Here is a 72,089-nt window from a genome sequence, read left to right as displayed (position 1 = left end):
TTATAGTGAGTGGGCATATCTGTGAACATACACTTTCCTCCACTGTTGAATATTCCTATGTTTTCACACCTAAAATATCAACTGGTGTAAGTGGTCGTGAGATGCCAAGATTTGACACAGAGCAAGGATTCCCTGCAGGATAGCTGGCACTTGTAGTGTTTTGAACGTGACCATCTAAGCTCAAGCTAGACATTGGGCCAAGATCTTAACCAGCTTTCAAGCTGGCACTGAAATAGCCATAGAGAGAGCCATGACTGTAAGTGGCCATTTTGTATGTTGCTCCAATTACATTTAACTCCAGCAAAACACTACACATAAGATATTCTCAACCATGTACCTTTAGTAAGTGTTCCAAAGAGCAACATCTATGTTCCCTAATGACAAATGAGTAAAAATAACCATTCAAGCCAGGGGACACTCCCAAACTCTGAAGAACTTAACCCATCTAAAGACAAAAGGTGAAGAATATTTACAGAAACATGTTCTTTTCTTTAGCCTTAGGCAGTAGAAAAACGTGACCCTGAAGGTTTGGTCCTTCCACATCTTTCATGAGGCAGCAAGGGTGGCTAAGAGATCAGGTGTATAAAAACATGGATATTAAAAGGTATAATTCCTAGTTTACATGTTTGAAATGGCTCTTCTTTCACAACGTCTGCAGATTACAGAGACAATTCAGTAACAGCATAGCAAAGAGGTGGCTCTACATTATAACTAAAGTGAATTTCAGTTAAATTAGCTAAAGGATTACATGGGCTAGAGAATAGCATTGCAATTAAGTCCAGAATCCCTTTTAACTCCTGTTCCAGAGTAAACCCAGTCAAGCTTCTGGGGGACTTGGCTAAGTTAGTTAATAGGTGAGCAGGTACAGGAGCGGGTTTCATGGGCTCCTGCAGGCTGAAAACATTCTTTAGAATTTGAATAGAACCTTAAGACAGTATCAGTACATAACCCCCATTCTGATGCCCGAGTTACCTCTGAGTCAGCAGTGCCATAAATCTAGTGAGTCATCCCTGAGCCAGAGAGCATGATGAATCATCAGATGCAATTACCAGCAGGTCTTGTGATAGACCCGACCCCATTCCATCAGGGTTCAGCCAGTCCACAGGCAAGAACCAACCCAGCTGATCCCAAGGCAGGTATATAGATTCCTAAGGAAAGCAGCCTCTTCAGTCTGCTCACTGTCACTACCCAACTAGTCATGCTCTCATTCAGGGGCGGCTCTAGGGATTTTGCTGCCCCAAGCACGGTGGGCAGACTGCCTCTGGCGGGTCCGCTGGTCCTGTGGCTTTGGCGGGCCTCCCGCAGCCGTGCCTGCCTGCCGCCCTCGCAGTGCCGGCAGAGCACCCCGCCCCAGCTTGCCGCCCCAAGCACGCGCTTCTTGTGCTGGGGCCTGGAACCGTCCCTGCTCCCATTGCTAGTTGTTTCAACAGATTGCCCTTGCTCCTGTTCCTACGTGAACCGTGCTATCCCCTACAGCCAATCTGCATCTGCTTCTGCCCTAGCCCCTGGCCTGGTGGCTGAGGCAGCAAAGCGATAAAGCACATGCTTAAAACTAAACACAGGCTTTAAATACTTTGCTGAATTGAGGCCTAAAGCCATCAGAGGAGTTTTTCCTTCAGGGTTCTAGCAAAAAAAAAGGTGGTAACAGTGCATGTCTTGAAGATTTGGGGTGGCAACTAATGACGCATTTTCAGTCTAATGTAAAGCTTTAAAAGATCACTTGGCAAGAACAGCATCATTAATTAGCTCGCTCAAGTGAACATCGTTTGCAACCAAATCCATTATCTTTGGAGGTCCTGAGGACTATGGTTTCAAAACCAGCCTCAATTATATGATAAACAATGATAAGAAACTTTACACTTGATAAGCGCTATAATAAGCCTATGATAATTCTTTCCTCCCCCATCCCCACTCTTTTAACGAGCATGTCCATTAACTGTAAGTACAAAGGGAGTTCACTCTAAGCCACAGTAATTTTTGCATGTTAGGATGGCTGAAGAACAGTTCAAAAAGCAATCTGCCTAGAAACCACAAGTTTATGAATCCCAGAAGTTTCATTTGCTCAGGTCAGGTTGAAAGCTTGGCAGAAGTTACAGTAGAAATTTTTCTCTGTCAGGCAACAGAAAGCAGTACAAAGAACCCAGCTGTGAGGCCTCATAGCCCAGGCTTCTAATTAAAACAGTGGAAAATTAGATAACTTCACAAATTCATCATTGCCACCACCAGCTGTCAAAAAAGCTCGGGGGGGTTACCACCCACCTTTGTTTATGTTGCTAACTACTGTCTCCATTTAGCTTGTGTGCGCAAGAGTGTTTTATCTTTCGCCCCTTTCTTTGCTCTCAGACATTTTTTGCACCTCATTCAAGAAAACTTGTATCAGACTGTAAAGGAAGCCATAGGCTAGATATTTTTTACACACACACACACACACACACACACACACACACACACACTCGTATTTTCAAAAGGGCTCCACTCCTATTTGGACACCAAAATGAAATGGTCTGATTTTCAAAAGCACTCAGCATCCAGAAAGCTACCCCTGCTCTCAATGAGCTTCATCATTGTCTATCATAGCGAGCGGCTCAGTGCTTCTAAAAAGCTGGCCCAAGGTCAACAAATGCCACCTGAAAAGTTATGATCAACTCATTTAGAAATAAAGGAGGAAAGGCTTTCTGGCAAAGCCACCTCCCCATCAGTAGAAAAAGAAAGCTGTTACTCTTTTAAAAGTTGTGTTTTATGGTTTTAATTAGCGTTTGTTAGACACGCAAGGGCTTTCAGGCCAGAGTCAATAAAAATAACTTGTATTATTCCTTATTATTATAAACAAGATGCTATTTCAAGGAATGAGAAGAGAAAGAATCTCAATCTAGAAAACCCTTAGCAGCCATAAAGAAAAATACCACAGGCCAAATCCGAGCATAATACAATAAATAATAATAAAATATAATTCCCTGCCATAGGTTCTTCCCATATGGCTGCGGGGAATATCCTGCTCCCCTGCACCACTAAAGTCAACGAGGGTTTTGAGCTTAACAGTGGGAGCAGGATCAGGGCCTAAGTTGTTATTACTGTTTATTATTTGTATTACAGTAGTGATTAGACTCTTCCACTGAGACTGGTGCCCTATTGTGCTAGGCATCGTGCAAACACATAGCGACAGTCCTGGCTCTGAAGAATTTACAGTATAAACAGATGAGAAAGATAAAGGGCACGTCCACACTGCACACTCACCAGCAGCATGTAGGATATGTTTAGCTACTTGTGGTTGTGAAAAAAGGGCTGCATCTACCCTGTTGTGTGTAGCTACACACATCAGTAAGAGGCTTTGGCGGTTGGGGAAGCAGCGAAGACAGGCTCCAGCAGCAGGATGTTGCCAGAGCCTTTCCCGGCTGCCAGAGTCTTTCACTGAGGCAGGGAAAGTTTCCAGAAGTTCACTGCAGTGGGGAAAGGCTCTGGCAGCAGGCCTAAAAATAGCAGTGGAGACATGGGATGCACTGCTTGGGTGCACCCTAAGTTTACACCCTAAGGTTGTGGCATGTCTGTACTCCACTTGCCTAAGCAATGCCTCGCTGTCTACATATATACATCTGTGGTATGGGGGCATGCAGTGTGTACTCTACACCAGTGGTTCTCAAACTAGGGCCGCTGCTTGTTCAGGGAAATCCCCGGCGGGCCAGGACGGTTTGTTTACCTGCTGCATCTGCAGGTTTAGCCGATCATGGCTCCCACCGGCCGCAGTTCGGCGCTCCAGGCCAATGGGGGCTGCAGGAAGCAGCGCAGGGAAAAATGGGAGGCAGATTGTGACACTAAGAATCACAGTCTGCTTCCCGATCTATTCCTGAATCAATGCAACAATGCACTACCCTTCACATGGGGTAAGGGGGAAAGCCACAAAGTAGCTCTTACTATGGGAGGTAGCGCTTACTGCCATGAAAAGTACCCACTGAAGTCACCACTACAGAAGTCAGTGCGGCTGCTCAGATCACTGTGGTGATCATCTGGGTTGACCCCCACCCCTGCATAACACAAACCAGGAAACATCCCTGAATTGATTCCTGTTTGAACTAAAACTTTTCTTCTAGGTTGTTCAGGAAAATAAATTGATGACAGAGTGAGGAATCTTTGATGCCACCTTGTTTATTTACAACGAAACGTACAAAGCCCTATTCCCCTAAACACCGGAGGAATCAAACAACAGGAGATCGTTTCTTTGCCGATAGCTCCAAGCCCCTTTCAGCCTACACTCAGCCCCAAAGTTTTTTCTCAGGGCAACATTACCAGTGCTTCTGCCACTCTGACTGGTGCTTCCTTTCTGCCTTCTCTCTCAGGGTATGTCTACACAGCAATGAGACACCCGTGGCTTGCCTGTGCCAGCTGACTTGGGCTTATGTGGGGCTGTTTAATAGCAGGGTAGATGTTTCAGCCTGTGCTGAAGTCTGAGGTTTGGGATCCTTCCACCTTATAGGCTCCTAGAGTCCAGGCTCCAGCTCATGCCCAGACATCTACACAGCAATGAAATAGCCCCGAGCATGAGCCCCGTGAGCCTGTCATCTGGCACAGGCCAGCCACAGGTTTTAATTCCAGTGTAGATATACCCTCAGCCCACTCTTCTCCAGTCCTTCTGTTGTTTCTGTCAAACCCCACCCCCGCAACCTTCACAAAACCATCGCCTGAGAAACTACCGCCCCCACCCACATGCCTATGTTTGGGGTGGAGACCGCTATTGTTTCAGCCATAAAGGAGCTTAACAGTTTCTTACCACAGTCTTAAACGAGGGGTGGCAGTTACTTGCATCACCAGTTTCAAGGAGGTTTAACCCAACCTATAAGAGTAATAAGCACAATGGCCTACACTAAATGTTGGCAGGATTGGGCCCTAATTTGTGCCTTTTGACATCTAAATGGTGAGATTTATATATTTATTTATTAAGGAAAAAGCATGTTCTTCACCAAAAGGTAAAGACATTTAGAAGAAAGGAGCTCGTTATCACGTGTCACCTTCTAAATCTTGGGTCTTCCTTTGTACTCTGACAGTAATGTTACATACAGACATGGCTGCCAAACGACGTCTGTTTGATGTTCTTTCCTGCCTTTGTATGGTGTTTCCTTTGGGGGGGGTGGGGTTGGGCAATGGGAGCTTATAAATGTGGAAAAGACTCTTTTTGGCAAAAAATTTGTGTCACTTTTAAAATACCTACTTGCATGGCTCTTTCTTCTTAAGTTGGCTACCGTTGGGATTGTCCGTTTGGAAAATGTATTTTTAAAAAAAGAAACAGAAGGAAAAATCATCATCTCTGGGAAACAAGCAAAACACTGTGAAGCCTTGACAAGTTCATCCATGGTACATATATAGCCTGTAATACTGTAGGCTCTGAGCAGTTCACAGTTTTAATGCATTTAGGTACTGGAAATATTAATCCCACTTTACAGATGGGAAACTGAGTCACAGAGACTTGCCCAAGATCACATAGGAAGACTGGGACAGAGCAGGGAAATGAACCCAGACCATCCAAGTCCCAGGCTAGTACCCTACTCACTGGAGCATCCTTCCTCTCATTGAAGATTTAACTAGATCCATACCCTTCTGAGGTGCTCCATGAACTATTTACTCCTTCCTTTATTTCTTCTTAAAGTGCCTAGGCATGCTAATGATTCCTTTTGACTTAAGAGCATTTATTCAGAATAGCTTTTGGTGTGCTTCAGCTTTATGGATAAGTTTATTTATTTGGTATTTATGTACAGTAAGCATCCAAGGCGTAACTCACTATTGTAGACCATGTCACTTCCTTAAAGAAAGACGTTTTTGAAGGAAACTTCTATGTAGCCTACTTGGGAAAGAACCTGTGATAATCAATAAACATTACAAGTGTGGAAAATTTCTGTTGTCCTTCTTTAACAAGGCAACAAAGTCAATGGAGATGTGCCCATCTATATTGTATTCAGAGGATCAAGGACTAGGACTGAAAGTTTTAAAACTGAACACAAAGAAATATAATTATTGTAATCTGGAAATAGCAAGTGATGTAAACAATATGCCAAACTAACATTTTTGGAGGAAATACCTGGTCTAATTCCCCATTGTACTACCCTAGTGAACCTAGCCCAAAGTGAGCATGAAAGATGTTCTGTGGACACAAGCCAAACCCAATTTTTTTTCCCCCACTCACAAGTGCTTGGTAGCCTTGACATTCATTTGGACTCAATTGGCTCTGTAGATCTGCCCAGCTAGTGCTTTTCCTTATTTCCTGCTTGTCTGTTGAGCTGCAAAGAGGTCCAACTCTCTCTCTTAATCTCTCGGTTTTTTGTTTAATTTACTCTTGTGACTAGTTTCATCAGGCTGCTCGTGACACTGCACACTTTTAGTTTGGCACATGAAAATCCCTTTGATTAATCTGTATATCTTATAAATGGAAGTGAAAAACATATCCAAAGTGCCAACCAGGTTGCGACCGGGAACATACAAAAGATGATAAGATGCCTATGGGCTCTATTGTAGAATCACTGAAATTAGAAATGGAAAGATCGATTAATTCATCTAATGCAGGATTGTTCCCTACAGTATATTCCCCCAGTTCTTTGTCCAGTGCTGAATGACTCAAGTGATGAAGCTTCCAATACTTCTCTTGGGAAATTATTCAAGTCTAACAAATTTCACCGTTTGGAATTTCTGACCAGCTGTATTTCAAAGCATATAAATGTGCTCGAGTGCTTTGGAAATGCTTTTAACATTTTTAAAAATCTCATATTTACAATATCACTCAATTACTTGGGTCCACATTTTCAAAATGTGTCCTTTAGTATTGTGCATGCAATCACTTGTGCATGCAGTGGAGCTCACACTAATAATTGTGCAAGCAAAATTGCTCACACAAAATAAGACCTTTTGAACATTTGGCTCACTGCATCAATTGGAGTTTGGTTGTTGGGAGCCAAATAAAAGTAACAGAATAAACAAGGGGGTTTTTTTTTAGTACAACCAGTGTGACTGGTCTTCTACATAGACTAGACTAAGCAGTCCAAAATGCCCCTGTCTGGCATAAAGTGGATCTATTGTAAACACTGGCTGGATTCCCTGGAGACTGTCTCAAGTTCAGTGATTCCAAAGTCACGAAGTCTGATCCAGATCTCACTTACAGAGGTGTAAATCAGAAGTATATTGGAATCACTTGAATGCCAGGGGTATAAAACTGAAGTGAAATCAAAAATCAGACTCTTGGTGTAGAAAGTGGAGGGGATCTTTCCCAGACATTGCATATACAAGACAGAGCCTACTCCCAAAGACACACTGACAGCAGAGATTCAGAGTCTAAAGCCTGTTTCATCCATTGATGGTCATTTCAGCTTGAGATGTAAGAAGCCCTCCTGTGTTCTTGCAATCCACTGCAGGATCATTTTACTGATATGGCACACAATCTTCTCTGACTTTCCTGCTTTGGGCAAGTCCAACAAGTGGTCCCAGTAGCAAATTAAGTCCATAACCACTTGACTTGAAAAACTTACACCACGCAGTTCAGAAACAACAACCCAGTTCCCTACTTCACTTTATGGTCACATCAGTCTTCACTTACACATTCAGTTCTAGGGAGACTGGAAGATATCACTGACCAACTGATACTTCAGTGCTCTTTGAAAGGACGTTTTGGCAAATTTAGAATAAATTTGAAGCTGTTCAAGGAGTAAACCACTGTTAGCTAGAACAGCTGCCCTACTATTAATGTATTATTATTATTTAATATTTATTTCTATTACTGTAGCATCTAAAAGCTTCAGTCGTGGACCAGAACCCCATTGTTCTAGATTCTGTGCAAAGGCAGCACAAAAAGATGGTCCCCACCCCAAAGGGTTTACAGTCTAAGTAGATGGGCCCACAAGACCAGTTGGGAAACAGTCTAACTTTAGCAAATAATATTTTTAAAAAGACAAAATGAGAAGATGCTCTAGGTCTATTTTGACCTCATGAATAGAAGATTACCCCACATCCCAAAGGAAACAAAGAAGGAAGAACAACCACTGGTAGAAATATTCATTTTACCATTTTAAGGACTAGACCATAATCTCAGGGAAATATAAACCTTGCAGCTAAACCTAAACCCTGAAACCAAAGCTCATATCAAAGAACACCTTTATGCCAACTTTCGGGTGGTTTGCAATCCATATTCAGATCTGGATATGAATTTTGCAAATGGCCTTAATTTTTACAGGGAGACCAAAACATGCATCAATGAAGCCAACGGGTGTTTTGCTATTCATTTAAATGGGTGCTAGCTAAAGGCAAAAATGAGAAAAAAAAATATCAAACGCTCAGGTCTGACCACCACCAAACTCTAGGATGTTTGAAATCTGGATGGTAAATCTGAATTGTGTGTCCTAAACCAACTTTCTGGATAGATGCACGAACGGACTGTCCAGCCCAAACTTTATTAAACAGGCCTAGCCGTTGATATCTCATGTACACACATTTTGTTTTCTTTTTGTCTAGGTAACATAATATGCTGTATGAATCATCAAAAAAGGCATTGATTGATTGCATTTTATTGCATAAAACACACTGAACGTATTCGGGATGGGGAGAAGGAACCACAGAAGGGATTATTGCAGATGTTGGCATCAGATAGCACTATGCATCTTCCATCGCATTAAGATGCTTCATATCATGTAGCGACTTGACAAGATGCAATAATGTAACATATCACATCACATATCAGGATGCAAAACCACCCCAAAACCAACAAATGCAAAAGAAAAGAAGTCCTTGTTCTGAGAGGGATTATACATTTCATAGTGGGAGGGAAGTCCCTCCAGCTGTTCGGTGGGTATGTAGACAGTAAGCTATCTGCTAAAACGAAAGAGAGACTAAATTCCCAGAGCACTAAGCATCACAGATCTAAGTACTTAGGAGCAGCTAACAATCAAGATACAATCAACAGAATTAAAACAAAATGTGGGTTTAAATTTTAATCTGTACACGTGTCCAATTCAAACATTGTTCCGCTTTCCTAAGGGATTAGTAATTATTATGAAAAATAATATTGATACATCTTAAGTTACTTTCCTGAAACTTGTTACAAGCTGCTTCCTCAGAGATCTCACATTAAACAAAATTAACTGAACAGCAATCACTTACAATGTGTTTCTGTAGCCTAATGTGCACTACATGATAATGCAGAAATCAGACTGTGGACCAAATGGTTTGAAGTGGGAAAGTGTTTTTCAAAGGGGCCAGGTGTAGTCTGAAAAGTAGTAATGCTTTGGAATGAACATGAAACCAAACCACTAACTTTATGATGATATTACCTTAGGCAAATGAAATCAATGGGACTTAATGTTCAATGCTGAATCTAGGTCTAAATTCCCAGCTTTAATTGGCTTGGTAGTGTTAAAAATAATTGAACATGGTGTATCAGCAACAGATAGGGGATTATTTTAAAATTGTGTGTGTGTGTTATATAGATATAGACACACACACACACACACCATTAAAAATAAACAAGAATTTGACTTGTTTCAATATGAATAATAGGCCAGATCCTAGATGTTCATCTTGCTCCATTGAAACAAGTCAAATTCTTATTTTTTTTAGGTTTTTTTTAATGGGACATCACACAAAAATAATCTATGTGCTCCAATATATTTCACGTACACAAACAAGTAATACACTGGCCAGCGTGTGTTACACATCTCTTCTGTGCATGATCCACAGAAAATGAGAGTCTGTTATAGCTTTCATATGGCACCTGTCATATAAGTAGGGACACATCTGGGATTTGAACTACTGTGAGCCTAGTTCTCTGTCTATGAGAAGTATGTAACCGACAGGTCTTGCCTTATACTCAGCCCCCAGAGGACATGAGTCTGTTGCACATCTCAGGATGACACTTATAGCTCCAGTTAGAGACATTTCGGGTTTGAGTTCTGGGGGCCCTGGTTCAATCTCTGATGGTTGTCATGCATGCAATTAAAAAGTGTTTCTGTTTCTCTCTGCAAATATTCCTAGTAATATAGCTTTTAAATGTTAATAGCTCAAGTTACACCAAACAAGAGACTATATGAACAGAACAGTCTATAGCTGTTCTCACCTCCCCCCGATACTCCACTACGGTTTTTCATATATCAATGCAGAGAAAGTAGTAATGATATGACAGAGGAACCCAGGTGGAGGTTAGAAATATGTATTAGTTGATTATATATCTATATCTATAGATATATAGATATTCAATAATTATTTGTATTGCAGAAATATCTAGGGGCCTTACAAACAAATCTTTGCTCCCTGCCTGCAAAGCACTGATACAATCGAAGTTCAGAGACAACAGCTCAAGGTAGCAATGAGACAATTATGAACAGCATGATAAGCAGCGGTCACTAGGGCTGACTGGAAAATCATTCAGTTTTGCAACAAAATATTGAGGTTTAGACATTTGTTTTCCTTCCAATGCAGAATAAAAATGAGACCTTTCAAAATGCCTCATGAAAAGACAAGAGAGAGAGAGACTGAGACCCCAGGATCAGGGTCGCCCAGGGAGGGCAAAAGGGGCAGATTGCCCCAGACCCCCCCATTGATGAGGGCCCTCAAACTCATGTAACAATGGCTGGACCAACGCTGAGTGGAATTGTAATCTGGTGCCAGGGTGTCAGGCTTTTTAGAAGCAGGGGTAGGGGGTGTGGGGAGGCCCTGAAAAATGTCTATGCGGCACAGCCAAGAATAGCCAATAGCTTGATGGTTAGGGGCCTCACCTGGGGTGAATCCTGATTCAGAGCAGTGACTTGAACTTGGGTGTCCCACAGGCAGCTGGGCCCCCTAACCACCTGGCTGGGGTTTTCAGTGTTTCCAGCTGTTATTCTTTCCATAAATAATCAGTGATCAGTTGGGCCAGAGTCAGAGCGCGCTAGTCTAGAGGGTGCATTAGCCTGCACTAGAGAGGTGGACATTCTAATGCCCACTAGCATGTGGTGCGCTCACTGGCCTGTCTGCACTCTGCTGGTGTGCACTAAAAGATCCCCAGTGAACATTGATGAAGTAGTGTTTAAAACTGGGCTACAACAACGTGCACTAGGAAACTTCTAATGCATGCCAACGGGGTCACACAGGCCAGTTAGTATGCCACACATGCACTAAAATTTACACCCCTCTAGTGAGGACTAATGCACCATCTCGATAAGCCTGGAGAAACAAACATTTCAGTTGTGATCAAACAGCATTTTGCTATGGGAAAAAGTTTTGTCAACAAATTTTGGAGCTGCTTTCGTGGTCACAGCACATCAGCTGCCAAACTGAAGTGAAGTGTTGTGTTTTGTTTTGGTTTTTTTTGGTGGGCGGCATCATGATGTGGGAGAGTTTTAAGGAAAAATTTGAAGGAGCACAATGAGGTAGCTCTTCTTGAGGGCTCCAGGCATGTCCAATCACAGCAGGCAGTGTTTCAGTATGCTAGTCACCGGCCACTACCAGGACCATTCATGGAGAACCATTACACTTGCCAGCAGGTCCCCTGATGGCACTTACTCTGGCAGGAACAGTCAATGAGCACTGAGATACTTGCCTATTGTGATATTGCTCCGATTCCGGTATGGAAGAGCACAATGCATTGAGAGAGCTGTCCAGGTTAATGGAGTTCCCCGGCAGTACTAAAACTGGGTGCCCACAATAAAAGATCATCTGGTCAACTGTGTGACTTCAGTAGAGAAAGGATCAGACTAGGAAATGTTCCCAAAGAAGCTTTGATGCTCACTAGGCACGTAGTTAAGGCAGAAAACACGGAGATAAACCATCAAAACTAGATCACTGGAAGTTTTTCCACATGGGCCCAAACACTGAGCAAGTGATAAAGTCCAAGAAAGAGTGTGGAACTCTAGCAGACTGAAATTTCACCTACAAATGACATGGCATGGCCATGCCATGTATCTAGCTGAGTCATGCCTGGCTATGGCTGAAAGAAGACGCAATGTCAGCTGGGATTCCACATACATTCACGTTCAGCACGAACTCATAAAACACACCTTGTTCATTCTACCACCGTCACCCCATAGGGTCTTGCACAAAGTAAGTCTAATCTGTATCTGCGAGCAGAATTTGACTCTAACTATACTATAATTTGGGACAGTACCTTCTGTTGGAATTCATGCTGGCAATAGAGAGATTGATGGTTGCTAGGTGCTGCCTCGTGATTAAAATTGTCAGAGAGAACGAATGAGAAAGCATCATTCTAAAGACAGTTCCGCCTGAAATGGATATTACCAGTTCTAGATAGTGAAGAAAATGATATAAACAGTGAAAAAAGACACCTGAACAGAAATAAAAGAGAAAAACCAAGTGGAATCCATACTCATTCACTCCCTTAATTTGCAAAAAGGAACATATATTCAGTGGTTAATATGTACAGTGTAAAAGGCCAGATTGTGAGGTCCTTACTCAAGCAAACTTCTTAGCAGTTAGAGCACTGCTCTGGGACTCTGAGATTTGTGTTCTAGTCCTGGATCTGCCACTAGCTTGCTATGTGACCTTGGACAAGTCACTTCATCTCTATGGGTCGTTTCTCCTCCCATCATTTTTCTGTCTAGTCCAATGGTTCTCAAAGCCGGTTCACCACTTGTTCAGGGAAAGCCCTTGGAGGTCCGGGCCGGTTTGTTTACCTGCCTTGTCCACAGGTTTGGCCGATCGCAGCTCCCACTGGCCGCAGTTCACCGCTCCAGGCCAATGGGGGCTGGGGGAAGCAGTGTTGGCTGAGGGATGTGCTGGCCACCCTTCCCACAGCCCCCATTGGCCTGGAGCGGTGAACCGTGGCGAGTGGGAGCTGGGATTGGCTGAATCTGCAGACATGGCGGGTAAACAAACTGGCCCGGCCCACCAGGGGCTTTCCCTGAACACGCGGAAGACCAGCTTTGAGAATCACTGGTCTAGTCTACTTAGACTTTTAGCTATGTGGGGCAGGGTCTGCCTCTCATGTGTCCGTGCAATTGCTAGCATAAGCAGGGGGGCGCTATTTCAAGTGTGGCCTCAATCAGTTATTTTAATAGACATAATAACTAGAGCTCTGTGACTAACTGATTTCTTGGTTTGATGGCCAACCCTCCATCTCTGCCCCCACCCCCCCCAGTTTTGGTCAACTCACAAACACATTTTTTTAAATATTTCAATGAGAAAGTCAGAACATTTTCACTTTGAGTCAAATGAAATGATGCCTTTCATTTTGGACTGCTTTTAGCCTTTTTAAAAAGAAAATTGCAATAAAATTTGAAATAAAAAGACATTTTGAATGGAAAAATGGAAACATTTCCTTCTGAAAATGTCAAAACAAAAAAAGTTTCAATTTTTTCCAGAATTTTCTTCTTTTTTTAACCCAAACAATTTGACACAGTCCAGCCAAAATTACAAAATGTTTCGGTTGATCCAAATCTGCATTTTTCAGCCAAAAATGTTTCAGTGGCAAAATTTTGCCCAGCTCTAATTATAAAACCACTCAGGTTTCAGCCTTGCTACTTTTCAAGTTAGGCTTGAGGTGGACTCCACTGTGATCCTACACTTTCCCAAAGCCCCAGAATACTCATTCAGATTTCTGATACCCCACTAAATTTGGTACGGGTATCCTATTATGGACATGGGCCTGACTTGTAAAGACTGGATCTGCATCTAGTTCCAAATGACACTAAAGTTAAAAATGTTCAAGTGTTGCTTCCAATTTGGGTCCAGCTCTTGTTATTTTACTAGGAAGCTCTATGCTTTGAGCCTTTAAATAAATAAATGAACATCCCCACGCTTTGTGTGGAAGGAATGATTATGATCAAGGTTATAATGCCAGCATCTGCATCACAGGGGAAAAAATAGAACTCTTGATATTGTGCCTAAATATAACTAGAGAGAGGGATTTGTTATCATGAAAACTGAATTTGTACCATGTCTCTGACCCGGGAAGGTAGATGACAGCAGTCCGACAGGGTAAGTGCATTGTAGAGGACTATAATCCATGTACTGACAGGATTATTCACTAGAGCAGCTGTTTGTCCTCTTTGCATCAAACATTTGATTGGTTCTTGAACATGCATCTTGCACTATTTGACAACTGAAATGCTTTGTGGTGATTGACAAATGAGGTGGTATCTGACAGATTTAAGTGCAATCTTGACATATAGTGTCAGCCTAAGAGCCCCACAAATATACGAGATATAAATAGATGTCCCAAAGTCTATTTGGGCTCAGAATGGCAGCACATACCATATACTTTTGCAGTTCCTATATCTTCATCTAAGCCTAAGGAAAAAAACATTGTACCAGTTGGGTCAAATCTCTGTCTTGTTCCTTGTTGTATTTCAGCACAGATTTGTAGATCCAAGAGTGATCACGCTTTCAGAAGTGTATAAATAAAAATGTTATAAGAAGGTATCTAGAAGAAAAATTCAGAAAAGTTATTCAGCGTAATTTTTAAAGTGCATAGTGCAGAGAAGGGCGAAGACATTTCCAATCTGCCTTTTCAACAACAAATAGCTTTAGGTTTTATATGAATGGCTTGATTGGCCTTTACATTATGGCTCCTTTACACTGTCAGAGCATAAATGAGGGTATGTCTGCAGTTGAGGGATGTGAATGTAGCATATATAGAGCTATCCAGCGTAGTTTAACCTAGATCAAAACTAGTGTGGGTAGGTCTATACACGCTGCAATCACACCTCCTGATTGCAGTGTAGACTTACTGTGAGATTCAGGCCTGAAACATCTACAGATACTCTCAGAACACATTTGAAATGGTTGGTAAAGAGTTGTTTTGAGTGATAAACATTAGCCAATGACAAATAGAGATGGGTTTGAACCAAATCTATGGATCTGGACACCGTTAAGCTTTGGGGAAGTCAATATCCGTTATGGGATCTGGCTTTGTTGAGCCTGCTCATCTTCACTTATAATAGGATTTTATTTCTAAGGCAACTGGGGACAGGATGGAGTATTGGGTACATTTTATTTGCCAAAGGTCTGGTTTGATATCTGGTGGTGAGAAAAGGGAAATTTCACATATTTTTTGATTCACAAGGAAAAACTTTGTTGGTTGGACATGAGGCAATATCAGGTGTGCTGAAATCCACAGGTCCATCAACTGTGTCTTAGTAATTAATTTTTAATGCCAACATCCATATTACACCCCTAGGCAAGAAAGGTCTAAACAGATTAGCGTGAGCTCTTCAAACAAGGAGCAGAGATGGGCACAAGGTGGATGCTTTTATTTCTGTGAAATGTTGGTTTTGGTTTTGCAAAATCGCAAGTGATTTGGATCCGGATTTCACTTCTTATCTGTACCATCAAAAGTTTGGGGATATTCAGAACAATATGACCTGGTTCTTGCCCAACTCTAACAGACAGAAGTGTTAAAGCTGGAAATGAAATCACACTTCAAGCTAGTTTTATTGTGTCCTTTTCACTGTCATCCAAGTGATAGACAACTCTCACTGCCAATGTATTATCATTACTGCCAATGCACCCTGTCACCCATGGGTGAACACTTTTCACAACGCAATCACGCTATATCTGACCTATCAGTCCTCATCATGCACAACACTTTCAAAAGATGAGCCTGGGAGCTAAAATTCATAATTCTCTCTGACACTAAAAATCATGGACTGAACAGTGATTTATCCCAACAATCTGCAGCCCACTAACCCCCTCTTTTTGTCCTATGACTGCAGAGGTGTTAATGGGCCAGTCTACCTTGAATGATCCCTTACAACATGTGCCAACTACCTATGCTAAACAATAGGTTCCACCTGGTATTGTGATGTGATGCTGGGAGTACCTTTCCCAGAGCTGAAGAAGAGCTCCATGTGGCTCAAAAGCTTGTCTCTCTCACCAACAGAAGTTGGTCCAATAAAAGATATAACCTCACCCACCTTGTCTCTCAATATCCTGGGACTGAGATGGCTGCAACTACACTGCATAATGCCGCAAAAGGCACAGTAAGACCTAAACCCTGTGTTCCTAGCAGATATAAGTGGCCATATTTATGAGCTGGTTCACATAACCAGTGTGATGAGAGATTCTGATGCAAGGCAGTAGCCAGACACTATCCTTGACTACAGTTAGAAGTGCTGACATGTAGTTCACTATGCACCCAACTGGGAGCAAAGCTGCACACTTACATTGTGAATTCATAGCTGAAAGCGCTTGGATGAGTCACCTACATGACCTCAGAAAGGGTGCCAAGAAACCCTTGAGAAATAACATGCGCTAGCTTGTCAACAGTAAAGTGACTCAGGATCCCACTATGCAAGCCACAGGGTGCTCTGATAATGTCAGCATTGACATTACCTAACTTCTTCTGGCCTTGCCGGCCCTATGAAGGGCTGAACAATAAGATACAGGGTTGGCTGAAGCTTGACATTTACTATTATGTCCTTATTGCAGTCACAAAACAGTTTGCATTTTCTATGTACCACTACAGTGGAACATCCAACACAACAGCAACAAAAAAGTGGACACTCAGGAAAACGTTTGGAATAGCAGAGGCCATAAAATTTATCATAGTAGCATATTCTCAGGGCAAATGGATCCAAGCAACAGGGAACAGAGCCAGTGATTTAAATAGGCCAGTAATAACAGCACTAAAGTCTCCTCTTTCCAAGACTAACTTTTATCTCTTCTTATTGATCAGCCTTCATTTGTGCATGGCTGGAAAAGAAGAGATGAGGGGAGAGGTCATAATTTTGTGATCAGGACATCCCCATAACAAACAGAGCAGGGAAATGAATACAGAGATGTCCCCTGATTTAGGAGTTTGTTATTTTGCTGGAAACAAAAATTACTTGGTTGAAGGAGTGGTGCATCATTAACATTTCAATCATCTTCCACAAAATATAGGACTTAAAGGGCATGGTTCTGAGCTGATCTTTTTTAAAAGGGTGTAACTGTAATGACTTTAGTGGTTTTACTCCTGATTTTCTCTGGTGTAAGCCAGATCAGGTCATGCATAAAGAGAGCAACTGAATCTACTTAGAAGTGAAGAGCTGGATTCTCAGCTGGTGTGAACTGGCATATCTCCATTTAAGTCAATGGAACTATGAAGACTGACACTCACTGAGAAGCTGGCCCTACATCTCTATTACTTTATAAAAGCCAGCCAGGCTTATGGAATGGCTATATTTCTTCTTTAAAAAAAAAAAAAAAAAAAAAGAAAAGAGCAAACCTTTTTCCAAACCTTCTATCATGCTGAGTTCAGTTCAGGCAAGAAACCCTGGGGCGTGCCCCTGCTCACCTGCCACAAAAAGCCTCCCAGTTGATTCAATCAGCCATTTTTCTGCACTGCACTCATGGAGCATGGGTTTCAGTCTCTGGCAGTGACTCCTGCTGCTGGCTCCAACTCAAAGCAAGAAGCCATGGCTCTGATTGTGTCCATGTATGCAAAGTGAGCCAGGGTAATGCTGTTAATATGACTCAGCTGAGCATATTTGGCAAGAACAGTAAGGTCAACACACACTGCAGAGGGGATCTCAGAGGAAGGCTGGCTGCAAGCCTGCAGTCCACCACCCTTAAAGAGGAAGCACATCTTTTGTACTTAGGCCCTGATTGGTCTCTGTTGACCAATGCTGCTAAGCTCTGACTCATCACATGATATTTCTGTTTGATGCAATGGCAACAGATAGGAAAGGAGCAGAATGTTTGTAGTATTTTATTTTCTTGAGGGACAAATTGTGCTTTTCAGGCACTGACCCTTCTTATGGCATATGGTCGGGCAGCATGAGAAGGGACAGTCTTTCTACAAGCAGGCTGGCGCACTAGAAGACTGGGAAGTCTTTGTCATCCTACTAGTCCCAACATGGATCAGCCCTAGGCCACAGACCTGTCTTCTCCTCAGTCTTTGGGGACAAGGTCCCCTGAGCTCAGGGTCTGCAGTTATGATGCTCCTTTGCACTAGAACAGTGGTTCTCAAACTGAGGCCACCACTTGTGTAGGGAAGGCCCCTGGCGGGCCAGGCCCATGTGTTTACCTGCTGGGTCCACAGGTTCAGCTGATCATGGGTCCCACTGGCTGCGGTTCAATGCTCCAGGCCAATAGGGGCTGTGGGAAGCAGCGTGGGACAAGGGATTTGCTGGCCATCACTTCCTGCAGCCTCCATTGGCCTGGAGTGGTGAACCGCGGCCAGTAGGAGCCACAATCGGCTGAACCTGAGGACCCAGCAGGTAAATAAACTGGCCCGGCCTGCCAGGGGCTTTCTCTAAACAAGCAGAGGCCTCAGTTTGAGAACCACTGCACTAGAAGAAGTTCCTTGTGCCTCCCGCATACCCTCCCTCATGCCCACTGCCAGGCACAATGTGGCCGTAAGTTTTAGAAAATCTAGATGCAACCAGATTAAAAGATCTAAGGTAAAAAGCCTCACTCAGTCAGACAGGCAGACACACATACACACTTGTGATAGATAGCAAAACTCTACCATATGGCACAATCTTTCTTAGCATGAGTTTTTACAAAGATTCTATTCTGCACGGTCCAAGCACTTTGCTTTCTGCTCAGAAAAAATAAATCAGACCAAAATCCATGAAAAATCACCCACAAGCTGAGGGGCATGCAAGCAATTTGTCTGCATTACTTACTTCTTCAGGAATATTGAGCAAGGGGAAATGGATGGCTGGAATGTACCAGTAGTTCAAACTTTCTGACTGCTCTCTGCAGCTGTGATTTGGACATGGAATGCTCTGGAAGCATACTACATGTGGACATGTTTAAAAAGATACTGAGATTAGGAAAACATTATTGCACTACAGGAACAACACATTTCCGCTGCCTTTACTGCCGCTAAACCTGAGAAAGCTTTTCCAGCAGAATAAGGATTGTGCGATGACACCAAAGAGTAAGCAAAAAACAAACAAACCAAAAAAAAACAACTCAGGGGTTTTAAGAAAGTTTAGTTTTAATATGAAGGGCAAAGTTCAGTTTCAAAAGGGCTCAGCATTGTCCTAACTGGGCTGCCAGTGAAGTTACTATTAAATTCCCACTAACTTCAGTAGGAGATGGGTTAGGCCAACTCTTTTGAACCCCCCCCCCCTCTATTTTTCTCTGTGTGTGATAAAAGCAGCTTATATTAAAACAGCATCCATTTTACTTTCTTCTGCTTGAGGATCAGCTTCCACTTTAAAATTGTCCTAATAGTTTTTCAAACTTCATTCCACCCTATCTGATCTAATAGCGCTTCTGCCCTTACCCTCTCTATCAGATTTTCTATTTTCTCTCTTGAAAGCTCCCCGTTAGCAGCAGACCAGCAGGAGCTAGAAGCAATGCAGATGACAAATACTCAGGATGCACCTTCATTCACATGTTTTGATCAGATGCTTCAGCAAGGATTGGTGGAGTCCAGAAGAAGCTGTGATCCCTCCTCTTTGATCAGAAGGCAGAATCACCTTAACATGGAGACTTGGAGGTGAAGAAAAGAGGAAAGATGGCTGGAGCCTGCAAACTTATGCCTCAACCCCCCCCTGCTCCATTCCCCCCCTCCCAAAAATCCTCCCTCAAATTCATTCTCTCTTTACTACTAATTCTCTCAGAATCATCTTCTGTTATTCCACTTCAACAAGAACATGATAGTCCCAGCTCTCCATAAAGGTTGGCATCAAGCTTACCCTGAGGTTATCCAGGGACACTGACAAATACTTAGAAAAGGCCTATTGGGCACCTTCCACAAGGCTGTGAAAACTAAACACAGTTTTAAGACCTGCTTCCATTGGGGAGCTCTTCAGACCAAGGGGCTTGTGCCACTTCAAGGGCTACAGCTGCAGAAAACGGGGGGGAGTTGGACTGCCACAATCCTGTTGAAAGCAAGCAAGCAAGCTGGGGCATCATCACGAAAAATGAAGTATGTCTCACCCTGTGTATCTCTGAGCCAAATGACTTTTGTTTATTTACTTGCTCTTCATTTAGATTTGAGATCAGCTGCAGTTACCCAGCAAGCATGGGAGAGGCAGCTTAAGTGAGTACTCGTCCTACAGGACAAGACTGGAAACAGATCTGAGCAGTGAAGGAGCATTTTTAAGGCAGTGTTCTTGGTCGTTTGTTTTTCTGTTTTCTTGGCCCCTTCTCAAAAGATCATGTTTCTGGAAGGGAAGTTTCCCCTGGCGAAGCGGCTGACCCATTGGCAATAGTACAAAGTGCTGAGTTTTTAGAAGATGAACTCACGCTTTTGAATTCAATCCCCTTTTGCTGATGAAAGCTGCTGATGAAGGGGAGGCTGGCAGAGCTATGGAGGAAGTACGGTCCAGGGGTGAGGGCGCTAGCCTGGGATGTCAGAGACCAGCGTTCAGTTCCCAGCTCTACTGCAGAGTTTCTGTGTGATCTTGGACAAGTCTCTTTGGGCCTCAGTTCCCCATCTGATCAGTGGGGAACATAGCACAGCCCTACCTCAGAGCGGTAGGATGATGAGAGAGTTTGAAAAAAAGTAGCCTAGCTAGATCTGTATCAGAGAATAGTGATGGCAATTTGTATCCTCTGAATGAACTTCAGATTGCAGAGAAATGCCACAGTGATGCAGCACCACTCAGCACTTGTCTGGCACATTCCCTTCAAATGCTTCACAGATGTTAATGGACTAACACTTGGGTGAGGTAGGGGAATATTTGTAGAGTTGTAAAGTATTTTGGAAAGGAAACTGAGGCCCAGAGGTTACATGCCCAATGAGTCATTGGTAGAGTTAAGAACAGAGTCCAAGATTTTCAAAGAAGTAACTAGTGATTTGAGATCCTTTTCAGGTATCCATTTTGAGATGTCTTAAAGGAGCTCTAGCTTCAATGGCTGGGCCCTCAGCATTTTCAGAAAATCAGGTCACTTTAAAGTGTCCCACGCTGGGACCTCAAAAACTAAGGCACCCCACAACACTAATCAACCACTTTGGAAAATCATGGCTGATTTCAAGACTCCAGACTCCCATTCCCCTCTCATAACCTTCAGACCTCTCCCCCTTCATGGGACAGTAGTTTATAAAAAGTCTATTAATTCTTGTGCATTTGGCCAACAGTTCGTATGGATGCAGTGAAGGTTGTAAGGGCTTTGTTCAAGTTTCATTGGTTAGTCTGTATTTTGAGGATGGCAAGAATACAACATTCCCATCCTGTGGCTCAGCTGATAGTGTTAAGTGCTTCACACGCTGGCCCAAGCAATGGAAAAGCTCTCAAGGGGCCTCCTTTTGGTGTGATCATAGGGATCTCTGTTGAATGACCGTTCTGTCTTAGGATCCACACTCCCCAGCTGTCTTTCCTGATGCCAAACATTCATAAGGCCTCCAATTCAGCAGCTTATCTTCTCTTGCATCATAAAGAAATAGGCTGGAAACCAGCCAAGGGCACATAGAAGGGAAGATACGGCAAGAGTGGGGAAACGGTCAAGGGGAATACAAGCGTATTTATAAAATCAGAACAATGACTCCACGGAGTTCTGATAAGAGCCGCAGGAGCTATTTTTTACTCTCAAATCTGAATTCCGATTTTGATTGTTTTGGTTCCCCCCGCCCTGTAAAATAAAAACACTTTTTAGTGGGTGGAAAGGGTTAATACGCTAGCCTTTTATTTATGATCTGAATTCAGATCTACCTGCAGGCCGAAGGAAATGAGCTGTGTGAACTTAACCTAGTCCCTGATGGGCATTTGTTCATATTATAGATATAACACAGCTCACAACACTCAACACAGTCTTAAACAATTGGCTTGAAGGGTGGCTTGCATTTGTAAACAGCAGGGGATTTGCAATCTAGCCAGCAGGGCTGAAATCCAATGGCAGAGCTGCACTGGGAGACTCACACAGTATTGCCCTGGCTTGAAGCCTGGCCTCTGAAAGTGTTATCAATTGCTCGCTTTCAAGAATATTAAAGATATCAAACTTTCCTTTTTTTAATAGCCGCTCAAAGGAAATGCAAATTTAGATCGAGGTCAGAGGCATAAAAAGTTCTTTTTCTCATGCTCTCTTTTGTGGAAATACTAGAGCTCATATGGTGGCTGTAATGATATATCTTCATGCAATGTCAGAGCACAGGCTTGATTCATGGGCACACATCACTGTGTATATCACGCACGTCATTTACTGTAAAGTGATGCACCCAAGGGCATGAGATTATCATCCTCAGAAGATCCAGCAGTAGTCCATGAGGGTTGCACTAACCAAAATCCTCTGCGGCCACACTGTCCTCCACCATGCGAGTAGCCATTCTCATGTGTTTCAATTATCTTCTAAAGTTGCTTTGGAGGTTATTTGATGCACAAGGGCCATAAAGTGTTTGTATTAGATAAGCATTGACATAAGTGAGATCAGAACTGACCCCTAGGGAAAGAACCCATCAACACTAAAGCATGTCAGTTGAGTAACTTTACTCAGGTGAGTAGTCCCATTTAATTCAATGAAACTACTCATCTGAGTAAAATTATTCATGTCTGCAGGATTAGGTCTTAAGGTTGTACCACAAAGTAGCATCCAGTTGGTTCCTATAGTTGTTTAACTAGATATACAAGGTTATGCTTCAGTTCTTTGTGATGACCATACGTTTACCTGAACAAAGCTGACCAAACTATATATAGGAAAGGAAACTTCCAAAATTACCACATCTAAGAATATTTTGGGGAAAGTTGAAGAACAGGATTTTTTGTTTAAATAATAAAATCTAGCTCTTTTCATCAATAGATCGCTAAGCACTTTACAAAGGAGAGCAGTATAAATACCCCTATTTTACAGATAGGGAAACTGAGGTACAGAGCAGCAAAGTGACTTGCCCAAGGTCACCCAGCAATGCAGTGGCAGAGCTGGGAATACATCCCAGGTCTCCTGACTCCTAGTCTAGTGCTCTATCCATGAGGTCGCACTCTCCAACTGCTTTTAAATCATGAAGAAAATGTATTTTCATTCATGTCCTATGACAATCCCTTGAGTGGGTATTAAAAAAAAGATTCTAAACTCATGTTTAAAATAACGTATGTATCTTGGACACCCTTCAAGTTCATCTCATGAATTTTGTGCATTAAGCCAAGGTCTTATACACTGTGTCATCAAGGGATCACATTTACAAATAAGATTAAGAAGTGAAATAAAATCATGCTAGAAGGAGATAACTCACTCACTGGCACAGAGCTCGAAGCTGAATTGATCTCCTGGCACATGTGCACACTCTTACGTCTGCCAATAACATCCAGCAATTAGTCAGAGCTACAGTACACAGTGTTTATAGTCAAGGGTTGTAATGAAATCAACATCTTCTCTCATGAAGGGAACTTAACCCCTGTGTGTTTATTTAATAGCACAAAAAAAGTCCCCCCAAGGATCATATCAGAGAACTGCGTAGTGAAATACTGTTTTTGATCTAAGAATGATTTGGTATGCAATGTATACATAACTTCTTTATATAGGTATCTGCCAACAACAGAAAATCATTTTTTTAAGTGTCCTTTAGTAGATAGGGCCCTGGACTGGAACTCAGGAGACTGGGGTTTTATTTCTGGCTTTGCCCCGACCTGCTGTGTGACCCTGAACAAGGCATTCATCTTTCTATGCTGGTTTACTCTCCTGCCCTTTGCCTGTGAGATCTTTGGGGCAGGAGCTATCTCTTTCTATGTGTTTGTATAGCCCCTAGCACAAGGACAGCTCTAGGTGCTATTGGAATATGAGTAAACCTATTAAGGTCCACTCTATTATACCTTACCAGAAGAAGCGATTTCCCTCCCTCCCTGGCAAATTACTTTATATATATATATATATATATATATAGAGAGAGAGAGAGAGAGAGAAATACCTATCTCATAGAACAGGAAGGGACCCTGAAAGGTCATTTGAGTCTAGCCCCCTGCCTTCACTAGCAGGAACAAGGACTGAATTTGCCCTAGATCCCTCAGTGGCCCCCTCAAGGATTGAACTCACAACCCTGGGTTTAAGCAGGCAAATGCTCAAACCACTGAGCTATCCCTCCCTCCTTTATATAACATTTACATTTCCTTCCACTTCTGCCTCTTCTAATGAACTTTGCACAGTTTGTGTAAACAAAGAAATGAGATATGGCAGTGTGGGGTGGGGGCAAATGTAACACGTCTATATCAACAGTGTAGTGGGAAACATTGGGTGCTGTCTATAGCCTGAGATGAGTGATGAAAGGTTCGGGATGTATTCCAGCTATATTAATAGGCAGCTTGTTGGTTTGCTTACAGAATTCTGAGCTCAGACCTAAATTCTTTTGACTTGTGATTCAGAAGCAGTAAGGATTGTGTGTGAATAATGAAGTGGAAAAGCCAAGAATGGGATAAATACTGGTGTTTGTATCCACTAAAAGGTGAGATGAAAGAGTTTGCTACCTGCCAAAAGGTTAGTTCAATAATTTAACTGTCTAAGGATCAAGTTTTAAATACCTAGACTCCTTAAAACCTAGCGGGGTTGACTCAGCCCTTCTCTCTTCCAAAGTAAATAAAAGGTGATGCAATTTACTATTGTCATAAACAGATAAGTAAGAGTTAATAGAACAGAAGTGCTTCATATCTCTTTGCCTGGAAAGGGCTAACAAGAACAGTGAGCCTGGCTATCACCTGACCAGAGGACCAATCAGTGGACAGGATACTTTCAAATCTTGAGGAAGGGAAGTTTTCTGTGTGTGCTGTTAGTTTTTGGTTGTTGTTCACTCTGGGGGCTCAGAGGGACCAGACCTGCAACCAGGTTTCTCTCCAATCTCCTTGATACAGGTTCTTATAGATTCCAAATAGTAAGTACTAGGTAGATAAGGCGAGTTAGGCTTATGTTTGTTTTCTTTATTTGCAAATGTGTATTTGGTTGGAAGGAGTTCAAATGTGTATTTGGTTGGAAGGAGTTCAAATTGGTATTTTGCTGAAAAGATTCTAATTTGTACTTGTATACTTAGACTGGGAGAGTATTCCCAGTGTCTATAGCTGAAAGACCCTGTAACATATTTTAAATTTACAAAGATAATTTTTACTGTTTTTCTCTCTTAAATTAAAAGCTTTTCTTGTTTAAGAACCTGATTGTTTTTTTATTCTGGTGAGACCCCAGGGGACTGGGTCTGGATCCACCAGGGAATTGGTGGGGAGAAAGGAGGGAAGAGGGAGGCTGATTTCTCTCTGTGCCAGGATTACTTTCTCTCAGGGAGAGTCTGGGAGGGGGAGAGAGAAGGAGGGGGGAAGGTGAATTGTCCTCTCTGTTTCAGGATTCAAGGAGTTTGAATCACAGTGATCTTCCAGGGTAACCCAGGGAGGGGAAGCCTGGGAGAGGCAACAGTGAGGGAAAGGGTTTTCTTTCCTTGTGTTAAGATCCAGAGAGACTGGGTCTTGTGGGTCCCCAGGCAAGATTTTGGGGGGACCAGAGTGTACCAGGTGCTGGAATTCCTGGTTGGTGGCAGCGCTACAAGTACTAAGCTGGTAATTGAGCTTAGAGGAATTCATGCTGGTACCCCATCTTTTGGACGCTAAGGTTCAGAGTGGGGAATTATACCATGACAACTATGTATGGGTCTTTCAGCAGAGATCACATGAATCAAAGTCGTATGGGCCAGATTGTGCCCATAAGCATCTGAATTGCCTCAGGGAAAGAGCCAAAGGGGCATTTTGCTTCAGGTAGGCATGATGCCTGCTCTAGTGTCCCAGAGTGTAGGAGGTGTATGCCCAGTGTTACACCTCTTAAGTGGATGCAGACTGAACTCCCCTTCACAGTTAGCCAGCTTTGCTGGGGGAGGGAGGGCAAACTCACAGGTCTTCTTTGGAGTGGCTTGTCCCCCTTGGGGTGTGAGCAGATACTAGTTCCTGCACTCATGTGAGGGACCAAATGTGTGGAAAGCCACCAGGGGCACAAAGACAGAGAAAGCTTCTTAACCCTCGCCTCTGTGAGCCACAATCCAGCTCTTTAAAAGCAGACGTTCTCTGGCAGGCATGAAAACATGGGTGCAATCACCATGATTTATACCACATCTGTATATCAATTTAGGGCCAGCATTTTCAAATACCCTGGACAAAAGCATGGATGCCTTTTGCGGGGGACTAGGCAGGGGGGCACCTAGTTGAAAATGAAGCCCTTGGTTTAGTACAACCTCTGATTCCACAATTCATCACACAGCTCGAATCTCATCTCACCCTTGGAGTTCTTGCTGCTTTGGGGTTCCTCCAGAGCCTTCATCCAACATCCCTTGGCCTCCCAGAGAGCTCTCGTCGTCCTGGCTACATATGGAGAACTGCCAACTCCGTTGTCAACAAGCCAGTTGCTGATTCATTGAAGAGAGATGAAGAGGATAGGGCAGTTAAAAGTGTGCAAAACCAGAAAGATTTTAATGAAGAGTGCTCAGTTATTTATTTTCTTCTTCTCCCTGTTTAGCATTTCATTTTACATCCATACCTGCACCTGTTCCACTCTTCCATCTGTATGGTCTCCATATTTCCAGCTTTGTAGCTCTCCAATTGATATTGACATTTTCTGTGTTGGATAACTCTCTTTTCTTTGTCCATAGGAGGGGGCCAAATTGGTTGCTATGGTAGATCATCTTCAAGTACTGGCTAATTTGGAAGGGGGAGTGTCAAGATGAAAAGAGAGCAGGAACTCATAACAGTCAAGATATGACACAATGAAGCCTGGACTAGGGGGTTGTAACTGGAATGGATGGATTTTCTGAGATATTTTGAGGAGACAACCAGCAGGATTTAGTGACCATATCTATCCATGGGGAAGGGGGAGAAGAAGACATGGGATTCAACAATGAAACCAAGGTGGTGGAGCGGCTGACAGCTATGGAGAAGGGAGGGGGAGGGGAGGACCTCGGAGGAAAGATAGGCAATTTTGTCTTTAACATGTTGAGTTTACATTGGTGTCACATGTTGAGGAGTACATGTCAGAGATGTCTGGAGATGGCTAATTGTCCAGGAAATCTTTACAATGAAAATAACAATCACTTTAGCCACTGTCAGGCCATTAATGTTTCAGTTTCTAAATAGCACTGGCTCATTTCCCCATAAAACTCCTTCTCCCAGGTCTCAATAAATGGTTTTAATCTAGTAATCATCCAGACTTTTAAGTGGTTATGTGGCAATCCCTTTATATGCGCTTCATTTCAGCTCCACATATAAACACATTGCAAATTAGCAATCAGGTTAAAACCCATTTCACAGTGATAATCTGATGTAAACCAGACACTGATTCATATGCATCAGTCAAAACAAACATACCTGTGGACCATCAAACATAAATTTCTTCCATACTGCTGCATTATAGATCGAGTAACTTGTATGTCTTTTCTTTTGCCACAGGGCTGTAACTTGGTTCCTTTGCAATGGCAGGATTCAAGAAACAGTGTTAGAAGACATGGGAACAGCTTTAGGGGAAACGAGCTGGCCTAGTATTTAAAGTGAATGTAAACACGTTAAGGTCAGATTTCAGGGAGGTTTAGAGCCAGCCAATAGAGAAAAACAGGAACAAGATTTGTAGATTCTAAAGCCAGAAGGTACCACTGTGATCATCTAATCTGACCTTCTGCATAATACAAGGCCTTGGCGCTTTCCCAGAATAATTCCTGGAGGTGCAGTGGGCTAACCCTGGGAACCTGGGTGCAAACTATATCTCGGATTAGGTTCCAAATTAAAATGCATTTGGTATCTCACCACAAGCCCCATTTATGTAAGTTAAAAAGGTCATTCGATAATAGAACCAGTCAAAATATGTTGAAATTTTTTTAAAGTAAATTTGTTGACAACATTTTCCATAACTTTTATTTGCTGTTTTGCAACCAACATACAGCATGGTCAAGATATTTTAAAAAATCAAACTGGTGATGACTTTTTTTTTTTACAAAACTTTTTTTGAAAACATTTTCACAACACTTTTTCTGCATTTTTTGACCTGCTCTACCAGGCAGCTGAGTAAATTTTAGCCCGATTGACAAATTTTGCTCAGAGATATTGGAATAGCAGAACATCACAGGTCTGAATCACCTGGAATTTATGCACAGTTTTACTAGAGGAGCTCTATTTATTTCAATGGAGTTACTGCAGAATTAATCCACAGTACGATAGGGCAATCCGGTTGTACAGGCTGAGGCTGAAGTGACTTGGCAGAGCTGTCTACGGAAAGCAGGCGGAGTACTTAACTTCACTATGACTGGCCCAAGCCAGCCTTATTAGCACATCACTTTCAAAAGCACAAAATTCACAGATACATTAAAATAAGAAGTGTTTTAGGGAAAAGACAAAGATTTTTTAAAAAGTCATATGGTATTACATGGGGGAGAATTCTAACCCAGAAATATCTGAGGAATGTTTTATAGCTATATGATTAGGCCAAAAAGTATTTTGATCAGAGCTGATTAAAAAACAGAACTTCAGTCCCATGGGTGATTCCAATACTTTGACATTTGGACAAATCAGGACAAAAAGTCAAAATATCAACACTTTTCACGAATGAAAAATTCCAGCAAATGTTGATTCAGAAATGTGGAAGCATTTCATTCCATGTGGACATGAACCTCTGTGTCCACCTCAGCTGCTGCAATACATCATGGTAGTCTCCTGCCTGCAGTGAATCATGGGAGATGTAGTCCAAGTGGGAAGCCCAGCCCACAGGAAAGAAGCCCAATCTATAGCTGTCAGGAACCATCAGTGCAGCAGCTCAGGAGGGTTCAGAGATTAACCTCAAACCAACCTGGAACAAAATGTTTTGTTTTGATTTGAAAATGTCAGCAAAACTGTCATTCCCAAAAATTTTGATTTTGCAGAAAGCACATGGTCCATTGAAAAACACCGAAGGAACCTTCCAACTAGCTATAATCATGAGCTATTGCTAATGAAACAGAGGAACATGAAAGTAGAACTGGGATGTAATCAGCTGAATCTGAATTAAAATAAATATATTTGATTTAAAGTTTTTAAAGATCTGAAATTTTCATGCAAGATTATGCTAATCCACTTTGTGACCTATAGTTACCCTTGCACAATCTGTCAAATTGGAGAACAAATCTATTTCCCCCCCATTAATGAAAAGAAACAAAAATATTCCAGTCTACCTTATACAAATTTATTGTGGCATGTTCTGGAATCTAGTTTGAGTAATAAACACATATTCTATTATCTTTTCTTCCTCCTGCTTATTGGCAATGGCTACTAATCTTTCAGCTATGGAAAGCCGACCGTGAACCAGTATTTTCCATTATGGTTGTAATTTTGGCCTGTAATTTTATCACTCCAATCTAAATCCACTTCAGAAACACAATAAACTAATTGTCGCTGGATAAACTGAAACTTTTGAGTGGTTTATTGAAGTGATTTAAGAAAAGGAGAATAAAAAACAAATGTTAGTCACTATATTTTTGGCAAAAATGGTACAATATTTCTTTCTATTCTGCTCATTTGAACACAAGTATCCACCCTAGCTTTTAAATGCAGTCATACAGGTTTTCTTTCTCTTGGATGATGTAGCAGCAGATTTAACATTTGTCCAGTGTGATTTGACTTTTCTTTAAAGCAAAGTAAACAGACCAAATTTCCATGCAACAAAGATACCCTCTTCCTAATTTTTTAAACATATTCAATGCTAAGTGTTAACAATATGGCTGTGTTCTCATTACATAGTTACAGTCATTTTCACAGTTTGCATAGCTAAACACTTCAGAGCCCGTTGTAAGTTTATGTTAGGCAATACTCTGAATGACTACTGGTTAGCCTGCTTCACTTCATTCATATTAAGAAACAATATACAGAGGATATAAAGTGATCAGCTATGTTTATGCTGAAGAAAAAAAAGGATTGCATAACTAGTAAACAGGGAATGTCTGAACGCTGACAGGCTTCTGCTAATCACTTATGAATGAAAATCCTTTGCAAAACCTCCAAGCACAGACAAATCTGGAAATGTCAAACAACGGAAAGTCTACGAACAATATTTCCAGCAAAAAACGAAAAGACATTAGTAATTCTTTTATTGTGGTGGTTTTTATGTTGACACATGAAAATTTGCAAACCATGCCTGTGTGCAGAAAAAAAGCCCCATACTTATTCATAAACCAGACCCACTTAAAGAAAACAACATAAATCTATTATGAATTAATAATTAATACTGAGGCTGATTGCCCATTCTGACTGGCCTGTGCTCAGCCCAGGAATGGGGTGGGAGGGCCTTATCTCACCTTTGGACCTGTATTCTGGGTCTGCTCAAGGATCAGTTCTAGCCTCAATGTCAATCAGAGCAGCCCTGAATCTGCTCTTACTTTTGTTCTGTGGCAACAAGGGCCATTGCAGCAGCCAGAACTCATTGGCCCTCTAACTATTCCTCTCTCACCTGGCTGCAGTCTTGGCACACTCCATATCAGAGGGGCAAGAGGAGGTAGTTTATAAGAACATAAGAACGGCCATACTGGTTCCTACCAATGGTCTGTCTAACCCAGCATCCTGTCTTCTGACAGTGCCCCGTGCCTGATACTTCTGAAGGAATGAACAGAACAGGGCAATTATTGAGTGATCCATCCCCTGTCATCCAGTCCCAGCTTCTGGAAGTCAGAGGTTTAGAAACACTTGGAGCGTTGGGTTGCGTCCGTGACCATCTTGGCTAATAGCCATTGATCAACCTATTCTCCATGAACTTATCTAATTCTTTTTTTATCCTAGTTATAACACACAACCTAGATTTGTTACTGGAAGGGACTGCTTCTGCCCCTCTATGTTATTGAAGAAGTGTAAAGGGGCCAGGACAGATAACTGACACCACAGCCAGCTACTGATAGTTATTTTCCCTCATGTTTATGCTGCTATTGAGTTTCTTTCCTTTGATTCCATTCTAGCCAACTTAGGTTTTCATACTGCACCATCACTATGGTATCTGGGCACCATGGAATGGAGAAAAAGAGACAAAATGAGGATTAATGTCTCCCCCCTTCCTTCTAGCTCCTGGAGGTGCATCTGAGAAGTGGGTTTTTTACCCACAAAAACTTATGCCCAAATAAATCTGTTAGTCTTTAAGGTGCCACAGGACTCCTCGTTGTGTTTGTGGATAATGACTTACACAGCTACCCCCTGATCCTGGAGGTCTAGTTAGCTGCAGAAGGGCCAGGATGTTTGCTTGGTTTTAGTACAGTCATGTGTCCATTATTGTGGAAGAGCCAAATCAAAGATGTGGGTTTCCTTAGGTCTGTGGTCTTGCTCAACCCCTGTGGGTGGGCACTCTGCCAGGAAAACTCTATCCCCGGTTCCTAAATGTCTAAACCTTGCTGCTGAGGGTTCATTGTATCCGGTGAACATCACGGTGGGTTCTGATCAGGCGGTCTCTGAGGTAGATGGGCATTCATCTCAATAAGGCTTTGAAGATCAAGACTAGTAGCATGAACCTGACTTGGTATCCTATGGGAAGCCAGTGTAGAAACCAGAGCACCAGGGTGATGTCTTTGTATCGACCAGTGCTGTTTAGTTGGGAGGCTGCAGCATGTTATACCAGCTCAATCTTCTTTAAGGATTCTTGAGTATAGCACGGTTGCGGTACTGAAGCCTGAAGGTGATGCAAGCGTGGATTACAGTTGCCAAGTCCACACGTGTCAGGACTGGATGCTATAAGAGTATCCAGTAGCAGGGGGCAATTCAACATGATTCTGAGGCTACATCTACACGATGAGCTAGGGCTGTGATTCCCAGCTCGCATACACATGCCAGCATGATGAGAACTAGTCATGTAACCGTGACAGCATGGGCAGCAACAGCACACTTAGCATGCCAGGTACATACCCACAGAGCTCAGGTGCTTACCAATGAGCTTAGGCTGGGCAAAGGCTCTTATCCATTCTGCAGAGAAGCAACCCCTCTCCTCCCGATGGAACATTCCAGGGGAATCTTAGCACGTCTCAGTTCCTTGTCTTTGCTGAATCAGGATCTGTGTGAGCTTTTATCCTTTAGTGCAGTAATTTGGCCTGTGATTTTCAGACCAGCACAGCTAAAGAACATGCCCTGTGATCTGACTTCCTTTAATGGCCAGGTGCTTTTAATAACAAACTGCCAACTGCGACTGGTATTGCAGCAAATGGTGCCTGGAATGAAAAGGGAGGGGGGAGGGAAGTCAATGAAACAGAACAGATAATTTTGCAATTTAATTTTCCATCTTCTCTAATAATGGTACCAGTGTCATGGTTGATGGATGAAATTGCTACAGAAGGTTTCTTAAGATTAATTCCTCTCCTATAACTACAGCTGTGTTTTTCCAGAGTGCATCTTTACTCCCTTACTCAATCTTTCCTGCCCCATCCCCCCTTTTTTCCCTTGGAAGAATGTTTTGGATCATAGATTGCATGGAGAATTAGGCCGGGCATAAGGGCCAACTTTCATGTTTACTAAAGAGACTACAGTCCTTTTCCTGAAGGAGAGAGAGCAGCTTTTATGTGGAAAACTTGAGCACAGCAGCAAATAGACCAGAATACCTTCTTCCCCTTATCTGAAACTGTTGACTATCACACAAATACAGTGCATCTGCTCCTTCCAGGATCTTGGTGGATCTACATTTTTTACCGTTATGCTGAGGCAAAATCTCTGAAACCCATTAAAACCTACAATGTAATCTGAGCCCCATATTTTCTCAGACCAGGAGATCGGCAATTTAAAGACAAGGTTCGATCTTATCTATTTTTTATCTGACAATGCTGGCTCCACCACATAAGTTTTATCTGCAAAGAAAATAATGCAATTAATGTCCTGGCTGTCTAGAACTTTACGGAGAGATCTTGGTTCTAACAACTCAGGGCAGCCTGTCAATTAAATGTAACTCTGTAAACTTTAATGAACCAAATCCTTATCAAAGAACATGCAAAGCTACTAAATTAAGTTCATGGACTAGTAAACTATATGGAAAGGTTTGGGGTTTGTTTGGGGGTTTTTTTATGTGAGGGAATATGGAGACACTGTGCTGAATAAAATCTGATTTTCTTTCCCCTCCACTGGCAAAGAAAGCACATACCGCTAACAAGTGTCATTACTGTATTTACGTCAGTGAAGAATTTTCTCTTTCTGGCACGCTCACTGGTATCCCACAGCTGAAGGGGCTCCAGGAAAAAAAAAAAGAACAATCTGGCCTAATGGTGGTGGTGGAACATGAAAACTCCTCTTGCTCGATTTGCACATTTAGCCCTGACAAAATTATTTTAGATCTGGAAACCAAAGCAACCACTGCATGGTTGCTTTTATTTGTATGCATTTTCTTGGCACACTAGTGATCAAGAAAGCTTTGGAACAAATCCATGGCCACCCAGGACTTCCTGGCTACCATTGTGCTGCACACCATTGACAATTGGCACTGCACTGTGACAGTAGGGACAGAACTTTGATACTCTTGCTCCAGAAAACACAGGCCCTTGCCGCTTTAGCTAAAGGAGACTTCTTATTAATTAGCAGTGGGGGGCCTATGGCACACAGTGGAGCAGTTCTGATTCTCTCCAGTAGAGGGTAGTGGTGCACAGATAGCTCATTCCAGTGCTTTCAGAGCAACTCTTTATTTGCCTTTAATGCCTGCAGGAACAACAAGCAAGTCTCTTAAAGTTTGAAGTTTAGATTCAGCTGAGAGACACATCCAAAAGTTCAGATGCTTATCTAGAGCTTATCAAAATTATTCAAACCTCTTACATCTGCAAAAATCCATTGGAGATCTCGTTAGAGCAAGCTGCTTTGCTAGATTTCAAGCACTTCAGAATCCTAATAATACCTAGCTCTCAGAGTGCTTTTCATCCATGGATCTCAAAGCACCTTACAAAGGAGGTCAGTATCATTATCCCAGCAGGAAACTGAGGCACAGAGAACTTGGCCTCCTGACTGCTGTTGAGGCATATATGACCTACCCTGCCAATCACGGTAACAACCAGTGGCAAAATAACAGCTGTTGGACAGGGTCAGATCTTTAAGGATTTTAAGTTCTGCACGGAAGAGACAGGGCTGACGCCAATTATTATTAGCATTTCAGTAGCACATAGAGGCCTGAACCAAGATCAGGCATTGCACACACACATGGTTAAACAATCCATGCCCCCAAAGAGCTCGCAGTCTAGACACGGAGAGGGCAGCCACTTGCCCAAGGCCATACAGCAGGTCAGTGACAAAGCTAAAAATAAAACTCACCAAGAAACTTAGGCCCAGCCACGCTCAGCTTCCTCCCACCTAACTTGTAGGTGCCTGGAACATCCCTGGGATTCACAGAGCCTGAGTTAAGTGCCTCAATTCCCTGTCTCATGAATGGAAAGGGACAGACAGGTACTTCAGAATGGGATTCACAGGTGCCAGCATGCTAGGTGACTTCCTGCCTAAACTAACCAAGGCCAAGGGTGCGTCCTAAGCCCTAGGAGTTTGGTCTCTAAGTCCAGGCTGCATGGAGGTGCCTCCTTTGCTTGGGATTCTCAGCTGCAAACCCCCTTGGCATTAGGTTCCTATGTCCTTTTTTGAAAGAAGCAGGGCGAAAAGGAGATAGGGAGAGGATGCCAACCTTTTTCATAATTATTAGCTCAGCAGTTAGAGTACTCACCTGGGATGTGGGGGACCAAGTCCCTCCTCTGTCTAGGAAGGAGAGAGAATTTGAATAGGGCTTTGCCACCTCTCAGGTGAGTGCCCCAGCCACTAAGCCATGGGATATTCTGCTGTGGGGCTCTCTCAATGTCTCCTGCTGAAGCTGTTCCCCTGTGAATAAATAATAAAACAAAAGTCATTGAAGGAGGGAGACTGGAACCAGGTTTCCCACCTCCACAGTGAGTGCGCTAGACACCAGACTATACAGACATTCTCAGGCTCTCTCTCACCCAATGATTCTTTCATTCTTTATGAAGAAGGGGCCTGATCCAGTAGGTGAACTCTGAGCAGGGTCACCAGATTGGGCAGCTCAGGCGAGTTAGACAGAGGAACCCTTGTCTTTTCCTTGTTCACCTATCACCCTGGAATGTAGGCATCTGGAGCTACAGTGCACATATGAACAGGCAGAAGCATAGGCGGCTAGGGGACTTTTACTTCCAAAATGTATGCACCAAGCAAGTTTAGGTACCTACGGTATTAGGGGACAGATGAACAGCGGGGCCTGATTCTGCGATTTAGATACCCAAAATGGCAGCTAGGCACCTAAGTCCTTTTGTGACTCTAGTCCCAAGTCTCTTGATTTTCCATAGCCACTGGAGATCATTGCTACTCCAAAAAATGCTATTTATTCTCAACTAAAGATACCGTGAGGAACTCATCCAGTTGGATTCTTTCCAGACTCACTCATCTCCTTAGTGGTGACTAGTAATTTCAAGTGATTGCTGTGAAGAGTCTGAGCTGTTGTTTGAAGATGATCATTGATAACGCCGGCAAGAAAAGTTCAGGTGTTGGCATCTATGGTGACAGCCCATTTGCTCGCTTATTGGAGAAACTTTCATCATATTGGACCTGATGCAAAGCCCACTGAGGTCAATAAAAGTTTTTCCATTGATTTCAATAAGCTTTGATTCAGGGTCATTGTTCCCAGCCTGTGTTTTTCCTTACAGTGGTTTCCTACAAAATGCTGGATTGATTGTAAGATAGCACTGTTGATTTTTAAGGTTTGTAACAGTGCAGGACCCTGGATGCATTAAACACCTCCTTTGTGAGCCTTGTCTTCATGGGTTCAGGTGTTCATGCACCATCTGCCTTCAGGGTTCCTACCATAGTACCCTGGGCTGACCTTTGGTTGTGTCTTTGCTGTGGCAATCTCTACGTTGTGAAATGTTACTCGTCTCCAGAAATCCATCTCAGTCACTCTCACCCCACTTTCAAAAAACACCTAAAGCTGAAGCTTGTTGAAATATTATCTAAATTCAGAACAAACAATAATTATGGAAAAATTTGATAACATTTTCTTGCTATTTTTATGTCAGCTATGGTTAATGTTTTTCAAATTACAAAAAAAATAGAAAAAAGTTGAGAAATTCTTCCCCCGCCCTCTTGAGGCAACGTCACCTAAAACCATTCCCCACCCCCTTAAACGTGTTGTTGAAATGATTGCTGTATGCCTTAGGCATTTATCCTTTTATTCCAGCTCATTTCCCTGCTTTTTCTTTGTATCCCAGCCCGCCTTAAATTTACACTAGTTGCTACTGTTTGTGTCATTTTTTGTTATAATTTTTGTTATTTTTTTTAAACTGTTTTAAGGCTCCTAGAGCGTGTTCAGCTTTAGAATTCATATTATTATTATTATCATTGCAGTTATGGCTGGGAAGAATGCAAAAATAGCCTTCCCAATAGTATAAGACAGCAAGACAGTGGTAGTGACAATGCGTTGTCCGTGTTTTCACCACATCTTGGTGCTAATGGGAGCTGTTCATGAATCTAGGAAAAAACAAGACTCTCCCACAACATTAGCCTTTCACTGAGAGGGACACCAGCATTATACCCTACTCTTTCTAAGTCAAGCTATGAGATCTTTAATTTACACCATCACAAAACCTGCTTCAGTGTAGCATCTGGAGAACCTGAGTTCTGACAGTGTTGTGCCATCTCTTGTAGATTGCCCTTCAATAACTTCACCGGGGTTATGGCAAAGTTCTGGGGCACAGCTTGAAGCTCACAGCACTGCACTTCTGTCATTAAGCATGCTACTAAATGAGGCCCATTAACACCTGATAAATAAAGACTTCTTGGGATCATGGTTGTTAGAGATGGAATAGCCCTTGCAGACTGAGTAGTCCCCTAATGGATATTAAACTGTTCTTAACCAAATGGCCAATGGCAATCTCAGCAGGAACCATTTCAGTGAGAGGAGAAAGAACCAGAAGGTTCACAAGTGCTTGTTGCACATCACATTTGAGCAAATTCACCATCAATTCACCATGATTTTGAATGAATATTAAAGGCACAAAGCAGCCTCCCCATTCTCCTTATTTAGCTCATGGAAGAATTGTACCCAGCAAGCTGAGGAAGTCAGTTACATTCAGTAAAACTGAACTTTCCATTCCTTGTGTAAACACAATGTATCTCCCACCGGTGTCCATAAAACGCACAAGAGTGCAAAGTCAGCAGCTTCAGACAGAGTTGGTACCTCCATGCAGTGAGTGTAAACCAGGTGGTCTCTGTCAGGGGAGGTGATTTATGCTAACTCTCTCCCTCTTGGGCTGCTTTTATTTAGTTAGTGGGAGTTTGGCAGTCCAAAGGTCACAGACACTCCAATCACCAGTGGTTTCTCTGCTGAAAAGGAGAAATGCCTTTATAAGGGGAAAAAAAAATGCAGAACTGAAAGCAGGGTATCGTTCTCACTGGAAAACCAGCAGATGCGTAAACAGTAAAGGGCTTCAAAGCAGAGAGATTTGTGTACACTAAATTAATCACAAATGAAATGCAAAAGAAAGCAGGGCTTTTACCTTCCTATTTATTCCCTCTTACTCAAGATCTAAAATCTGACACCCAGTCACTAGGTACAGTACAGTGAATATGTTATAAGCATTCAGTGAACAATCACTTCCTGGATTCTTAAAGCTTTTTCCTGCTGTGTTAGACTAAACCATCAGAAAATGAGTGACAGTTGGCAGAATTCTATTCCTGCCTCTACTTTACTCCATGGTCTTAGCCACGGCATTTAAAGGCTCTGTGCCTCAGTTTACACATCTGTAAAATAGGAAGAAATGGTATTTACCCACCTTTATGAAGCACTTTGAGATCTGCATAGGAAAAGTGCTAGATACATGACCGGGGGTCTTTATTATAATTTAAGCCAATTAAAAGGGAAAAGCTTCATTTAGTCCGCAGTTCAGCATGGTGCTTAAGTGGGTGCCTAACTTTAAGCATGTGAGTTGTTCCATTGACTTTAATGGACTGTTCATGTGCTTAAAGTTACGCATGGGTTTACGTACCTTGCCGAACTGGGGACTTTAAGGTAATAAAACCCCTGGAGACATCTGACAAAGGTCAAGATCGGTGCCTTGTTTATTACATCTATAAATGTGCCCAAATAGCCTTATTTAAAAAAACCCAAAACCTTAAAATATTCTTCAGTAATGTGCCAAAACGCTGTGGTAATACTAATGAAAGCTATAGTTTTGTACCATTACTGTAGAATACCATATTATACATAACATGCATAATCTGCAGTTTTAACATGTGTACAGTACTAACTCCCATCAATATTCCTGGGGTTTAAGCAGGTGAACACATCTCTAAAAGTGTTACCAATTAGCCCAGTTAACTAGGTTTTTTTCTCTCTATGGCCTGATCAAAGCCTGGAAACCAAAACTCTGATGGGTTCTTGTTTTCCCTTTTTAGCATCCATTATATGAACGCTTTCTCTATTAAGAATACAGGACACTGATCTCACCAGTATATCAGTATAGAGCCAGAAGTATATTATTACTATCATAGAGTCTAGAGCTGCACACACACCGAACAAAGAGAAAGTCTCTGCCCTGAAAGAGCTTACCATCTAACAAAGGAAAATAGACAATAGATGGATACAAACAGAGGGTAACAAGGAAACAATGTGATAGTATTGGTCAGCATGATAGGCGGTTTTCCCAGTATACCAAATTTTCAAGTTTTTTGTAATGCTGTTGGGTTAAGTGGAGCTACTTTGGATTTACACCAAGGTAAATGAAATCAGTTTCTGTCCCACACACTGTGCCAAATTCCATACTGCCCCTGACACACTCCCTACAAAATGGTTAAAATTGAGTTTGGTCTCTGACCTGTTCTAAATTTGGCCACTATCCCCAATAGACTATATAAGGTCAAGTCACCAAATCGCAATTGTTTTCCAGGGTTGTGGAGGTCAATGCCTGATTTCACACTGGACCTTTCACTTGTAAAAGACAAATAGTCTGGGTTTTGTTTCATACCATACCCAGCACAGAGAATACAGGAAGCCATTTGGTTTGGAAATTTCTTGTGAGACCAATCAGCTTTTTCATACATCTGCTGATACAATGCTGAAGGATAATATGACTTTCCTCAGGGAAAATCAACAGTTGGAAATCTGACAGGAAAGCTAGTTTTCCCAGAAAAATCTCCATTCAAGTTCATAGGAAATGGCAGTGACCTGTACAGCACAGACTTGGGAAGCAGAGTGGGCTATATGGGCTGGAAAAGAATACCAGTGCAAACGGAATTCTTCCCAAAGGAAGAAATTAGCTTGTCTGCTAGTGAAAAAGAGTTAACTTGAGTTATGTAGCATGTTACTCTGATGGTAATCAATGGGATTACTCACAGATTAATGTGCTAGTCAAGGTGAGTAAGAGTGGCAGAATCTGGCCCAAAAAAAATTCACAGTAACTGCAGAGGAAGAGAGAGTCATCCAGAGATCAGAGCAGCTGAGTGAAAGTCAGAACTCCTGGGTTCTATTCCTGATGCTGCTTGTGATCTTGAGCAAGCCACTTAACCTGTCTGTGACTCAGTTTTTCCAGAGGTAAAAGGGGTATAGTTCAAAGCAGTGGTTCTTAAACTGGGGCCACCGCTTGTTCAGGGAAAGCCTCTGGAGGGCCGGGCCGGTTTGTTTACCTGCCGGGTCCACAGGCTCGGCCGATCACGGCTCCCACTGGCCGGGGTTCGCCACTCCAGGCCAATGGGGGCTGCGGGAAGAAGCGGCCAGCAAATCCCTTGTCCCACACCACTTCCCGCAGCCCCCATTGGCCTGGAGTGGCAAATACAATACAAGGGTATTGTGAGGAATCAATGAATGTTCACAAAACACTTTGAAATGCACAGAGAAAAGGTGCTATATGAGTAAAACATTAATATGTATGTTGTATCCTCTGTACAAATAGATTGTGGGTAACAAACAATTGACAGCTCGTAAAAGAATATGTACAGTTATCAGCATTTCATACATTAATAGATTCTAAGGCCACCAGGGACCATTATGATCATCTAGTCTGTCCTCCTGTATAACATAGGCCAGAAAACTCTCCCAAAATCATTCCTACAGCAGATCTTTTAGAAGATCCAATCTTGATTCTAAAATTGTCAGCGATGGAGAATCAACCACGATCCTGGTAAATTGTTCCAATGGTTAATCACGCTCAACATTAAAAATGTATGCCTTCTTTCCAGTCTGAATTTGTCTAGCTTCAATTTCCAGCTATTGGATTGTGTTAGACCATTTTCTCTTTCTTTTAAGTCACCCCATAACCTTCTCTATGTTAAACTAAAAGGATTGAGCACCTTGGTCTATCACTATAATGCACATTTTCTAATACTTTAATCATTCTCGTGGCTCTTCTCTGAACCCTTTCCAATCTATCAACATCCTCCTTGGAGGATTTAAGTTGTTAGGGTTCCAGTCTACCTTGATTAGTATATCAGTGATGTCCTATGAGATCTACTGATGAAAAGCACTACGTAAGAGTTAGGTACTATTATTAGATCACATAAAAATAGCAGAATTAATGTATTTTATGGGCTCCATGGTGCCTTTGGTTCATGCACACTATTCCTATTAACATCAACAGGGGCTCCACAGAATTCTCTCTTATGGGATGAAATTTTCCAAGCACTTTGGGGATTAAATATGTTCTAACAGAGTTGGGACGAGAACTCTGGAAAACGGGTTTGGTTGGAAGGGTTTTGTGCAAACCTTATTTCCATTTTTGGATTGTGAGTTCAAATTATCTTTCATTTGAACGAATGCAAGTATTGAGCCAAAACTTTATGATTTGTCTGGTTTGGGCTCAAAAACTTTGAAAACTACAGGTCTAGGACTATGGGTAAGGAGGAGTGTGAGTCAGCATAATGTGCTTGCTACAAAATCTCTGAGTTTTATGAGTCATCTGGGGCTCAGTCCTGCTCCCAATGACTTGAATGGGAGCTGCTGAGCACTCAGCACGTTTGAAAATAAGGCCAATTATTTAGGTGCTTAAAATGGATTTAGGAGCTTTGCTTCAGGCAACCATATTTTTTTTTTAAATCTTGTCCATAATTTTTTTTGGTTAAATTATGTGGGAAACCTGAGGTGCAGCTAAATGAGAACTACCCCTCCATGAGAAAATACACAAAAGAACGGCAGCGGAACAACACTCCTCTCTCTCTCCAAGCTCACTGGAGGCTGGGGGTATGGCTACATCTGGAATTTCAAAGCGCTGCCCTGGCAGCGCTGCGGGAGCGCTGCCGCGGCAGCGCTTTGAAGTGTGAGTGTAGTCAGAGCAGCAGCGCTGGGAGAGAGCTCTCCCAGCGCTGCATGTAAACCACATCCCTTACGGGTGTAGCGTGCAGCGCTGGGAGCCGTGCTCCCAGCGCTGCTGCCCTGATTACACTAACGCTTTACAGCGCTGTATCTTGCAGCGCTCAGGGGGGTGTTTTTTCACACCCCAGTTGCAGCGCTGTAAAGTGTGAGTGTAGCCACCACCAGACTCTCTTCTACTCCGAGTCATCAAAGGAGATGAGTATGAAGTGTGTGGTGGGGGGGTTTTCCCCTTAGAAAAACAGCTGCTGAAAACATAAAAGGAAAGGTAAAGTGGCCTGAATGAAATCACAAGCACTCCTGGTGAGATAGAATCTCAAGGGAAGTGAAGACAAGGTGTGAGAACTGTGCTCTTGTATCATCACAAAGGGCCCTTTTGAAGAGAAGCACACTTCAGCAGGAGGTTTTGATGGGTGTCTGTGCATTTCAAGGGCAGCCCAGGCTCCAAGGGCTTCCAGCAATGGTGGATCTGACCAGGGTCTGAGTTTCTATCTCCTTCATGTTTGTTTTTTAATTTTTGTTTTCACTCTCTCATTTGCTCTCCAAGTGACCCTCTCTCATCAACATCACCACACCTCCTCATGGGGCAAGGGTGCAAAGGTTAATAGGCCTTATAGGAGAAATGAATTTTAAGAGAGGTTTTGAAGGACAAGGTGAAGGCATGAGCAGACTAGGTCAAGGAAGGAGTTCCAGGTTCAGAGAGCTCCGTTGGTGTTACAGAGACAAGACTGGGAGACGGAAACGATGTAGTTAATCTTAGATTGTAAGCTCTTTGGGTAGGGACCATTTTTGTTCTGTGCTTCTACAGCACCTAGAACGATGGGACTCTGCTCCATCTCTGGGGCTCCTAGGTGCTACCACAATACCAAAATAAATGAATGAGTAATAATAATCGTGATAATTAATTGTGCAGCTTGGGCAGACCAAAGGGGACTTGAATGGAACTCAAGGGACTGATCAAAAACATGTTACATCACTCAAACAATCTGTAATATAGCAAATCAAATACTCCAAAACATTCACTTATGGCAATAAACACAGCATGAGCTCAGCTTTGCTTGTATTCAAATCAAATGAACAGAATGGGGATCTTGTTCTATAGCCTTAAAGAAGAAAACAACAAAAGATCGAAACAACATCCTTCAACATCATAAAAGAAAAAAGATTGTTCTTGCAAGTGCTCCAGGTATGCAACTGTAGTTGACTTCAATGGGAGACTAGGAGTCCCATGAGCTGAGCACCTACAGGACTGGGCCTAAAAGTGCTACTTTCTGCAAAAATAGCTATTCTTGCTGAATATCTTGGGTTTGGAAATCTTCTGGAGACTGTGGATCCATTGTCCAATGCGGAAACAATGCATTCACCCTGTTTGAGAGAAGATTTGCATCTGTGACCTTCTAATGGAAGAACTCATGTAATCATATCCCAAACAGCTCGGGAGGGATGAAGCTGCATATGATCCTACCTCTACAAGCTCGAGAAATTATAATGCTTTAGCAGTGCCCTGAAATGGGGAATGGGAAAATGGTGTGTAATATGGTGAAAAAACGGAAGTAGGTGGGATGTTCTGAGTGGGCTGGACCGGCAGTTTACAAAACACTCTGAGACTACTCATAATTACAAATTATGGAAGTTGGGGGAAATTAAAAAAAAATAGTGCTTTATGCACGTGTTTGTGTTTTCATCGACTACAGAAGTGGTCAACCTTTTTGGAATTTTGACAAAATTTCAAATTGCAAAAACCAAGAAAAACGAGTAAACAATGGTTTGATTTGTTTGTTTTGTACATGTGGGATGGGGGAGGGTGTTTGTTTTATTCCGCAGGACCTTGTGCTTAGATCTGGACGGGTCCTATCTATGTGAGTAAATTGCATCCATTACGAATAACCCATGCGATATTTTAAGCACAAAGTGGACAGTGAGATGATAACATTTACTATGCCTTCCCAACTTGCTGATGTCCTTGCTATGAGTGCCTACAACCCACTCTCTACCAGGAAACACAGACTGTAATAGAATCTCCCTGCAAAATTTCACATGCTTTCTTCCTTTGCAGGATAAAATTAGCAGAGTTCTCATGAGATGGTAGCTAAGAAATCTGGCTTTCCTTGGATGACCTCAATGGAATCATTTGTTGCTCAAATGACAGACAAACGCAGTAATTAGGTCTATTTAGTAAAGCGGAGGTGAAAGGTCAAACTACTGGGCAAACTGTCTCCACTGCTTAACTTGGTCACCAAGTCAGGGATTTGCAAAGGTAATGTTTGTACAATAACCTGACACTAGCAATATCCAGCCAGCAGGTCCCTGCTCCACGGCTAGCACTCCCCTAGGGCTCTGCACACCAAATGCCTTTTTAGTTTAGCTTTAAGCATAAAAATGTTGGCTTCTACTTGGATACCAATAAGATTCTGAGCTCAGGCACTCAGCAACAAATTAGTCCCGTGGAAAAAGGAGCAGTTAATTAAGAGATATTTTATGATATTACTTAGATTTTAGCAAATATAATCATAAGTGCTCAAGCTGACTCAGTCAGGAAGGGCTGGAGTGAATGGACTGAGTTAACCCATTAGATTGTAAGTTACAAACCTATTCAAACTCACTCTCCTCTCCTCTTTGGCATTTTTATTTATTTGTTTTCATTTTAACAAGGAGAAGATAATCATCATTATATGATGGGTTCTTTCTGGATGCCCTGGAAGTATAGTGGCTGAGTGGTGATAATATTGAATGGTCAGGGATATTGCTGTTTAGTTGGGATTTGCAACATCTGTTAACATCATTTAACAATTGTAACAGTATGTATATATTACATGCACACAGATGTAAAATTATACATACATATATAAAATTATAGACTCATAGACTCATAGACTCATAGGTCAGAAGGGACCAAAATGATCATCTAGTCTGACCTCCTGCACAAGGCAGGCCACAGAACCCTACCCATCCACTTTTATAACAACCCCTAACCCAGGACTGAGTTATTGAAATCCTCAAAATTGGTTTGAAGACCTCAAGCTGCAGAAAATCCACCAGCAAGCGACCCATGCCCCACGCTGCAGGGGAAGGCGAAAAACCTCCAGGGCCCCTGCCAATTCGCCCTCGAGGAAAATTCCTTCCCGACCCCAAATATGGCGATCAGCTAAACCCTGAGCATGTGGGCAAGGCTCACCAGCCAGCACCCAAGGAGGAATTCTCTGCAGTAACTCAGTTCCCATCCCATCCAACATCTCCCCGCAGACTACTGAGCAGCCCCATCTGGTGATAATCCAAGATCAATTGTCCAAATTAAACTATCCTATCATAACATCCCCTCCATATACTTATTAAGCTTAGTCTTAAAGCCAGAAAAGTCTTTTGCCCCCACTACTTCTCTCGGAAGGCTGTTCCAGAACTTCACTCCCCTAATGGTTAGAAACCTTCATCTAATTTCAAGTCTAAACTTCCTTATATCCAGTTTGTACCCATTCGTCCTCGTGCCTACATTAGTACTAAACTTAAATAATTCCTCCCGCTCCCTAACATTAACCCCTCTGATATATTTGTATAGAGCAAGCATATCCCCCCGCAGCCTTCTTTTGGCCAGGCTAAACAAGCCAAGCTCTTTGAGTCTCCTTTCATAAGGCAGGTTTTCCATTCCTCGGATCATCCTAGTAGCCCGTCTCTGGACCTGTTCCAGTTTGAATTCATCCTTCTTGAACATGGGACACCAGAACTGCACACAATATTCCAGATGGGGTCTCACCAGCGCCTTATATAACGGTACTAACACCTCCTTATCCTTGCTGGAAATACCTGGCCTCATGCATCCTAAAATCGCATTTGCTTTTTAACAGCCGTATCACATTGGCGGCTCATAGTCATCCTGGTATCAACCAATACCCCAAGGTCCTTCTCCTCCTCTGTCACTTCCAACTGATGCGCCCCCAACGTATATCTAAAATTCTTATTATTAATCCCTAAGTGCATGACCTTGCACTTTTCACTATTGTATTTCATCCTATTACTATTACTCCAGTTTACAAGGTGGTCCAGATCTTCCTGAATAGTATCCCTGTCCTTCTCCGTGTTAGCAATACCCCCCAGCTTTGTGTCATCCGCAAACTTTATCAGCACATTTCCGCTCTTTGTGCCAAGGTCAGTAATAAAAAGGTTAAATAAGATCGGTCCCAAAACCGATCCTTGAGGGACTCCACTAGTGACCTCCTTCCAGCCTGACAGTTCACCCTTCAATACGACCCTCTGGAGTCTCCCCTTTAACCAGTTCCTTATCCACCTTACAACTTTCATATTCATCCCCATCTTTTCCAATTTAACTAACAGTTCCCCATGTGGAACAGTGTCAAACGCCTTACTAAAATCTAGGTAAATTATATCTACCGCATTTCCTTTATCTAAGTAATCCGTCACCTTTTCAAAGAAGGAGATCAGATTGGTTTGGCACGATCTACCCTTAGTAAATCCATGTTGCGATTCGTCCCAATTACCATTGACCTCCATGTCCTTAACTACTTTCTCCCTTAAAATTTTTTCCAAGACCTTACATACTACAGACGTCAAGCTAACGGGCCTATAATTACCCGGATCACTTTTATTCTCTTTCTTAAAAATAGGAACTACGTTAGCAATCCTCCAGTCATACGGCACAACCCCCGAGTTTATCGATTGCTTAAAAATTCTCGCTAACGGGCTCGCAATTTCACGCGCCAGTTCCTTTAATATCCTCGGATGGAGATTGTCCAGGCCTTCCGATTTTGTCCCATTAAGCTGTTCAAGTTTGGCCTCTACCTCAGTTGCGGTAATATCCACCTCCATATCCACATTCCCGCCTATCATCCCTCCATCATCGCTAAACTCCTCACTAGTCTTATTAAAAACTGAGGCAAAGTACTTATTTAGATATTGGGCCATGCCTAGGTTATCCTTAACCTCCATTCCATCCTCAGTGTATAGCGGCCCCACTTCTTCTTTCTTTGTTTTCTTCTTATTTATGTGGCTGTAGAACCTTTTACTATTGGTTTTGATTCCCTTTGCAAGGTCCAGTTCAATGCGGCTTTTAGCCTTCCTCACTTCATCCCTACATGTTCTGACCTCTCCAAGGTAGCTTCCCTTGCTAATCCCGCCTTTCTTCCACTCCCTGTAAGCTTTCTGCTTTTTTCTAATCCCCTCTCTGAGTTGCTTGCTCATCCAGCTTGGCCTGCAAGTCCTGCCCATGGTTTTTTCCCCCTTCCTTGGGATGCAGGCTTCCGACAATTTCCGCATATATATATAGTGTGCAATACATAAATATAGAACACACAAAAATAACATTATTAAGGTTGCTAAGTCAAGCATTCAGCAGTTAGGAAATGCCAGAATTGAGGTGGCCGGTGCAACCTTAATTTGGCCTCCTTGTGCATCTGCATTAAGATAATCTTTCATTACAAGATCACGTAGTATTTTTCCCCTGCCTGATTCAGTGCACATGATGGACCTGCTCTAGTGATGAATTGGGGTTGCACAGCAATGGACGATGTTTTCTGCAGGACTCTGGCTTCATTTGTTCCAGAAGTAAGAAAGTGTGTAATAAATGAGGCAGGGGATTGCTGGGAGAGAAAGGATGTGCTGAGTGCTTGACTTTGCAACCTTAACGGTGTTATTTTAACACAGTTTTTGTGTATAATTTCCTAGTTTTTTTTTAAAAAAAGCAAATTGAAACAACAGAAATTCCATCATGTGGCATTATAGTGACCTCTGCATGGGTCATCAGCAGGATTGGAACCTTTAGCTCCACCACACAGACCTCTGCCACTTAAGTTAATAGAGTAAATAATACTAGTAGTGGTTTTTATCCTACGTGTGGACCAGCACTAGAAAGGAGTGAGATGCTTTGCTAGTGAGATATTTGCTGAGAGAAGAGAAATAGTGAGACTTGGGAATCTTGGGAAGGGAGTGTGCTAGTAGGCAGAGTTGCTGCTACCTGTTGCCCCTAAGCATGATCCCCTTCTGCCTTGTCCCCTGGAACCTGTCCTTGTCCTCTCTTCCCCACTTCCAATTCTCCTCACCTAGCCAGGCCCAATCTCCACCCCTCAGCCTTCTCCAGTCCCAGCTCTTTGCCCAGCAAATCCAAGTGTCCCCCCACCTGGCTTCATATCCAGTCTGTATCTTTCCTCCTCCACTCTCCTCCCCTAGCCTTCATTCACTGACCTCTCACCCACATTCCTCATCCCCAGTGGCTCCTACTACCAGAACCCCTTCCCAATCAACTCCTCCAGTTGCAGTGCATCCCACTATCCCCTAACCCCTCTGTCCCAATCTTTTTGCCCAGCCAGTCCCAGTTCTCCCCTCACATCCTGGCTACTTATGAGATCTGACTCACGGTCCTCATTCCCGTGGTTTCCAGTCCATCTCTTTATCCAAACAGTCGATGTCTTCCTCACCCCTCCCCCTAGTCCCAGTTTCCCTCTTCCCTCCAGAAGATTAACAAATCTGGGATCTAGCGCATGCATCCACACACAGGCATTTCTAATAAGCCAGTTAGAGAAGTATCTAAGCAAAATACACAGAAGTAAGAATCAAAACAGATTTTGTCTGAAAAGGAAATCTACTTTCCACCATTACTTGAATCAGTAGCTGTTCCATAGATGTTTTTTATCTTCCTTTGATTTTCATTTACACTCATATAGATACAGTTCTACAACCCAGCACACACAAATACACTTTTGGAATATGAGAAGATGGTGAAATACGAAAAGAGCTAATGAAATTCTAGGATGCATAAACAGGGACTCTCAAATAGGAGTAGAGAAGTTATTTTATGTCTGTATTTGGCATTGGTGCAACCACAGCTGGAATATTGTGCCCACAATTTAAGAAGGACGTTGACAAATTGGAGAAGGTTCAGAAAAGAGCCACAAGAATGATTAAAGGATTAGAAAACATGCCTTATAGTGATAGACTCAAAGAGCGCGATCTATTTAGCTTAACAAAGAGACCGTTAAGGGGTGACTTGATTACAGTCCATAAGTATCAGAGTGGGGATCGAATATTTAATAATCAGCTCTTCAGTCTAGCAGAGGAAGGTCTAACATGATCCAACGGCTGGAAGTTGAAGCAAGACAAATTCAGCCTTGAAATAAGGTGTACATTTTAAATGATGAGAGTCACTAAACATTGGAACAATTTACCACGGGTCATGGTGGATTCTCCATCACTAACCATTTTTAAATCAAGATTGGCTATTGTTCTAAAAGATCTGCTGTAGGAAATATTTTGGGGAAGTTCTCTAGCCTGTGTTATGCAGAAGGTCAGACTAGATGATCAAAACCTTGGAATCCATGAATCTATGAAACAAACTTTCTTATAATACGGGGTAAATATCTACCCAAGTTAACACACAATGCATTTAGGATCTGATAGCACAATCCTTACTTACACGTGCAAATAGTCCATGTGTCTTCAGGGGGATTACTCCTGTAAGTGTTTGCAATCATGAACAAGAGTTGTACCATAAAATCAATTAAAGGAAGAGCAGCAACAACCTTGCAATGTTATCTGGGCTGGCTTTGAAAAAATCCACAGTGCAATGTCTAGAAACCACCAGACTTGGAAAAACTTTCCATTATTAATGGAATCTGCCAACTGGCATGTGTGAGTCTGTCTGTGTCATGCACCCTCTTGTCCCTTACCCTATTCACATTTGTCACAAATATACTAGGTTACAGAGGGGGCATTTTTCACTAAAACGTCAGATTGTGACATTCCCTTTCTGCCTGAACTCCATCTGACAAGCTGTCCTCCTTAAACAGAAGTGATTTGCAGGTCTCTCACAATTACCAAGGGAAAAATGTGTTTTGAGTGGGATCTCTTTAAAGAAAACCTAGCTGCTAAGCAGTCTTTGCAAGGTAGACTTCTTCATATGCAAATAATAAACTATTAGGATGATGAACAAAAAAAGTAAATTCTCCTACCAAAAAGCCCAAGAAAACAGAATTCCTTAGAAGCAAAGGCTATTTTGATACATTATTTATTAATTGTTAGAAGTCCCTACCAAGATCTTGGTTCTATGATGTTAAGTCTCTATATAAGGTACAACATACAGTAAGAGACAAAGAAAACAATACTTCAATCATGTTGTCTTTAGTTCCCTCACTCACAGATACTCCTACAACAACAAATGTTACGACAGCAATATTAGTAATAATTAAAGAGGACATTCACCCCGATTTATAGATGTTGGATAGGAGGTTTGGGGGGGGAAGTCAATCTAAACTTTTTATTCATAAAACAAACTTGTTTCCCAGCTCCAGCTCCCACTAAGAAAAGCAATTTGGAGCAAATGTCAAAGGAACGTGGCCCTGTCTCAACAGAGGTCCAAGTTCTTGCTTTACTTCTTAACAAGATGACAAATTTTGTTTAGACTTCTGGCATCACTAAAGGTGTTGGCTCTAGCTGACGTGTTTTGGTGCAATGTTTGTAGAGGCACTAAATGAGGTATCAACGCCTCTCAGAACTGGAATGGGGAAAGGGAGAAGCATTAAAAAAATATTCCTTGAGTACTGAAAAAATAGAGAGAGAGTACAGCATCCTATCTAGCACTATCACTCTTCGCTTTATTTAAAGAACAGCTTTGGAAAGTGTGCATGTTTAATTGGAACCGCCCATAGGCAGATTGCTACACAGATAGAAACATAAAATAGCTTCTGAGGCTCAGGCTGAAGGCACAAGGTTGATGTTTGTTTTTGAAAGAGACAGGAAGATTGTTTGTTTGTGGAAACAGGTCATTGTAGGACCATCAAGTATTAGACTTAACTGTAGTCAGCACTCATTAGAGAAACGTACACTTCCCAACTGGGGGTAGCATGTTTTATTGTTCATACTGCAACTATGTTAAATCAACTAAAATATGATGACACACATATATGATAAAAAACTGTCAAAAATGAAATGAAGAGCTTGCTTGAGTCTTTAGGCAAAGCAGTGGGAGCTCTGACCTCCTACTGTATATAAACCCTTCCTGAGTAAATATTTCTGTCATGTAAAGATAAAAGATTATTTTTATAACTTGTAACAAAATTAGATTCTTCTTCCCAACGGATCACCTTTGCTGTCTTGGCAAAATGCAGGGTTTGAATTCTTCATGCTGAACGGATGCATGGAAAATCCCTGCTTTCAAAAATAAAATGAGCAAGTGAGTTAGAAGGAGGTGGGGGAGAGATCAGCTGTATATTTTTGTATTTTGCTCAGTGTCATACCTCTGGCTGATCGCTATGATTGTCCAATTATTCTTACTTAATGCTCTAGTGCTGTTGATGGATACTCTAATGAATCCTGAAACATTCTGATGCATATTGTTTTGCATCTTGTGTGCATAACATCACACATATATCCCCTATGCATTATGGGCCAGATCTTCCACCCTCTACAGCTCCTTTGCACCAATCTGGTGGTGAAAAGAGACTTGTAAGATGACTCCATCAGCTTTCTGGAGATTCTCCAGGCATAGTGAGTGGGGCTAGTGTACCTGGCCCAACACCATTACTATTTCTGCCTCATAGTCTAGGGGGCATCTCTGGACAGGGACAGGGAACACAGCAGGAGCACCTGCTGGGCTACAGCTGCCCAAAGATCTTTGAGAGCCATTGTAGCCAGGCCTCTAATAGTGATAGGGGCCAAATCAGCCCTAGATAAGACCTGAGGCAGGGCATTTCTCCCTAGCTCAGCTGTAATGGGGGTAGCTCTGGTATCTCTGAGGCTCAAACCCTATATGCTCACGCACATAAGTCTCCTCCCCCCCCCCGCATAATATATATACCTACAGAGACAAGAGAGGTTGAACTCTGCCCCAGCATTTACAAACGAGAGCACAATTAATAATATGTTATTCTCTCTGAGGCTTGTCAAAAGCCTTTGCTAAAAGGTACAAGATTTAAAACAACAAACGATGTCTTAAAAGCCAAAGTAAAAGGTGTCTTCAGTCCACTTGGTTTGAAAATGCAGACTACCTTCAGAGGAAGTTGGTGAACACTACTGCTAAAGTTGCTGGCTCTAATTTATAGATGTTCCATCTGAAGACTATTTATCCCATTTCCTAATGATTGTCTCCTCCTAGCTATGTATTAATTAGATCCAGCTATTAGCAATGTACCACTACTTTCTTCAAGATTGGGCTTGGAACACATTTTTACTTTGGTTGTAATAACATCTTGTTCTTTTAAATCCTTTGCCCTTAATAACTTTTTATGAGCTTCAGAGGTAACCAAAAATGTTAGCTGTGTTTTTGTGATGTGCATATATAGAGAGATAGATAGAGAGATAGATACACACATGCGCGCATGCACACTGTGGTCATCCTTAATAACTTGCTGGTTTGCCTTAGATAAATAAATATGGTTCCCTCTGTTTTTGCCATGTTTCCTATACCTGCTGTAGTGAATGCCTATGGAACACTGAGGTAACATTATTTTGTTATCTATGGCAACCAACAAGTTTTTAAAAGATGACCACCATGTATGGATGTGTATAAATATTTGCATACATGCATATGCACACAGATAAGAGGCCCAATTCTGCAGTCCTTTCTCACGCAAAACTCCCATTGATTTCATTAGTTATTTTGCTTGAGTAATAACTGCAGAACTTGGCCCTCTGAATAAAAGTCACTTTGCTTCACACTGTAGACAAGATCCTGGTTTCTGTTTATGGGCTCTGTGCCACATTACTTCAGGGTTGGGGCCCGACAGTCATATACTTTTGCATTAGTCCAGCCCTGCCTCATTCACTCCTCACTGTGGTGAGAAACAGGAAAGAAAAAAGAATTAGGCTCAGGATCGGCTTCATTGTCTGTACTTGCTGTCTGAACATAATAAAATGATAAATTCCACATGGCGCTTGCGCAGCCTGAAGTGTTCAGCATCATGGTATTTAGTAACAAAAGGGACAAATCCTGGAGTCCTTCCTCTGATTAATGTCATTGGGTCAGAACTGCAACTGGCTTGGACCCATTTGCTGGACTCCGCTAGGAACTCTCCTAATTAAACCACAAGGACCAACAACGCAAATCATTTGTAAATGTCCTTGTAGACATTTTGCGTGTATCTTCTTCTGGCTTGGTTTTGAGCACACAAGATGAAGAGCCTGAAACTCCCCTTGTCTCCACTCATGTAAATCAGGAGAGTCCCCACTGAAGTCACTTTAACATGGAGGGAAAATGAGACAAGAATCTGTCCCAGTGTTTTGAGGAATCCTAACAGTTTCTTGCCCCTAGTGCTCCTGGCACCTCTGCTCTCAAACTGGCCATCAGTGAGCATGCAATGCTCACAATTCAGTTGGCGTAAGGCAAGTTGCCTTTGCACTGCTGCTGCTCTCCGTACTGGACCACATGTACTGTATGTGCACTACTGCTCTCTATTGGAATGGATGAGAATTGGTCCTGATTTTACTACATCTTGCAAAGTCAGTTATTTTAGTCAATAATTTGTGTGCTTGCTAGTTATATGAGCTGCAAGATTTTCTTTAGGTTAAGAGCTGGAGATAAAAAGATAAAGGCATTACACAGAGCTCTGCTTTTTAGCCTACAGTAACTGAAACCAATTAATACACCCAACAAACTGATACTCCTCTTTAAATCACTAGTGCATCAGATTTCATAATAATCTGACTTCTAATCTCCCGTTCGTCGGTAAAAGGGGGGGAAAAGTCTCTCTGTGGTATTTTGGTTTCAGCATTTAATTAGATTGGTTCCACCATTATTGGGTTTTAAAAATAAAACATGATTTCATAACGAAGAGTGAAACCACAGACGAGATGGTGTTGTAATTGGAATCAAAGAGATAAGCAAGAAAGCAATGCCAGATGCTTTGAGGGGAAGAGAAATCTCAACTTAAATCAGATTTAAACAGATGTTTTGATGTCTAGAGTTTGCCAAACATTTCATATTCAAAATGCCTGGTGTTTTTATTTGAACCCTGTCTTCTCCAGATGGGAAAAACCTGTTCAGATCAAATAAAAGCATCAACCTGCATCTTTACCAGAACTTAATTCCAAAGGCTTTTTGAGGTTTGGAAGACTTTGGTTAACTTGTTTTGCTTCTTTTTTTTTTCCTTGTTCATTTCTTTCAGTGCTGGTCTCAGCTGAGATTAGCAAAAGTAGCAGGAAACTAAGAGGAAAAAAGGCTCTCCTTGCAGAGTTACAAACTCAGGAATGATAAGAAATATGTTTTTGTAAGATTCCAAAGAGATTTAGATACGATCATGGTTGACTCAACAGTATGCAAGTTGAACCTCCAGATTTTCAGAGATTCCTTCATCACTCATACATTTTAATCACACATGGGAATTGAAAATTTAAGACATACATAAATATTACTAATTTATTATTAAAATCCTGTGCTTTAAAAGAACAGTTTCCAACCACTGGATACAATCTATAAGTGCTGAAAAACCAGATGGACACATTCAGCATTTGAAACACTGACAAAAGCAAGGGGTGCTGGATATAACCTCCCAGATTAGGGTAGAGAGACAAATCCTGGCTCCACTGATGTCAGTGGCAAGACTCCCATTGACATCAATGGAACCAGGATTTCACCCAATAAATAACCTTTGCTGGAGCGGCTCAAAACAAAAGGTTGTCCGAAGCAAAGGAGGCTTGTATAGGTTTAACTGTAAAAGATTTCATTCAAAAGCCTACCCATGAGTTCCTGGTCTTGATCCCATGGCCCCTTCCTGAAGTTCTTGCACAGATAAACTCCGCATTGAACTCAAATGAGAGGGGTTTTTTTTGGCGGGGGAGGAGAAATAGGGGTTTAAAAGAAAGCCTTGGGCAGATTCTTAATCAGAATGATGGATACCAAGCGCATATAAACCGAAAAACAAAGGATCTTGTTCTTCGCACACCCAAATATCAGTGGGACTCTTGAGCATGCACACAGAAGGCAGGATCAAGCCCAAAATGTGTTGCTTTCTTAAGCTCTAGAGCAAGAATTTATAAAGAAACACCCTTTAAAGCAATTATACTGGCAAAAACTCCACATTAGACAAGAACTTACAGCAGCGCTCATAGAGATGGGAGAGTGGTCCTTTGTCTAAATGCCATTAGCCTAATCCTTTGGAAAGCCCAGTTACAAGAGTCAGAGATTTAGATATGCACATTGCCTGACAAATTCAGTGCTAGACTGCAGCTTTGCCACAAGACCTGTGAATGGGCCAGTGACTTGTTGCACTGCCCAAGGACCAGCTCAGGAAGCAGAAGAGATTCATAATCTCCCTCCCATTCCATACCTGCTCTGAGGGTGACAAACCCTGGGCCACTCCTACACCTGGCTGGCATTCATATGACCCCAGTATGCTGGCACAACTGTGCCGCCCAATGCACTGGGAGGTGGAACCAAGATCGCGGGGGATGCTTCCCTCCCATCAATACTGAGAGCTAGTAGAAAGGAGTAAGGGAGAAACTTATACCCACTTATTCCCCTGTGCAGGCACACTGAATGGGCCACGATCTGACCTCAGTGAAAAAGTAAAACGGGATTATGAAGATCATCAATTTGGAGAAACATCTAGTAGAAGAAAAGGCCTCACTTTTTTTCTGAATGAATGAATGATTGTCTGAATCAGAAAGGGACAAGTTTGGACTCAATCCAATTTTGTTACTTAAAATTCAGATCAAATCTATTGTTCTATCTAGATTAGGAGCTCCTGGGGCAGGGACCCATCTCAGGTTTTGTCTGCAAAAGACTTATACAAATGATAACTAGTCATCATAGAAACTAATGATGGAATAATCTATTCATCTAATATAGTCAGTTCTATAGCGGGTTTTTTATTCCAAGTATACAAGTAAACCTCAATTTATTAAAGTCTTGAGGGACACAAAAACAGGCTTTGTAAACCCATATTTTGGATGACAAGGAAATTGGGAATTCAGGTCAGCAGTTCATGAAAGCACTATGTAAGAACTAGCATTATTATCAGCATAGTCCAGTGGATAGGGAATGAGACACCTGGATTCTATTCCCAGCTTCATCACTGATTCACTGGGTGACCCTGGAAACTCACTTAGCTTCTCTCTGACTTCAGTTTCCCCATATGTAAACTAGGTATAACAAGGCTTACCTCTCTCAGAGAGATCTTTCAGATTTGTAGATTACAGATACCCCCTTTTTCTTCTCAGAACGCATTCATTTCTCTTTCAGAACATGTCCCTCCACAAACTGAAAGTAAAATCACTCAGGAGCCCCAACACTCATCTCTAATTTCCTCCAAATGAGCTGTTAAGGTTTACTTTGCAAATACGTCTAAAAATTCTAGTGAGGAGAAGAGCAGTGATATATTTCATAAGCAGGAGAATTTGTGTATTAGTAGTATTTCACCCACCTGTATGTTTTCATTTTCTATCATTTTCCCTCCTAAGATCCAAATTACATATGTTATCCCACTAAGGTGAATATTCTGCAGGGACATTTAAAGTCTGTGATACCACATGACTTAACCAGTTATTCTTTGCAATAGGGTACGTGCAGCATCAGTGCTGATACTATACAGTACACAAAGGATCCTTATTACAATTAAACCATTTTTTTTCAGTGCAGCAAAACCCTAGAAATAAGAGTGAAATCTGCAAACTTCTCATTCTGAGTGGGTTTCACTGCATATATCTTGAGCATTCTCTGTGTGTGAATACTTGGCCTTGAATTTTTCCTAAACAATCAGAAAGCAAATGTCATGCCATATGCAATTTAAAGGGCAATTTTTCCTAGATTTGTGATAAAGTCTATTTGAATTATACACTAATGCACACAGTGTAATTAATAAATCACATTATTGGTAATTTACAGGCAAACAAATAAAGCTGTCCTTTTGTTCAGCTCCTAGAATTAATTTACAAATGAAGGCTAAGCAAGGGGCTGATCCGAAAACCATTGAAATCAATTGAAATACTCCCTTTGCTTTCAACAGGCTTTGGTCAGAGTCTAAATCATTTCAACTGAGTATTCACATTACTGGGATGGATAGGTTGTATAATATAATTTAGCAATATTTGCAGGAAAAGATACTGTTTGCTTTTTATATGCCATAAAAGCAAAGGAGGGGCTAGTAGACAAATTACAGAAGTATTGTCTGTGTCTTTTGAAGTTTAATATCCAGTTCATAATTAATATTTGGATCCTGTAGGGTAGATTTCCAAACAGTTTAGGTGAACAAAAGTATGCAGAAAACATAGGCCTGATTTTCATATGCAATAATGATTGCGCAGGAGGTTAAGACAGTGTACATAAATTTCCAGTTCTGATCCTTTGTAGAAAATGCAGAAAATGGATTTGCATACAGCAATTCGGATAACTACACATGCAAATTAGGTAAGCTGTCATGCACACATTAAAGATTTGGCTCCAAACACTCATGCATTCTGGGCAAACAATTGCCAGTATTCAAACTGTAAAATGTATAATAATTATAGATATTAGGATGCAGAGGTGAAGGAAACAAAATAAATCCAACTTGCATGTTAATAGAGATGCAGGACTGTTTTAATGTATTAATCTTCCCTGAGTGGTTAGTACATATTTGGAATATAAGGAGTTGGATTGAGCCAAAGAAAGTTCTGTCCAAATTTCACTATTTTCCAAATGATGCCTCATTTATTACTGTAGGCAGCTCCGAGTCTCTGGGGATTAACATTTTGGCTGCACAGAATGATTAGATTCAAGATCAGGAGGAGCCCTGGAGTCTGAGGCTCAAAGTATTTCATGCAACAACAGAAACGTCTGATGTAATATAACTTGCCTTTCTCTTCTTATGCTCCAACCAAAATGCAACTCTGAACCCTTCACAAACAGTGTTTGTTTCAGTGTTAAGTATTTGACATAAAAAATAATTATAACACTTTTTCACTATAATCTGAAGGTAACTGAGTCACCATCTTTCTCGCATACAAATCTTTGTATAGCTAGATGTCTCCAACATTATCAGTATTTGTAATACATTCATTATTATTACTAATCAGGATACTTTTCACTTTTTCAGCAGAGGCCCTCAATGCATTTTTGCAAACAAGACACAGATCATGTAAATGCTCAGCAAATGAGTAGTCTCACTGACATCAACTCAACTGCTCATGTGGTTAAAGTTAAGCAGCATTTACAGAAACAGACCTTAAATAATTAAGCCTCAAAACAAGAACTAATGGAGTAGGTCACCACAACTCATGTTCACAGTGGATTTAGCCTTGTTCTGCTCCTGGAGTATCCAAAAGTAAGTCAGGATTTCTCCAAATTTATTTTTCAAATCTAGGCAAGGAATTGCTTTTCCAATTAGTTTCTCCATGCTTTGATCGCCAATATTCAAAATCAGAGCAGTGTTGCTTGGGTGTGATTTGTCAGGTAAGTCATATGGTTTGTTCCCTGATGGGATAAGCACACAAGCATTTCAGGCATAAATACTTCAGCACAAAATTTCATATCTGGTTTCTGTGAATCCTCAAGTCTGTATCTCTGAAATTTGCTTTCCACAAATGTTTTTGTTAGTCACTTGAAAGTGAACTCAAAAGGAGCATGTATTATTGTTTGCTCTTCAAGAGATTGTATCTCACTTTAACAGAGCTTTTTGTGCATTGCCCTGAGTCATAGAACAAATGGTGATGGAGCCTGGTATAACCCAGGAGCATTGATCCATAGGTCTCTCCTTTAACCACCTCACTGCATTGCCTCTCTTATGAGAAACTTCCTGGCACCTAACACAGTAAGAAAAGAGTTTAAAGTTTAGAGCACAATTGAAAGGAAAGAATCTCCACTTAGTCCTTCATGAAAGGAAATGTAGGCCCAGGTACAATTATACATGAAGTACCTTGGGGCAGGGGCTATGTCATACTCTATATTCTCTGCAGAGCTCTTGACACTCAGCAAATAACGTAACAGGAAATTAATAAAAGTTATTTTATACTTTACCCATCCAATTGCCCTGTACTCTAAATCTCATCATATAATTGCAAGAAGAGCAATTCAACTAGTAGTTTAGTGTTCAAACTGAGCTGGAAGACACCATGGGTAATTGTATGTTATAGATACACCAGCTTCTTAGTCAAGATTTCGGGCTAGATAAACCGCCTCTTTCTTGTCTGTATACAAGGGACAAGAACAATGGAAAATGCCTTGAAACAGCCCAAATTTTGTTGGAAAAAAAGATGCGTCATCACTGCCCTTCCAACTCCATCTGCATTTCATTGTATAAAAATTAATAGAAAATAATAAATATTATGGGGGTGGGAGGTTGGAACCAACCTTGATAACGAAACAGAAAATGGATTGCTATAAAATGTTGTAGAATCGTCTTACATTTCAACAGCGACCTCTCAGTCAAGGGGAAAATTTTCAAAGGCACAAATGTTTCAGTGGGAGATGGGGGATCAAGCTTCCCTTAGAGACTTTGAAATCCCTATTAAAACTTCCATCAGGGCAGAGTTCCCTGCTTTGGGTGGGTGTAGCTGGATGAAGAAAGAGCAGGGCCCTACTTGAATTTCATCTTTCCACAGAAACCCCCACCCAGGCTCCCTGCATCCTGTTCTGCTGCATTAAGGACCATCCATAGCTGTGGAAGACACACAGATTTGGCCGAGAGAGAGAGGGAGATGTATGTGTTATTTCTGTACTTTTTTAATATTAAACAAACATTGTTGGGTGGATCCATGCGTACGTGTGTACACACACACACACACACTATACCAATGTATACTCCCCAGAATAGGATCCTAGGGTAAAAAAAAAGAGTTATTTCAATATTTTTCCTGCTAATTTCTGGAAACCATCCCAAATTTCCATGGCAAGGTAACCAGCCTCGATTCACCAGGGAAAGGAAGTTTACATACTTTAAAATGGATTGTTTGTCCCCACACTCAAACCAAAGAGGAAGGCATTGAATATCATATAATAAGAAAATTGGGAAAAGGGAAAGAAGTAGCAATATTGTTGGACATTAATAGCATTCATCTCTTAAGCATGAATTGTGGATCTCTAATTGTTCACAAAACTGTAATGTAAACAATTGGTGCCTAATGCAATGGCAGAAGAGCAGCATTAGAAAGCCAGATCTAAATTTAAATCTCCATTCACTAGGAATTTTTTGTAATGGGAACCCTTTCAGCATTGTTTAGGAAGACTCCTGTTTAGCCCATATCAGGAAAAGCAGATCCTCTTATTTCCTTAAAAATGACAAATAAAGCCCAGGGGTTCTAAATTCCACACAGACATACACCAGCCTTCAGTGGTGCTGCATGGGGTGTAAGCCAGCACAGAATTTGGCCTGATGTACAGTTGATTGTGATATTTTGACATGAGCCTTTAAGTCTAGGGGCGGGGGCGGTTTTTTTGGTACTCAAAAGAATTAGGAAATTTTTGGATGGAAAGCAAACAAGGGGGCGTGATTTAGGGTTTAGTGATAAGCAACTGACCCACAAAGATGTGCAGTGGGAACTACTTACATGAGACTTTTGGTAGAAGGCTTTGGAAATTCTCTCCAAATGGAAATAGAGCTCAATCTGGACCTGCCTACACTGGCACCTAAATTCCACAGTGATGGACACACTTGAAATGATACACATTCGACACAGGTTGTGAGATTTCAAAATTCATTGCAAGCCACATTTCATTGTCTAGATCAGTGGTTCCAAAACTTGTTCGGCCGCTTATGTCGGGAAAGCCCCAGACAGGCTGGGCCAGTTTGTTTACCTGCCGGGTCCACAGTTTCGGCCGATAGTGGCTCTCACTGGCTGCGGTTCACTGCTCCAGGCCAATGGGAGCTGCAGGAAGTGGATGCCAGCACGTCTCTTGGCTTGCGCAGCTTCCAGCAGCTCCCATTGGCCTGGAGCAGCGAACTGCGGCCAGTGGAAGCCGCAATCGGCCGAACCTGCGGACGCGGCAGGTAAACAAACTGGCCCGGACCACCAGGGGCTTTCCCTACACAAGCAGCATCCCAAGTTTGGGAAAGATTGTTCTAGATTTTCAAACTAAGCCCCGCCTAGTGAACACCGGGCACTTAGCCAACTGGGTGGGTTTTCTTTGCTGTATGAGGCTGGGTGGGGGCATGATGCAAAGGCTCCTTTCATTAGAAATGAAATGCTAAAGGAACCCAATTTAAACCATGTAAAATGAGCCAAATTTCACAGTGATGGACCCCCAGTAAATGCATATAATAATCACCATCATAAGTCAGTCAGAGTTTGCTCCCATTCAACACAATCACAGAATTTCTATTGGGCCAAGTTCTCTACTGGGGTAACTACTTTGATTCAGTGGAGCTATGTCAGATGAGAATTTATTTTCCCCAGGAGCAGGGTGATTCAGGGATGAGATTCTTCTAGTTAAAACTGATGCATCTTGATTAGTGCTAAGACAAAACCTATGGATCTGCATTTTTGGCACGTCTCCAGAAACTATGAAACCATATTGTGTGAAATATTGTGGATTTAGTTATGCAATTAGAAAGCCTTGCATTGCATCTTGCATATAGCTCTATTGTGGTGCAGAGGATGTCTATGCAATTCTCATCTGTTCAGATCCTATGGGAAAGAATCAGTGCAATTTATCTTAGACCAGTATTTTCAAGGTATCCTCTCTCTCTCTTTCTCTCTATTGTTTGTTAACTGCTGCAAGTTTGGACGAGAGGCTGTGGGGTCAGAGCCAAGGCAGAGAACAGAGATTTACAGAGATCACGCAATGCTTCTCAGTCTGTGGTTGGAGTAAACAGAATCTCCTTAAAGGTCACTTCTTCAGGCTCCGGCTGCAGTTGCCAAAGGAAGCTGCAATCATTTTTCAGCCCCTTAAATGCCAAGAGTGAAATGCACTGAGTCACAGTTTTCCTACATGTTCCTGGTTTGTGATCAGTCTACTTAGGAGGCATTTCCTTGCCAAGAAAAGCTTCTTTTTCCTTTTGAACCCGGAATAGACCCATGGCACCCTTTTACAAAGTTACGGGTCAGGGCATATTGGGTTAGGAATTGCAGTCGGACCCATTTGTGTATGCTGGACAAAGTGTTTTCTGAATGATCAATGGTGTACTCTGAACAATCAGATCACGGCCTCTTTCTCCTTTACATTCATACTAGTCAAGGCTTTCGATATTGCAAGAATAATTCGTGTTGGGTGAAAAATTCATAACACATTTTACCCAATGCATTAAATCTCTTTTTCCGTTTGCAAACTGTCTTAAATTTCCCACTGTTATTTCATCTCCTTCTTTGACAATGGCCTCTCTTGAGCTAGCCTGCAAAGCCACCCCTTTCTCCTTATTTAGGATATGGAGTTGGGTTTTTCCATTGTCACTAAATTTATCCTCTGTCTGGCACCAATGCAATCATATCTGGAAGGAAATCCAGATAAAATCTGAAGAACTACAACCCTTATCCACAGATACGAGCAGCCTTAACAAAGCCAATGAGACTACTTGCATACACGCTACTCAGCCTGAAGAAGGGCTGTCAGATCTGGCACTGAAGTCCAGCCTTTGAAACATCCTTACATGAATAGTCGCCGTGTTTATATGAACCATGCAACTGATCTCTTCTCTCTTACCTCACAGTTCCAATCCATGTCCATCATATCTCTGGGTTTCATTAGGCAGTCCTGGCTGGATACAGAAATAATAAGGCTGTTGTAAGATTTCCCAATGGTGTGCAAGGGCAGATCTGGAAACCTAAAGGCCCTGACCTTCATGTTTCTCAGCAGGGAGTGAAACACCCTCAGAGCTGAAGCAGTGGGAAAATGCGAGCCTGTGTTATGCTTTAACGTGATACTGACAGGCAAATGTAATTTCTCAGAGCTCACTTGAGTGAACTCTGATCTGGTTTATAATCTCATGCATTTAACACCGAGCCAGTTGTAGCTCATAGGCTGTGGCAGAGGCTTTAACGGGGTAACTTCTCTTTCAAGCTCTGCATAGCTTGGAAGGTGGCATAGGATAGCGGGTTGGTTTATTATCCCCTTCCTCTGTTGATAGAGGCAGGCAGAGAAGACAGAATAGGGCTCATTTAACGGCCAAGATGTGAGTAAGTTTAAAAAAAAATAAAAGCGAGGTCATTGTGCCATGTGGGGGAGATTGCTTAGGTTCAAAGTTAACACCTAAAGGAGGGGCAAATGTTCAAGTCTGTTCAGAGTTGGGGCAAAAACTGAACAAGGTCCTCAGGATTTGGTCTTTGATGCATGAGGCCAGACTAACCGTAGTTCTACTATCTGAAAGTAGGAACACTGAAAGACAGATGGGAAGGGCCAAGCTTGTTCCTGTGTCTTCCAGCATCTCTCACCTTTCTCCCTCCTCCAGGACATTAGTCAGGTGGATGCACCCAGCTCAGTTGCAATGCCAGGGCCCAGTGCAGTTTCCTACAACAGAGGTTCTTAACCTTTTATTTCTGAGGTCCCCTCAACAAGCTATAAAAACTCCATGGCCCACCTGTGCCACAATAACTGGTTTTCTGCATATAAAAGCCAGGGCAGGTGTTAGGGGGTAGCAAGCAGGGCAACTGCCTGGGGTCCCATGCCACAGGGGGTCCCACGAAGCTACATTGCTCAGGCTTCAGCTTCAGCCCCAAGTGGTGGGACTCAGCCCCCTGGGCTTCAGCCCCATACTGTGGGGCTTCAGCTTTCTGACCTGGGCCCCAGTGAGAGTAATGCTGGCCCTGCTTGGTGGACACTCTGAAACCTGCTCATGGCCTCCCAGGGGGGCCCTGAGAACCACTGTGCTAGAGGAAGGCAACAATTCTCAGCGTCCCTGCCAGCCTCCCCTACAGCAAAGGTGGGCTCAGTTGTGCCACACAGAGTGTGCTCTGGAGCTCACGGAGCCATTGCAGTCCCTCACTCTGTGCACGAGGAGGGCGCCTGCACCTACACCTCAGCATATTCCTCTGCCGGCTGGTGCATATGAGGTGTGGGCAGACGCTGGGCAGACTGTATGGCATTGGAGTGGGTCCTCAGGGGATGTGTTGTCACTGTTGTCATGGCTTCAAAATACAAGCTCCAGCTCCCAATATAAATCTAGCCTTCTCAAGAGGAGCAGGAATTTCCAGATTACACCCACACCTTATGTAAGCGTCCCTGCACAGAGCTCTCCAAAAGACAGCATCCAGCAGCACCGCTGTTCTCTCAAAACATGGCAGCTCAGCAGCTCCCCATCACAAATGACCTTATCAAATGAAGATGTATGGCCAGGAGTCAGCATCCCTGTAATGTGCTGAGGCTTTGCAGATGGAGAGCGACTGGAGGAGTGGATCTGACTTGCAGCCTGAGCAGTAGTTTAGGGGTGTCATTATGATGGAAAGCTAACTCCTCTGCCTGCCCCCTGGGTCACTAGAGAAAAGACTCCTTTAGGTTACACCATGCTTCCTTCCAAACCACCCCCTACGCATGGAACCTATCCAGGTTCAATCTCTCCCTGCCTTCCTCTTGCAAAAATGTCCTTAAACCCCACTTGTTCCATGCATGATGCATTCCATTGATAATTGCCATCAGCCACATGGTTTCTCTATTTGTATTGTCTCCCATTGTTTTGCACTATATCCGTTTGTGCCTTTAGCTTGTGCTTTTTACCCTTCAGGGCAGGGAACTTATCATCAGCATAGCTCTCCCCTCTTGACGGCACCATGCATGCATATATCGCTGCAAGTAATAGAAATGAGCCTGAGATGCAACACTCAGCTCTGAATCTGAACAGTGTTTAAATGGCTCTTCCAGATGTGAGTTCAGGCCATCACTGAACAGCCAGCTACAAAATTTGGGCACAGATCTGGGCTCTACCAATTTTCCCAATGCCCTAGAGTGTTTGGATCCAAATTTTTTTTGTTTGGGCCCAGGGCTAATAAAAGAACAATGCAAGAAGACAAACATACGCTCCACTTAGGGTCCATGCCTTTGTGCCACAGATACACAGAAAATAAATAACACGCTCACCTGGGCTACGAAAGAACCCTAGAGTGATCACTCTTCACGGGATAAAGGAGTGGTGGTGGTGGAAGGAATGTGTCTGAGCAGCTCTACAAATGTCACGAGAATGAAAGGCGCATTGAGCAGAGTGTGGTAAAGCAATTCAAGAACGTCTCTTCCTCATGACTTCATCCTGGCATACACTACAGAAAAAGAGGTTGTTTACATCTACATGTTGTGCAGTGGCTGAGAGCAACGGTTAACTAAATATTGTCAGATGAATTAACCAAAACTATATACAGAATGGTTCGCGAGAGGGTTGCATATGCTGAACGTGAGCATAATTTCAAGACTGCATGAAAGGCAGTTCATGCGTGGCACTGGTGATTTCTCCTGAAAATGACATTTGGACAAAGGGAAATTGATTGAGGCCCAATGATAGTACAGCCTTGAGTGCATAATAGATAGCAACTGAAAGAGGAATTATAGAGATGGTATGAATTTCCCTGGAAGGGAGACAAGGACAAGGTTTGCAGATGACTTTATTAGCTGTGGAAGTAGTAGTGGCACTCTTCCAGGAGTACACTATGTCTCCTGCACAGGAATGTATACCCTGTTCTTCAGCACGGTAGTGGAGTTAATCACATAGCAAGCAGGGGGGACTTGTGCAGCACAAGCAGCAAAGCTGGTAAGAGGCAGGAAACGTTTCCAGAAGCAGGGCAGGAAGGCTCCTCCAAAACATTTATGGCCCAGAAGAAATCTCGGCCCCCTGGTAGTGGGAGGAGTGTTGCTTGCGTGCATGTGTGTGTGTATGTGTGTGTGTGTAGCGTGCAAACCCAATGCAGTCTGGTCCCTGTGTGGTCTAGAGGGGGGTTGTGTGTGTGGTCTTCCCAAAGCCCTGCTCATCTGTCCAAAGGCTGCTAACTGCCTGCTGAATGACCACGTCTGTTTACTTTAGCTCTGTCTGCACCAACTGAACTCTGATCGCTGTCTTCCTCCAGCTGGGCCGACTCAGGACCCCAAAGTGAAAGAGAGAGGGAGAGAGAGAGAGATCTGTGTGTGAGCCTCCAGAAAAGAATGGACTGCAAATGGACTGCAGTGTAAATCACAGTGAAGAATTTATGGGCTATTTTCTCTCCCATCATTTCTCCCCTGACCCCCACCCCCTCTTCACTCAAACAGGCCGGGCTCATAAATCGTCTGTGCTGAGTGCTGGCAGAAAGGTTTTTCGTGTTCCTGACAGATACAATAAAAATATGCATGTGTGTCTGTTCATTGGGAGGAGGGAGAGGTGAGGTGGGTGTGTATGTGCTTGCATGGTGTGTATGTGTGCCGTGACTGTGTGTGTGCATGGGCAGATTGTGAGCATGTGACTGGTGATTGTGTGTGTATGTGTCTGGTAATTACATGTGGGAGAGGCTGTATATCTGTATGTCTGGTGTGTGCACATGAGCGTACGGACTAAGAGTTTTGTTGGGTCTGGTTTGTGGATGGTGCATAGTGTGGGAAGAGCTGTGAGCACATGTTGCATGTGCTAATAGAAAAAAAAGTGTTCCCAATATTCTTGCAAACAAAACTAGCAGATACACTTTGCTCATTTTTAGAGCTGGGTGGGAAACCATTTTCCCATCCTGGGAAAATAGTTGAGATTTCAACAAATTTTCCTATCCCTCATTGGGGCAAAGATTTTATCTTGAAAATTTTCATGAACTCACAAACAAAAACCAATTTAAATAAAGGTCATGAAAATATTTTGATTCTATTTTGATCATTTTTATTTAAACTATAATTTGTTCACTTTCCAAATGAAAGTCATTTCTAACTGGGAAAACAGAATTGTTCATTTTCAAAATGTCACTGTGGGAAACTGAGAATTTAAAAACTTATTATTCAAAAAAACCCATTGTTTTTGTTGAGATTCCCATCAAAACTGACACTTTCCCAGGAACTTTCAGTTTCAACTAATGATGTTTATGGACAGAAAAATGGTTTGCCCCCCGCAAAAAAATCCCAACCATCTCTACTTGTTTTCATGACCCTCTTTTATTCCCCTACCAAAAAACATTTCTTAGAATGATTTTTTCATTCAGAAGAATATTCGTGGAAAGTAAAAGCATGGCAAACAAGTTTTTGTCTATTTAAGAATGGTAATGCACCATTTTGTAAAACTTTTTATTTGCTCAAAAGATTAGAAGAATTATGAATAAACAGCAACCTGGAATGTGGACCTGGAATATTTATGATAATTCACTAAAAGAATTGGGAATTCATCCTGTTTAGAAATTTGTCAGCAATCAGGAAACAGACACAATACCATGTGATTTAGCTAGTTGCCCAATCACAAGGTTTTAATAGCAAATATTCAGTGAACAATCTGCAAATAAATCATTCATGGATATTGGTTTGCCGAAACTAGTCAGACAACTGAAAAAATTTAAAAATGCATAAAAATCATAACTTGTTCACAGATAATTCACAAACAGAAATAAAAAGGCTGGATAAATTAGCCACAATGAATAATTTAACCAGTCCCAAGCTGTGTATGTTTTGTGTGAGAGCCTCTGAACAGAAGAGGTGAATATTTATATGCAGTATGTGTGTATATATATATATATATATATATATATGGATGTGTGCCTTTGTGCATGAAGGTGTATAAGCAGTGGGTGTGGGGTCCAAAATAAAGAGAGCGGGTGTCTGTGTCTCTGTGTACGAGGGTGTGATAGTTGTGTGTGTGTGTGTTTTAAACTGTATGTGCCAGTGCGGGAAACAAAGAAAGTTGACAAAAAATGAATTATCCACTTAAGGTTGTGCCAATTTCCCATCATCAATCTTATTTTAGAGGTTTATTATTCATTTGTGAAAAATCATTCTAGTCTTAACCTTTGCATATACCATATGGTCTGAAAATTGGAAAAAATGTATTACCAAATTGTGCTTTTATATATAGATGTAGATATATGATATTATCTTCATTATATGATATTGATCATGATATATAATCATTAATATATATCATTAATCTCAGACACTTTTAAACTACTCAAAAAAAAATCCCAAAGCCTGAAAGTTATGGAAGTCCTTTGTTGTTTAGTTAACAGTAAGAAAAACCACAATTCATCTTAAAACAAATAACATTTGGCAAAAAAAAATAGAGTGCTTTCATGGAATTTTGGAAACAATTCAACTTGATCGTGATATTACACTTTCAATTATGATGTGAAGTTTATGGGGTCTAGAATAAGTCATGCCCTTTGGAAATGAGAATATATATCCCTATAGAGTTTTAACTGATAGACTGGAACATATATATATAAAATCAGAACTCAAGAACTGCTCTGATCTGTGGGGAAGTGAATTAAACCAGTTATTTGTTGTTCTTTGTACCTCATTGACCCATTCTATTGAAAATTATATTATTTTCCCTGATGGTCTGACTCAACTAGTGAGGATCTTCCCACTGTTACATGCTTGTAAATAATGAACTGTATTTAATTATTGTATCAATCTACACCCTAGTCCTTCACTACCTGTGACTATCTAAAATACACTTTAGAAGCACATCCCACATACAGAGAAAGAGTGAGACAGAGATAGAGGAAATGTTCCATTATACTGAGTACTTACCACATATTGATTAATAAAAACCATGTTTTTAAGAAATAGTTCAGTCTTTCTCCTGGAAAAAAAAAGAGAACTGTATTCTTTATTGCCCAATGGTTTAATTGGTGTCCAAATACTTATTACACTATAGAGACTCTTAGGTAAATTATATTTTTATTGCCTGAATATCTATTTAACAGAAAGATTAAATGAGAAATAATATGTGCTGTAAAATTTTCCATATTCCTTTCCCTTTGGATTTTTAATAGGATAAAAGGAGGTCACATACAAAGGATTAAGAGTGACTGACATTAAATTTGGGAGACAAAGTAATAAAGATAATGCTTTCTAGATCTCTTTTAGCTGCTATAATTGTTTCTATATTGTCACAACAGTGAGTTAAGAATGAAACTGCAGATTCCAAAGCACATCTTCTGGCTTTTGTCATATACATTATAGACCGGTCATTAGTTTAAATTCTCTTATTTGTATGACTGTAGATTTAATTCAGAGTCATGCAATGCATGGATATTCAATTTATTTCTCTAGGGTATTTCTGGAGCCAGATAAGATTGTAAAAACTGACTTTCCAGGTCTATGGAAATATATGCACATTGTTAAACGGTCTTCAGCATGCAAAACAAATACAGATTGGTCATTCAATATCCACGGTCCAATTTTACTGGCTAAAGATACTGATCTTTCAGCTTTACAGTTGGCTTGCAGACTTGATCAGTGTCCCATAAATGCTCATTTTTATTTTCCACCAATAGAAAAAAACAACAACATGTGAGTCCTTAATCCCTGGAAAGGGACAATGGCAGCAGCTTTACAGGGCTATTAGTTGTAGGTTATCTAGTTTGCCAAAGGAAAGGAAATAAGCCAGAATCAGTGTCTGCTGCTCCCAAATTGTGCAATGCCTTTCTGGGCGCCAGTCTATGCACCTCCAAATAAGTCCCTGACCCCTAAAATTAACCTCTCTTGACATGGGGGGAATACCGGTTAAACTAGACTACGCTCGCTAAAACAATTGGCAGTGTTCATAATTCCATAGGAGGCCATGGATGGCTCCATGGACTAGGATAACCAGATGTATTCATTGGGCGTACAACGACTTTGATTTTCAATTTCCCATCCGTTTGGGTTTACTTTTAAAAAAAACCTGCCCGCTATGAAAGCAAATCGGATCCTTTATTCTGAGGCATCAATTAGCAAACGAATTTGTTTTGTTGTTGTTGGTTTTAAAAAAATAAGTTTAGAAACCAGGATGGCTAAAAACTGTTCCCTGCTAAAATGCAAGAAATACGAGGACCCGAGTTTCAGTTTAACTCTAGCATCGGTGTGCTTCGTGCTGGATTAACTTTGATTTCATGATACTCACACAAGACGGGGATGTATTTTCTCATTTAACAAGCCCATCCCCACCCCCCATCAGAGATTCTTTGGTTTCTCCTTTCTGCTCTCTCCGGAGTTGTCACAATTTACTGGAGGCAGTTAGGTCGTTTTATAGGCAAAGAAGAATGCTTTCTGCCTGATAGTCTGTTACTGTAAAAACCAACAGGTACGTTTAGCCCTGGATCGCATGTTTGTGTCTTTTCAGATTCATTCAATTGCATCCACCTTATATTTCCTGCTATATTTCCTCTATTCAGATAAACCACTACTTCTCGGGGGGGAGATTAGCTCTGAGCCGGGGGTTGTTCACTGACAAACACGTGGGCTATTTGTATGCGAAGAAGATTCGTTTTTCGCAAGTGTATTTACGAAGGAGAAGTTTACGGTGCTGGGTTTTTGTTTGTTTTTGGCGGGGGAGGGAATATGGTGACATTCAGAAAGGATAAAGGAAGAAGTTCCTACCTAGGTTGTAAAAATACATATTTGCATTGTGCCGATTTCCTTTTGAACCCCCCACCCCAGCTTTCCCTGCCATCCGATCATTTGTTTGGAAGAAAAGGAATCTGGGTTTTGTTTTCAAATACTTGAGCTTCGGCATCTTCTGTAACACGGGAGTTTAGAGGCACCCGCCCCGAAAAGCCAAATCCAAAACAGCGTTTTAAAGCGGAGGAAATCTCAGTAGAACTAAGTTCTGATTCCTGCCTCTTCAGCACCAGGCATTCTTCTCGTTGCCAGGTCTCTAATGCATCCCTAGAGTTATGGGCTCTGAGTCCCGGCTTGGTAAAGATAAAAGCATCTCTTCTATGGGGGATCTGTTCTGCCACCCGGTTCTCCTTCCTTTCCTTAACTTCCGAATCAGTTCCCCAGAATGATACTCAGCGTTCCCAACACGCTCAAAAAGCCAGTCCATTTCCTACTGACCATTCACCAGGGAGCCCTGATAGCTCTGATCTTTGGGTGATCTTCCGGGGGAGGGGGTTACTTTCTACGTTTTGTATTAAAATATATTTGCGAAGCACCCATTTCAGAGGATAGACAAAGGGAGGGGGGCAAGGGCAGACCGAGATCTGACGAGGAGGAAGGGTGCTGGGCTCAGGCTCACGTGTGCGGGTGGAAGGAAGAGGGGTACAGCCGGCGCAGGAGGAAGGGGTGTGTAGTTGGTGTGCACGTTACTGTACGAAAGGGTGTACGCAGGGGAAAGACTGAGTAGCTGAGCGCGTGGGTCGTTGGTGCACGGGGTGCACTTGATGTGAGCGCAGAGGTAGGGATGAGCAGGAGGGGGTGCACACGTGTGTGGCTGGTTGGGTCCGGGGTGTGCATTAAGTGGGTGTATAGTTGGGGACGTGTAGTTGGAAGGGGGTGTGCACAGGGTCTGCGTATTCCAGGGTGAATCCAGCGCTCGGTGAAGCCCAGGGTAAAACTCCCATCTACGCAGGCTCGGGCCCCATCAGAACACACCGCCTACGACAGCCCACGTGTTAAGAATACCCCGCGGCGCGTCGGAAGCCATTGCCCCAGGTGCAGGGCGCGTCCCGCAGGCTGCAGACGGTCCACGCAGCCTCTGGATCTCTAGGGGCCAGGGGCATCGCCCGAGGACTCTCCCCCCGTTGATCGTGCCAAGGGAGCGCGAAGGGGGGAGCGAAAGCTGATCCTGAAGTTTCCATCATGTGAAAATTGAAGCGCAAGTGCCTCTAATGAAATATTTCCTCCCGTTTCAGGGCAGCTCAGTCATTCCCGATGGCAGGGAGCCTGGGAAAACAGATTCCCCCCAGCTCCCACCCACGGCGCCTAACCGCACTGGCCTGGCCGGGGCTGGGGAAACAAGGGCCTCGTTTTGCAGGGCACTGTCAGATTTCCACCTCCCGTGGGGGCGGGGGCTGGACACCTATAGTTCTCCAAACACAGCCGGCTCCGCAGGGCAATTGCTTTAGGAAGGCTGCATGGGGCAGGAGTTTCACTAATCTAAATGCGGGGTGAGGGGACAGCTTCCTTCTTGGGGTGGGGTGGGGACAAACCCGCATTTAATCCCCTCCCAGGCTCCCATCCTCAAGGAGCTCACAGCCCCACAATGCATAGGGCGCAGGCAGCCGGGGAATCGTTTGTGCTGTTAAAGGGGGGAAGAGGAGGTTGCCTTCAAGCCACTCCAGCCCCGTCCGCTAGCCACCGCTGCATGAGAAACAGCACAGGCTGCAAAGCAGTTTGTGCCAAGAGGTCACCCGAAGTGCTTTGCTTGTGCTTTGGTCAGATTAGAGTTGGCTGTTAATGATGCCACTGCAATCATGGCCAGTGACTTGATTTGCTTTAAGATGAGGGGCGGCTTTCAGCTCCTTTCAACATTTGCACTTTTAATTTCTTGATCAGAAAAAAAAAATTACTGCCAGGCCAGGAGCTAATGTAAATACCCAGCATCCGCTTTTGCTCTCAGTTAAAGTGGTGTCAAGCCAGTCACACAGTCAACCTCAGCAAAAGCACCTTGGATTTGTAGCAGCAGGACCAATAGCTGAATATACCCCTTAAGCGCTATTTTAGTCATGCTTCTTTTGTTTGCTTTAATTAGTTCTATTAGTTGTACTGACCCCTTAGGCTGCTTGTATGCGGATGCCACTCCCTATCATGCTGACTTGTACTCCCCTGTCTGTAGCCAGCTGTTGTCTCCTCTTATACTTAGATTGGAAGCAGCAGGAGGCAGATACGAGCTTTTTGCTCCCTGCTTGTACAGCACCATGCACAATGGAGTCCTGGTCCATGACTCTTTGCCACTAACACTAACATTTTTATTCTTGGTTTCTTGTAAGAAACAAAACGGATGGGATTTTAAAAGGAGGCAAAGAAGCCTAACTCCCCTTGAACTTCAATCAGATGTGGCAGCCGAGAGGACCCTTTGAAAATACCAGCCAATGTTTGCTTGCTGTAGCTGGGGCACGCCACCCGGAGACCATGAAGAGGATCACATTCTGCAAATTCTAGTTACACACTTCAATAGCTCAAGGTCGGAGAGTTAGGATTCCATTATCTGGCCCATTATAGAAAAAGGAACCAAGAGTAAAGTTCTCCTCCAAATCCAAAATGTCCCAGCGTCCCCAAGATTTGGCTCAGAGGTTCAGCCAAACACTTCCAT

At 42.3% G+C, this 72,089-nt stretch overlaps 1 long non-coding RNA gene across 1 annotated transcript; it reads right to left on the bottom strand.

The window, feature by feature from the left end:
• Positions 1–31,644: 31,644 nt before the first annotated feature.
• LOC127034466 (uncharacterized) lies at positions 31,645–67,654 on the bottom strand. Its single transcript, XR_007769401.1, has 4 exons — positions 67,601–67,654; positions 64,001–64,176; positions 34,450–34,601; positions 31,645–31,978 (listed from the first exon to the last, which is right to left on the bottom strand). It is a non-coding gene; the product is annotated as an uncharacterized LOC127034466 (long non-coding RNA).
• Between the last annotated feature and the right edge of the window lie 4,435 nt (positions 67,655–72,089).

The sequence above is a fragment of the Gopherus flavomarginatus genome, chromosome 14 (assembly GCF_025201925.1).
Source record: "Gopherus flavomarginatus isolate rGopFla2 chromosome 14, rGopFla2.mat.asm, whole genome shotgun sequence".
NCBI lineage: Eukaryota > Metazoa > Chordata > Testudines > Testudinidae > Gopherus > Gopherus flavomarginatus.
The sequence above is the reverse complement of the archived record's forward strand: the minus strand, read 5'-3'. Positions and strand labels throughout refer to the sequence as shown.